General features: G+C 35.1%; 4 protein-coding genes and 1 pseudogene across 4 annotated transcripts; 3 read left to right on the forward strand and 2 right to left on the reverse strand.

Moving 5' to 3' along the window:
- Nucleotides 1-21,977: 21,977 nt before the first annotated feature.
- LOC109176597 lies at nt 21,978-29,318 on the forward strand. Its single transcript, XM_019326052.1, has 10 exons — nt 21,978-22,083; nt 22,204-22,337; nt 22,444-22,521; nt 22,589-22,638; nt 22,730-22,782; nt 24,500-24,539; nt 24,644-24,849; nt 25,056-26,660; nt 26,763-28,519; nt 28,605-29,318. Exons 1-10 carry the CDS (start codon nt 21,978-21,980, stop codon nt 29,316-29,318), a joined length of 4,743 nt encoding a protein of 1,580 aa, XP_019181597.1.
- On the forward strand, nt 22,447-30,216 carry LOC109176598. The gene is made up of 5 exons (XM_019326053.1): nt 22,447-22,521; nt 24,500-24,539; nt 29,466-29,613; nt 29,734-30,016; nt 30,116-30,216. Exons 3-5 carry the CDS (start codon nt 29,467-29,469, stop codon nt 30,214-30,216), a joined length of 531 nt encoding a protein of 176 aa, XP_019181598.1. The 5' UTR covers nt 22,447-22,521; nt 24,500-24,539; nt 29,466.
- Nucleotides 30,217-30,322: 106 nt separating this feature from the next.
- LOC109176599 (replication protein A 70 kDa DNA-binding subunit E-like) lies at nt 30,323-31,775 on the forward strand. The gene is made up of 6 exons (XM_019326054.1): nt 30,323-30,461; nt 30,547-30,625; nt 30,708-30,840; nt 30,949-31,109; nt 31,280-31,400; nt 31,491-31,775. The coding sequence occupies exons 1-6, from the start codon at nt 30,323-30,325 to the stop codon at nt 31,773-31,775; spliced, it is 918 nt and encodes a 305-aa protein (XP_019181599.1).
- A 3,500-nt stretch (nt 31,776-35,275) lies between these two features.
- On the reverse strand, nt 35,276-44,948 carry LOC109176588 (osmotin-like protein TPM-1). Its single transcript, XM_019326046.1, has 2 exons — nt 44,154-44,948; nt 35,276-35,441 (listed from the first exon to the last, which is right to left on the reverse strand). The coding sequence occupies exon 1, from the start codon at nt 44,845-44,847 to the stop codon at nt 44,164-44,166; it is 684 nt and encodes a 227-aa protein (XP_019181591.1). The 5' UTR covers nt 44,848-44,948; the 3' UTR covers nt 35,276-35,441; nt 44,154-44,163.
- A 2,256-nt stretch (nt 44,949-47,204) lies between these two features.
- On the reverse strand, nt 47,205-49,288 carry LOC109176592 (annotated as a pseudogene).
- Nucleotides 49,289-72,089: the final 22,801 nt, after the last annotated feature.

Below are 72,089 nucleotides of genomic sequence, written 5' to 3' on the forward strand. Positions count from 1 at the left end.
CTCACAAAATTGTAATTTACCCGTACCTGAACCAACAATGAGGCTTTTCTTGCTCAGGAGATGCATGCCTTTCTCACTCATATGCCCCAGACGCATATGCCATAATTGAGTGAGATCCGCATCAGACATCGATGAGGATACCGCTACTGAACCTGTCACAGTACTGCCATGCAAGACGTACAAGCTTCCAGAACGAGAAGCTTTCATGAGAACAAGAGAGCCTTTTATGACCTTCAGAACTCCACCTTTAGCTATGTACTTGCACCCCAGAGATTCCAAGGTACCCAATGATATCAGATTGCGTTTCAAATCAGGAATATACCGAACATTGGTAAGAGTCCTGATAACGTTATCATGAGTTTTAATCTGCACACTTCCAATTCCACTAACCTTGCATTGGGTATCATTACCCAGCAAGACAACTCTACCATCAACCGGTTCCAGAGAGACGAACCAGTCTTTGTGAGGACACATGTGGAATGTACAACCAGAGTCCAGAATCCACTCGGTTTCGCTCCGTTTGCAACCGGAGCTAACAGATAACATAACATCGCATTCTGAATCACTTTCAACAACACTAGCTTCAGCGGACTTCTTTTCTCTCTCTTGCTTGTTCTTCAACTTGAAGCACTCAGTCACATCATGACCATGCTTCTTGCAGTACTTACAGGATTTGTTGGACTTACATCCTTTGGACTTGGATCTAGAATTTTTATTGCTACTCCCTGATTCAAGTGAACAACCCCTTACAGTCAAGCCTTCACCTTTGTCCTCAGACTTAATTTCAAAGTCAAACTTTTCTTTGGACAATAGGTTTGACTTAACACTGTCGAAAGTAAGGGTATCACTACTATTACCATACAGCATAATTTCTTTGAAATGCTTGTATGATTTAGGGAGAGAGACAAGCAATAAAACAGCGCGATCCTCATTTTCAATTATGACATCAATATTTTCCAAGTCCAATAAAATAGAATTGAATTCATCCAAGTGAGATTTAATAGAAATACCTTCCATCATACGGATTGTGTACAGACGCTCCTTCAGGCGTAGCGTGTTCGCCAGAGTTTTGGCCATGTAAAGCGTATCCAGCTTGGACCATAAATCTGACGCAGTCGTCTCACTTACTACCTCACGTAGAACCTCTTTATACAGGCACAAAAGGATGGTTGAACGTGCCTTGTCATCCAAATCTTCTCAATCTTCATTTGTCATTGTAGCCGGTTTCTTCTTCTTCCCAACTAGCGCTTTCTTCAAATCGTTCTGGGTTAGAACGGGTTCCATCTGAACCTTCCAGATAGAAAAGCTAATTTTCCCGTCGAACTTCTCGATATCGAACTTAGTGACAGTCGACATCTTTGAAAATAACTCTCAATTAAACCGCTCTGATACCACTTGTTAGGAATATAGCGGAATAATGCGGAAGCGAAGAATCGAAAATTGAGAATTATAGAAGTTAAATAATAGGGAAAATATATAAATGAAAAATAAATAATTAACAAAGGGAAAATATATATATATATATATATATATATATATATATATATATATATATAAATCTACGTGAGAATAAATAGAAGGAGAGAAGAATTCAATTGTTAATTGATGTAAAAGGAGTGAATTACAAAAGCAAATGCCTATGCTATTTATACATTTCTAAAGAGAGAAATAAATGGCATGTACATGCAATGTGTCTGCTTCATGAGGAGAGGACGTGCAGTAGTAGCTACGTGGTAGAGGAAGTTGCGGCAACAATGGATGCAGTGGAGTGGTCTTCTACAATATATTTGAGCCACATATATTATTTTTCTAACACTGTCAAATGACCATTAAGTGTGAGGGCAAACCTGTCATTTCTCTTATGTCTCCAACGTCACCTTCCTCTTCCTTCCTCAGGCCCTCAGCTTTTCCCTCCTTCTTGGCCGACAGTGAAGACAAGAAGCAACATCGGTGGTGGTGGTTTGGTCTTGCGACGTAGCAGTGGTGTGCTACAACCAGCGAAGGCTCTGGCGGAGGTTGGCGCTAGCTCTGGTGGTTGCACCAACAACAAGACACCCACCAATAATTACTGCAGCGTCACAGCAGAGAAACCCGCAAAAGGCAGACAGACGATGATAATCCCCCTACTTCTTCCTCTCTACTTTGCTCTCATCGTCTCCCGTCCACCATCTATTCCGTTCTCTCTCGTCCAGCATGTAATACTGCATGTCCCCAACAAGTAATCGGTAAACTAGACCTTTGTAATAATGGTCTAGCCATTAATTTAACGCTTTTAATTAGAGATTTAGCTAAACCAATTTGGGTGTGGACATATGGTACATGATGTTCCACCTTAATGCCCAATGCCATACAATAATCATCAAAAGTCGACGAGTTGAATTCACCAGCATTATCCATTCTTACATGCTTAATAGGACAATAAGGGAATTGGGCATTTAACTAAATAATTTTGCTCATAAATTTGGCAAATGCCATGTTTCTAGTGGACAACAGCCTCACGTGTGTCCACCGGGTGGAAGCATCGATAAGGACCATGAAATATCGAAATGGTCCAGATAATGGGTGAATGGGCCCACAAATATCTCTCTATAATCTCTGTAGGGAAATAGGTGACTCAATACCGACCTTAGAACATGAAGGACGAGTAATGAATTTTCCTTTTGCACAAGCAATACATGTGTATTATCTAGGCAAGAGAGATAATACTTATTCTAAGGAGGTTATGTGCAGTTGAGTTTGAAAGGATCCGAACGATCATAGTTTGCCTTGGGTGATCCAAGCGGTCATGCCATAAAAAAGAAAGAATGTGTGTTTTTTATCTTTAGAGTGAGTACAACGCATGAAACCTTATGTCTGATGTAGGAATAGTATAGACTTGAGAAAAGGAAAGGAAGTTCTTCGACTTCTTATTTTCTTCCATTTACGAGTTCTGTCCTGATAAGTTATTCTAAATTTTGTATAGGCCTGGTTTCGACATGGAAACCGTTTCACCGAATATCTTTGAAACTGAGCAGAGTTCTTTTGGATTTAGGGTACAAAAGAGCATTTTTTTATTTTAAATTTAGTACCCTTAGGGAGTATGAGTAAGGTTTTTACGGAGCCGACAATCGAAACCTTATCATTGGCAATAGTCGAAATATTGCCCTTGTGTTCATGTATTGTTTGAAAAAATCGTTTATCTATCAAAATATTATGTGTGATATGAACCTAGTCCAAGGTTCAAATAAGATGGAATATTGTCCCAAGAATTGCTCTCAATGTAAAGATAGAGATGTATCGAAATACCTTAAACCTCACGAGAAACCCTTTGTCTCGAATCCTCAAAGACTTGGAAGAATCCCATTGTAGCTTCAAGTACCTCGATGATGCAATCTTCAATCAACTAGAGTCGGATCTAGTTTCCTTCGATTCAAGAACGAGTCCACGAACCTAAATCTAAGGTTGAAGAAAGTAACATTGATTCGAGTCCACGAATCAATTTGCTAGTCGAGTCCACGACTAGTCACTAATTGAGTCCACAATTAGCTATAAGGTTTCTTACACAAGTGTAAAGAAAAACTTAAGAATTTTATTGAATTAAAGTCTGTTTAAAACTGATATGGATGTGCCCTATTTATAGGTATAGGGCAGCATTGTAATCTAAATACAATGGGAAAAAGAGTCCTAAACCTAATCTAGAAAACAAGTAAATAGAGTTTTATTTAGAAAAGGATTTAAGGAATCCTTTCTAAATACAACTAGTGTTTTCTCTTTTATGCCAAACAATTTAAATTAATGATGACCAAAAATAATAGGGCTGATTTGGGCCTAATTTAATCACCAAAATCAGCACTTAAACAATTATAAAAAAGCCTTGAGTTCTTCTTCATATTTTGCAAATGGGCTTGACTTGGATTTCCACCATCTTTGAACATCACCAATGAAGGGTTGCCTTAATTGTTTGGACTTGGGCCTTGTGATTGGCCCAATTAGTACTCTTAATGGATCTTCATATGTTGGGCCGCATCATCCTCCCCTTCTTGAAAATGATTCAACCTCGAATCTTGTAAGCATTGTCTTCGATCCATGACATCACTTGAAATTGGCCACTATAATATTTTCCTCTATCGAATGGACTTATTATTGGTCTTTGTTGTTTGTTCCACCAATGATGTTTTAAGGTCGTAGTTATGGGCCTTGTGATGAGCCCACTATTTACCCATACTGGATTCCATGTGTACTGGTTCCTATTATTCTCCCATTCTTGAAAAGGATTCGTCCTCGAATCCAAATCTTCAGTGAAAGACAAGGTAGCAAGCTCACTTTCTGTTTTATCACGCTCATGGAACTTTTTCTTGGGATGCTTGACACGAGTTGCTCCAATCATCATCCTACAATCAACAAGTAAGGCAATTAAGTCTAATGACACATCAGGGAATTTAAACATTCTGGATGGTAATAATTCAACAAAATGAGACATATTAAATTTATGCATCTTATTTGAATTGTCAACAAGCACAAAATCTTTCCTCCTAGAGCTTAAGGTAAAATCAAACAGAAAATTCATGGAAATATCAAGTAATGATTTAGATGTATTATGGTGGTAAGTAGCACAATTCTGAACATAAGATTCTACATCTTTTTTCTTCTTTGGCCAATGAAAATATTCATGCAAAAGATCATTACTCTTTAGAAAATCAAAATGTCCCGTATGTGAATCAACAATTAAATCATTGCCCAAAACAAAGCAAAAAGTGTCAATCCCATTGACTTTGAACCAAAACCCCTTGAGCGAGTAGTATTTCACATAAGAAGTTTTCAAATGTGCCTTATAACTTCCCAGTGATTCCTTATCTCTATCAAATAAAGTTTTAGTAAAATCAAAATTAAGGAATCTCGGATGTATGGGCGCAAACAAATTTCTAACACATCTAGCAAGGAGCTCATTAATAGAAACATGACAAACAAATCTAGAGAATTTTAATGCATGCTTTTGAAATAAAAATGAGTAAATAGTTACTCCCCTTCTTTTCTCTTGCTTAATATCCTTTGTAGTTACCAAGAGAGGTTGCACTTTGACACCTTGGGCTGGTCCTTTCCACTGTATCACTGATTGTGGACCCTTTGTTTGGCTACAAACCGAAATAGAAGATTGGAGTGGTGATTGCAATTCCAAACATGGAGGTTCCACTTTTCTCTCTTTGATTTCTTTCTTTGATGCTGGTTTGAGAGCTTGCATCAATGTCAATTGAATTTCTTCTACTTGTTTAAGATACAAACGAGGCAACACATATGTAACTCCATTCATGTGAAACACATAAGTGTTCCTCATTCCATCATAACTTATTTTTCTGTCAAATTGCCTTGGTCTACCTAACAAGATATGAGCATCCTGCATTGGGATATTATCACACAAGATTTCATCAGAGTAACTGTTAATAGATAAAGGAATAAGAGCCTGTTTGGTTACTCTAGCTTCTCTTACATCAGTTAACCATTGCAAACAGTAAGGATTTGGATGATTAAGCAAAGGTAACTGGGGAAATTTAACCATAGCTGCACTAGCCACATTTGTGCAACTTCTAGAATCTATTACCATAGCACAAGCATTCTCTTTAATTGACCCTTTAGTACAAAATATATTTTCTCTTTGAGACTCATCTTCTTTTAAAGGGTGAACATTCAAAACCTCCTCAACAACAACAGTATGACTAGACTCACTAGCAACATATTTAGAATCAGAATCTAAAGGTATGAATGGTTCTCCCTCAACATGTTCATTGAGAGTTTCAAAATGGTCACATACCTCATCCTTAGACTTATATTCAAGACAAGAAGCAAAATTTTCAGATTGTTTTGTTATCTTAACTACCCTTTTGTTAGGGCAATCACGAGCTATGTGGCCTCTCCCATTACATCTATAACAAATCAATTCTCTATCATGTTGAGGCCTCACTGCCTCACTTACCTTTTCCTTACCTTTTTCTTGTGAATCATCTCTTGGAGGGGGATGTTCATCACGCCTTTTAGGGGTGGAACTTGTGTTGTTCCATCTTGATGCACCATTGTTGGACTTGTACAATTTCATCTCTTTGATTTTTGCCTCAGATTCACGTGCAGCATACAAGGCATCATAAAGGGTGTCATATCTCTGAATACTCATTCCACATCGAATTTCTAAGTTCAATCCATGTACGAAACGAGCAACAGTTTTTGTCTCTTCTTCATGTATGTCTCCCTGTTTAAGCAAAATATTTGTAGTTTGGTAGTACTCATCAACTGACTTTTTTCCTTGCACCGTTCCCTGCAATTTTCTTTCAAGATCATAGAAAAAAGATTTAGGACGAAAAGTTAGGCGCATATCTTCCCTCACTTGAACCCAAGATTCATAGGGAATAAAATTAGCAACTCTTTCTATATTTCTTTTTCGCCACCAAGATAATGCATACCCCTTAAAAGATGTAGCAACTATCCTAATTTTTGTAAGATCAGAATATTGCTTTAAATAAAAAAGAGTTTCAACAGCATTCTCCCATTCTATGTATTCGGTAGGTCCTCTCTCACCGGTGAAGTTAGGAATTTCATGTTTAATGTTTCCCAACTCCGCATTACGCTGCTGGATCCTTTGACATATATGATCCACTCTTCCTACTGGTGGCAGGTGTCGCTCATCATTGTGTGGTGGTTGCACTTGCTGTGAGCGTTGCTCCAAATTATTCATTCGTTTGAGTAACCCGTCTATCTTTTGTTCTAATGTCTGGGGAAAGTTTGGAACTTGATCGGCCATCTGTATAGGAAACAAAATATCTAAAAAAAAAAACAAGAAGATGTGTGAGTAATCACGTTAGTGAAGACAAAAAGTTGGCTCGCTCCCTCACTATTCTCAGCTTGTAGGTAAGAGGTGGATTATATGGCTCTGGGGGTGCACTACACACTCTTACAAATACACACTCCACTCGTGTATCGCTCAAGGTGGCAGATACTCTCACAAGCCTTTTTCCAAAAAGGAAAATTCTAGTCCGGAACTCAAGTTGGTATGGATTCAACCTCAAAGTTCAAGAAAACGTACCTTGGAAAACTTCACAAGCCTTTGAGAGTAAGGTGTATCGCGAGGTAGGTAATAAAATTGAGAGCAAGAAGCAAAGAAAAAGGACAATACAAGCAAAGAAACTAAGCAAGATTTGAAAGAAAAAAAGGAAACCTAAGAAGGAAGTATGGCAGAAAGATATGCAAGACCAATATCAAAAGATAGAGACAAATAGAATATAAAAGAGGTTCACGTGTACCACAACCAATTAGGAATCTATCAAGAACTCCTTCCAACCATATACTTTTCCCCTTCCTTGTCCCTCCAAAATTCTCCTACCAGCCAAATTCTTTCCCCAACCTTATTCTTCTTCTTTATAGCTTTCTCTTTTTTTTTTTGCTTTTTTTTTTTTCAACTTTCTTGATTTTTTTTTTGATTTTTTTTGATAAGTAACCTCCAAATAATTACTGTAAATATCACCAAAAATTTCAGACCAAGTGGTTCCACACAAGCACTTCAAAACAAAATCAAGAATTTCAAGAATCACCCAGAAAAACAGAAACGCTTCCCTTACTTCGAAGATCAATATCTCAATGACCGTAAGGAATTAGCAAGTGTATAATATATCAATAGAACTCCCAAGAAGATATCTAAAAAATATCAAAATTTCAGATAAAAATAACCAGTGGATCTCGAGATATAGGTCATTCTTTGAAACTGGTCACAGAACGCGGAAATCTGGACAGGGTGTTATTGCGACGTGATTGCGCGTAAATGAGCTTTGGATATAGGTAAGGGTGATATGGGGTTGTTTTCCTAACAGAATGTGTGATAATATGGTGCTTAGGAGGTGTGAGGTCTCGTTGATATTGGACGGGAAAAAGGGAAAACACTTTCGGGATTGTTTTTCAAGAAACTGGAGAACATGTATCAAGATTCAAGAACACAATCAAGAATGCAAAAGAAATTTTTTTTTTTGGGTTTTTTAAATGAATAAGACACGAAAAAAAGTAGTATGTAAGATAAGAACGAGATAAACCTAGGGAACCAAAGAAACCAAATTTCCAATGATAATGAGACAAACCTAGGCTCTGAATACCAAATTGATATGAACCTAGTCCAAGGTTCAAATAAGATGGAATATTGTCCCAAGAATTGCTCTCAATGTAAAGATAGAGATGTATCGAAATACCTTAAACCTCACGAGAAACCCTTTGTCTCGAATCCTCAAAGACTTGGAAGAATCCCATTGTAGCTTCAAGTACCTCGATGATGCAATCTTCAATCAACTAGAGTCGGATCTAGTTTCCTTCGATTCAAGAACGAGTCCACGAACCTAAATCTAAGGTTGAAGAAAGTAAGATTGATTCGAGTCCACGAATCAATTTGCTAGTCGAGTCCACGACTAGTCACTAATTGAGTCCACAATTAGCTATAAGGTTTCTTACACAAGTGTAAAGAAAAACTTAAGAATTTTATTGAATTAAAGTCTGTTTAAAACTGATATGGATGTGCCCTATTTATAGGTATAGGGCAGCATTGTAATCTAAATACAATGGGAAAAAGAGTCCTAAACCTAATCTAGAAAACAAGTAAATAGAGTTTTATTTAGAAAAGGATTTAAGGAATCCTTTCTAAATACAACTAGTGTTTTCTCTTTTATGCCAAACAATTTAAATTAATGATGACCAAAAATAATAGGGCTGATTTGGGCCTAATTTAATCACCAAAATCAGCACTTAAACAATTATAAAAAAGCCTTGAGTTCTTCTTCATATTTTGCAAATGGGCTTGACTTGGATTTCCACCATCTTTGAACATCACCAATGAAGGGTTGCCTTAATTGTTTGGACTTGGGCCTTGTGATTGGCCCAATTAGTACTCTTAATGGATCTTCATATGTTGGGCCGCATCATATGAAGATCCATTAAGAGTACTAATTGGGCCAATCACAAGGCCCAAGTCCAAACAATTAAGGCAACTCTTCATTGGTGATGTTCAAAGATGGTGGAAATCCAAGTCAAGCCCATTTGCAAAATATGAAGAATAACTCAAGGCTTTTTTATAATTGTTTAAGTGCTGATTTTGGTGATTAAATTAGGCCCAAATCAGCCCTATTATTTCTGGTCATCATTAATTTAAATTGTTTGGCATAAAAGAGAAAACACTAGTTGTATTTAGAAAGGATTCCTTAAATCCTTTTCTAAATAAAACTCTATTTACTTGTTTTCTAGATTAGGTTTAGGTCTCTTTTTCCCATTGTATTTAGATTACAATGCTGCCCTATACCTATAAATAGGGCACATCCATATCAGTTTTGAGGAGGCTTTAATTCAATAAAATTCTTAAGTTTTTCTTTACACTTGTGTAAGAAACCTTATGGCTAATTGTGGACTCAATTAGTGGCTAGTCGTGGACTCGACTAGCAAATTGATTCGTGGACTCGAATCAATCTTACTTTCTTCAACCTTAGATTTAGGTTCGTGGACTCGTTCTTGAATCGAAGGAAACTAGATCCGACTCTAGTTGATTGAAGATTGCAACATCGAGGTACTTGAAGCTACATGTGATTCTTCCAAGTCATTGAGGATTCGAGACAAAGGGTTTCTCGTGAGTTTTAAGGTATTTTGATCCATCTCTATCTTTACACTGAGAGCAATTCTTGGGACAGTACTCATCTTATTTGAATCTTGGACTAGATTCATATCAATTTGGTATTCAGAGCCTAGGTTTATCTCATTTTTATCTTACATACTACTTTTTTTTCGTGTCTTATTCATAAAAAACCCTAAAGAAATTTCCTTTGCATTCTTGATTGTGTTCTTGAATCTTGATACATGTTCTCCAATTTCTTGAAAAACAATCCCGAAAGAGTTTTCCCTTTTTCCCATCCAATATCAACGAGACCTCACACCTCCTAAGCACCATATTACCATATATTCTGTCAAGAAAACAACCCCATCTCACTCTTACCTATATACAAAGCGCATTTACGCGCAATCACGTCGCATTCACACCCTGTCCAGATTTCCGCATTCTGTGACCAGTTTCAAAGAATGACCTATATCTCGAGATCCACCGGTTAGTTTTATCTGAAATTTGGATATGTTTTATATCTCTTCTGGGGCGTTCTATTGATATATTATACACTTGATAAGTCCTTACGGTCTTTGAGATATTGATCTTCGAAGTAAGGGCAGCGTTTCTGTTTTTCTGGGTGATTCTTGAAATTCTTGATTCTGTTTTGAAGTGCTTGTGTGGAACCACTTGGTCTGAAATTTTTGGTGATATTTACAGTAATTATTTGGAGGTTATTTATCAAAAAAATCAAAAAAAATCAAGAAAGTTGAAAAAAAAAAAGCAATAAAGAAGAAGAATAAGGTTGGGGAAAGAATTTGGCTGGTAGGAGAATTTTGGAGGGACAAGGAAGGGGAAAAGTATAAGGTTGGAAGGAATTCTTTAATGATTACTAATTGGTTGTGGTACACGTGAACCTATTTTATATTCTATTTGTCTCTATCTTTTGATATTGGTCTTGCATATCTTTCTGCCATACTTCCTTCTTTAGTTTCTTTTTTCTTTCAAATCTTATTTAGTTTCTTTGATCGTATTGTCCTTTTTCTTTGCTTCTTGCTCTCAATTTTATTACCTATCTCGCGATACACCCTTACTCTCAAAGGCTTGTAAAGTTTTCTAAGGTACGTTTTTTTGAACTTTGAGGTTGAATCCATATCAACTTGAGTTCCGGACTAGAATTTTCCTTTTTGGAAAAAGGCTTGTGAGAGTATCTGCCACTTGGAGTGATACACGAGTGGAGTGTGTGTTTGTAAGAGTGTAGTGTACCCCCAGAGCCATATAATCCACCTCTTACCCGTGAGCTGAGAATAGAGAGGGAGCGAGCCAACTTTTTGGTTTCACTAACGTGAGTACTCGCACATCTTCTTGTTTTTAGATATTTTTTTTCGTTTACAGATGGCTCAACAAGTTCCAAACTTGCCGCAGAAATTAGAACAAAAAATAGACAGGTTACTCAAACGAATGAATAATTTGGAGCAACGCTCACAGCAAGTGCAACCACCACACAATGATGAGCAACACCTGCCACCAGTAGGAAGAGTGGATCCTAGATGTCAAAGAATCCAACAGCGTAATACAGAGTTAGGAAACATTAAACATGAAATTCCTAACTTCACCGGTGAGAAAGGACCTACCGAATACATAGAATGGGAGAATGCTGTTGAAACTCTTTTTTATTTAAAGCAATATTCTGATCTTACAAAAATTAGGCTAGTTTCTACATCTTTTAAGGGGTATGCATTATCTTGGTGGCGAAAAAGAAATAGAGAGAGAGTTGCTAATTTTATTCCCTATGAATCTTGGGTTCAAGTGAGGGAAGATATGTGCCTAACCTTTCGTCCTAAATCTTTTTTCTATGATCTTGAAAGAAAATTGCAGGGAACCGTGCAAGGAACAATGTCAGTTGATGAGTACCACCAAACTATAAATATTTTGCTTGAACAGGGAAACGTACATGAAGAAGAGGCAAAATCTATTGCTCGTTTCGTACATGGATTGAACTTAGAAATTCGATGTGGAATAAGTATTCAGAGATATGACACCCTTTATGATGCCTTGTATGCTGCACGTGAATCTGAGGCAAAAATCAAAGAGATGAAAATGTACAAGGCCAACAATGGTGCATCAAAATGGAACAACACTTGTTCTACCTCTCAAAGACGTGATGAACATCCTCGTCCAAGAGATGATTCACGAGACAAAGGTAAAGAAAAGGTAAGTGAGGCAGTGAAGCCTCAACGTGATAGAGAATTGATTTGTTATAGATGTAATGGGAGAGGCCACATAGCTCGTGATTGCCCTAACAAGAGGGTAGTTAAGATAACAACACAATCTGAAAATTTTACTTCTTGTCTTGAATATAAATCTGAGGATGAGGTTTGTGACCATTTTGAAACCCCCAATGAACATGTTGAGAGAGAACCATTCATACCTTTAGATTCTGATTCTAAATATGTTGATAGTGAGTCTAGTCATACTGTTGTTGTTAAGGAGGTTTTGAATGTTCACCCTTTAAAAGAAGATCATTCTCAAAGAGAAAATATATTTTGTGCTAAAGGGTCAATTAGAGAGAATGCGTGTGCTATGGTAATAGATTCTAGAAGTTGCACAAATGTGGCTAGTGCAACTATGGTTAAATTTCTTCAGTTACCTTTGCTTAATCATCCAAATCCTTATTGTTTGCAATGGTTAACTGATGCAGGAGAAGCTAGAGTAACCAAACAGGATCTTATTCCTTTATCTATTAACAGTTACTCTGATGAAATCTTGTGTGATAATATCCCAATGCAGGCTGCTCATATCTTGTTAGGTAGACCATGGCAATTTGACAGAAAAATAAGTTATGATGGAATGAGGAACACTTATGTGTTTCACATGAATGGAGTTACATATGTCTTGCCTCGTTTGTATCCTAAACATGTAGAAGAAATTCAGTTGACATTTATGCAAGCTCTCAAACCAGCATCAAAGAAGGAAGAAATCAAAGAGAGAAAAGTGGAACCTCCATGTTTGGAATTGCAATCACCACTCCAATCCTCTAACTCAGTTTGTACCCAAACAAAAGGACCACAATCAGTGATACAGTGGAAAGGATCAGCCCAAGGTGTCAAAGTGCAACCTCTCTTGGTAACTACAAAGGATATTAAGCAAGAGAAAAGAAGGGGAGTAACTATTTACTCACTTTTATTTCAAAAGCATGCATTAAAATTCTCTAGATTTGTTTGCCATGTTTCTATTAATGACCTACTAGCTAGATGTATTAGAAATTTGTTTGCCTCCATACATCCAAGATTCCTTAATTTTGATTTTACAAAAACTTTATTTGATAGAGATAAGGAATCACTTGGAAGTTATAAGGCACATTTGAAAACTTCTTATGGCAAATACCACTTGCACAAGGGGTTTTGGTTCAAAGTCAATGGGATTGACACTTTTTGCTTTGTTTTGGGCAATGATTTAATTGTTGATTCACATAAGGGACATTTTGATTTTCTAAAGAGTAATGATGTTTTGCATGAATATTTTCATTGGCCAAAGAAGAAAAAAGATGTAGAATCTTATGTTCAGAATTGTGCTACTTACCACCATAATACATTTAAATCATTACTTGATATTTCCATGAATTTTCTGTTTGATTTTACCTTAAGCTCTAGGAGGAAAGATTTTGTGCTTATGGACAATTCAAACAAGATGCATAAATTTAATATGTCTCATTTTGTTGAATTATTACCATCCAGAATGTTTAAATTCCCTGATGTGTCATTAGACTTAATTGCCTTATTTGTTGATTGTAGGATAATGATTGCAGCGACTCATGTCAAGCATCCCAAGAAAAAGTTTCATGAGCGTGATAAAACAGAAAGTGAGCTTGCTACTTTGTCTTTCACTGAAGATTTGGATTCGAGGACGAATCCTTTTCAAGAATGGAAGAATAATAGGAACCAGTACACATGGAATCCAGAAAGGGTAAATAGTGGGCTCATCACAAGGCCCATAACGACGACCTTAAAACATCATTGGTGGAAGAAACAACAAAGACCAATAATAAGTCCATTCGATAGAGGAAAATATTATAGTGGCCAATTTCAAGTGATATAATGGATCGAAGACAATGCTTACAAGACTCGAGGTCGAATCATTTTCAAGAAGGGGAGGATGATGCGGCCCAACATATGAAGATCCATTAAGAGTACTAATTGGGCCAATCACAAGGCCCAAGTCCAAACAATTAAGGCAACTCTTCATTGGTGATGTTCAAAGATGGTGGAAATCCAAGTCAAGCCCATTTGCAAAATATGAAGAATAACTCAAGGCTTTTTTATAATTGTTTAAGTGCTGATTTTGGTGATTAAATTAGGCCCAAATCAGCCCTATTATTTCTGGTCATCATTAATTTAAATTGTTTGGCATAAAAGAGAAAACACTAGTTGTATTTAGAAAGGATTCCTTAAATCCTTTTCTAAATAAAACTCTATTTACTTGTTTTCTAGATTAGGTTTAGGTCTCTTTTTCCCATTGTATTTAGATTACAATGCTGCCCTATACCTATAAATAGGGCACATCCATATCAGTTTTGAGGAGGTTTTAATTCAATAAAATTCTTAAGTTTTTCTTTACACTTGTGTAAGAAACCTTATGGCTAATTGTGGACTCAATTAGTGGCTAGTCGTGGACTCGACTAGCAAATTGATTCGTGGACTCGAATCAATCTTACTTTCTTCAACCTTAGATTTAGGTTCGTGGACTCGTTCTTGAATCGAAGGAAACTAGATCCGACTCTAGTTGATTGAAGATTGCAACATCGAGGTACTTGAAGCTACATGTGATTCTTCCAAGTCTTTGAGGATTCGAGACAAAGGGTTTCTCGTGAGTTTTAAGGTATTTTGATCCATAATAATAGGAACCAGTACACATGGAATCCAGAAAGGGTAAATAGTGGGCTCATCACAAGGCCCATAACGACGACCTTAAAACATCATTGGTGGAAGAAACAACAAAGACCAATAATAAGTCCATTCGATAGAGGAAAATATTATAGTGGCCAATTTCAAGTGATATAATGGATCGAAGACAATGCTTACAAGACTCGAGGTCGAATCATTTTCAAGAAGGGGAGGATGATGCGGCCCAACATATGAAGATCCATTAAGAGTACTAATTGGGCCAATCACAAGGCCCAAGTCCAAACAATTAAGGCAACTCTTCATTGGTGATGTTCAAAGATGGTGGAAATCCAAGTCAAGCCCATTTGCAAAATATGAAGAATAACTCAAGGCTTTTTTATAATTGTTTAAGTGCTGATTTGGGTAATGTGTGGTTGCACTATCGACTATGCGTAGCATTGCACCGTCCCCCATAATTCTAAAAATAAAAGAGTATGCATCAAAATAACGCATATAGGAGGGATAAGTCATTGTGCATTCATAGAAAGAAAGGATTCAAAGAAAAATAGAACATCTTGTTCAGGAAAGGTATATGCTCGCAAGAATAAAATAACAAAAGTAATTGATCAAGGTTGAAAATCTTATGCTTGGTTTCCATAAATCTCAAGCTTTCCGCCCAATAAGTCATCATTCTCAAGCTTTCCGCCCAATAAGTCATCATCATTCGCATTGAGTAGAGCATTTGCTTCAGGCAATGTATGTAGCTGAGAGGATTCATTTTTCTTCTGCTCATTATTTTGCTTTATCATTTTCTGGTATGCTTCGACCAAATGTTTCGGAGTGCGGGTTGTACGGGACCAGTTCCCTTTACATCCGCACTTATAACATACTTGAGATTAGCCAGAATTATGTTGGGATGACTTTGGTTGTCCTCGACAGGCTTGATCATTGAGCTGCCTATTCTGATTCATTCCTACCACCTCGCTTTTGACCGTAATACTGTGGCAGCTACTCTAGGGGTATCCCATGCACCTGATTTTGGTAAGTATTTGGGTCTTTCATATTTTGTGGGTCGTAATAAGCAGATGATTTTGAGGATAAAATTAGACAGGGGATTGAGTCCTGGAATAAAAAACTCCTATCTCGTGTTGGTAAGGAAATTCTCTTGAAAAGTGTGGTTCAATCTATGTCTACCTTTTCAATGAGTGTTTTCTCACTCTCTGATTCCCTTTGTGTGGACCTGGAATGTTTGATGAATAGATTTTGGTGGGGAGCAGGAGGAAATAATGGAAAAGGTATTCATTGGATGTCTTGGAAGCGAATGTGTACCCCTAAGAGTTTAAGATGCCTGGGGTTTAAGGATTTGCGTGCCTTTAGTTTGGCTTTGTTGGGAAAATAGGATTGGCGCTTCTTCACCAATCCTACTTCCCTGGTGGCTCGTCTGTATAAGATCATGTATTTTCCTAATTCCTCTTTTGTTAATGCCATTTTGGGGAATAATCCGATTGTTTGTTGGAGTGGTATGTTTACTGCTAAGGATTTGATTTGTGGGGATATTAGATGCAGAATTGGGGATGGTAATAATAATACAACTATTTGGGATTACCCGTGGCTCCCTGATTCGGACCCTATGATCCATACTATTATGCCTCCCCAATTGAGTGGTGCGAAAGTTTCAGTGCGAAAGTTTCAGGATTAATTGACCCAAACACTAAGAGATGGTACACATCTATACTTACAGATATTTTTATTGCCCGAGATGTTGAATTAATTAAACGTGTGCCTATTAGCCCAGGATTTATTGATTTTTTTATATATATTGGGTAAAGAGCGGGTATAGGCGCATCATGGGTAATTTAGACCCCTTGGTTGATGGTTTTAATGGCTAGAATAAATTGTGGAACCTAAAAGGTTCCCCAAAGTGGAAGACATTTCTGGAGAGCAATAACAAACACCCTGCCCACCACCTCCAATTTATTGCAAACACGAATGGATATTGATCTTTCATGTCCTATTTGTTAGCGCATGTAGAAGATGTGATGCATGCATCGATTTGTTGTGATTTCTCAGCTCTTGTTTGCCGCAATTCTCGCCTGAACATCCCTAGTGGCGTTGGCAAGAGTTTTCCAGCCTGGTTTTAGCACCTTCTTACAGTAGTAGATGGCGACAAGATTATTCAGGTAGCTGGAACTTTGTACGCAATTTGGAGGGGTAGGAATACTGCAGTTTGGGATGGTGCAGTTTCCAGCCACTGTTGTACGATGGGCGGCAAGTGCTGTGCAGAACTGGAATGCCGTCCACTGCTCCACGCATGAGCAGTCTGTACCCTCCACGACGCACCTTAGTTGTTTCGTCGATGCAGCTTTCGACGGAGGTACGGCGAGAGCAACAGTGGGTGTGGTACTTCTTACGCTGTTCGGTGAGTTTGTTGCAGCGATGAGTAGCCCTCTCTCGAGTTGTGATTCGGTCATCATGGCGAAGACTCTATCTTGTTAGGAGGCGCTTTCTTGGCTCAACAACAACAGGAGTGAAGATACGGTTGCTATTTTCCCAGATTGTGCTATCCTTTGTGGCAATCTTTTGGCTACTTTTGAGATCCTATCTTATATTGGCATAACCACTAGAGAGTGCGTGAGTTTGATGAACAGTTTTGTTTCTTGTTCAGTTTTTATGTTCCTAGATCGGGTAACGTTATAGCCCATACATTAGCTAGAGCTTGTAGTTCTTCGTTGCAGGATGACGTTTTGTTTTGAGACACAGTCCCCTCTTATTCCATTTTGGAACTCTTAATTTTATTTGACTTTTACCTTTCAAAAAAAAAAAATATAGGTTTTTAAAAAAGCTTCAAGTCAAAATATGCCAATTCTAAATTCAGGTCTCAGATTTTCACAGCAGGTCTAGGATCATTTTCTAAACTAAAGCTCAGCTCGACTAGGTGCATTTTCAGTTGATATGGACCCTGATCCTAAATTGTATATTTTAGTATTGGAATTATGAACCTCTAGAATATAAATTATGTTTCTAAGTTTTGGCAATTTGTGAATATAATATAGGGTCATCACAAATTACGAATTTTTAAAACGTAAATTGTGATCATTTAATATGTAAATTGTGTATCTTTAGATCCGAGTTCACACAATAATTTGTCGTGCATTTTCATCCTTACCCCTGATTAGAGGAGGGTGAGCACAACCAAATTATATCGTGCACCGCGGTGCATAATCGATTATGCACCGCGCATTAAAACCACGTCGTTTTGTTTAATGAAAAGAAACGGTATATGTTTTCCGTCGTTCCGCATCCTTCCGCAAAAAGTAACTCTGTTATTCAGTTTCATTTTGTATACACTGCAATTTCGGTTCAACACAACTACAGTTTCATTCGATATTTATAGACTCAAATATGTGAAATGTTATTTAATTTTATTTTATATACACTATAGTTTTATTAAAACACAACTACATGATCATTTTGATATAATTACAGCTTCATTGTACAATATACACTCAAATATGTGATGTACAATATACACTCAAATATGTGAAATGTAATTCAGTTTCATTTTATATACACTGCAGTTTCATTTCACCACAACTACAGTATTATTTTGATATAACTGCAGTTTCATTTGATAATATAAAAAATAATACGTGAGACATTATCGGTTTAGATATACTATAGTGTCAGTTTGTAACTAACATATACAAAATGTGCGCTCCGTTAAAACTAACGGCACGCCGTTTCTTTACTTAAAGAAACAGCGTCATTTTGACCGCGGTGCACATGCAACGCGGTCGACGATATAACGACTGGTGAGCACACCACTGGGCCTAGCGCAATCTACTCCAATGCTGTTGCATAAAAATGCTATTGCATAAAAATGCTATTGCCGGGAATTGAACCTGATTTCTTCTTTAAGTGGGACGCGCCTTTTTTTAACCAAAACGGCGCCGTTTTGCAACCGTATGCACCTTGCAAGGTGCATTCGGTTGCACAGCATAATTTGCGCTATAAACAATCAGCAACCCACAAGCCACCTTGTTTTGTGGACCCGGGTCCAACTTGCAAGGTGGATCGGGATCCAAAAATACACAATTTACATATACTGAATGTTCACAATTTTACATACTAAATGCTTACAATTCAAATTGTGAACATTCAATAGGCAAATTATGCCCTGGACCCGTGTCCACATTGAATTGTGGACACGGGCCCAAAACGACGTCGTTTTAAAAAAAAAAAAAAAAACGCGTCATTTAGTAATAAAATTATGAACATATACTCTTACAATGAAGCGGTCTGAATTTAAAAAAAAAAAAAAAAAAAAAAAAAAAAAAAAAAAAGGAGCCGTGTCCAGCAAGCATGCTGGACAAGGGTCCAACGCATAACGATTGCATTCAATATGTAAATTGTGTATTTTGGGCCCAGGTCCATGGTATAACAATCGTTATGCTATGGACCCTTGTCCAGCATGCATTGTGGACACGGTAACGGTGCCGTTAGTGACACCGTTATCTTCCAATTTTATTTTTTTTAAATTTCAAACCGCTTCGTTATAGAAGCATATGTTCATAATTTTATCACTATATGTTCATAATTGTAACTTCATAATGTCAGAGCTTTGTGTTCATAATTTCATAACTACATTCATACTTCCATAACTGTACATTCATAATTCCGTAATTGTACATTCATAATTCAATAACTGTAAATTCATCATTTTCGAAGCACTATGTTCATAATTTTATGACTATATGTTCATAATTGTAAGTTTATAATGTCAGAGCTCTGTGTTCATAATTACATAATTGTACATTCATTCCATAACTGTACATTCATAATTCCGTAACTGTACATTCATAATTCAATAACTGTAAATTCATAATTTTCGAAGCTCTATATTCACAATTTTAGAGCTCTATGTTCATAATTTTATCACTATATGTTCATAATTGTAAGTTCATAATGTCAGAGCTCTGTGTTCATAATTCCATAATTCCATAACTGTACATTCATAATTCCACAAACGAATAACGTCGGTAACGCCGAGGCAAAATCAAATTTTTTTTTTAACTGGAATGCCGCATTTTCCCTAAAAACGACGTCGTTTTGAACTCGTGTCCACAATGCATTGTGGACACGAATCCACAACATAATTTTGCATGGTATAACTGCTGGGTGTTTGGTAAATAATTGTTAATTGATTGTGTTAGTGGGTTTGACCAAACATTATTACATGGATCATGATCCATACAGCTGTGTGGACCTTAAATAAAATGTACATTTTTAATATACTAAAAGTACATTATTTGAGTACTGAAAGTACATTATTTTATATACTATTAAATAATGTACATTCACCTTCAAAAAAAAATAATGTACATTCTGTACAAAAATAATATATTTTTAGTATATTAAAAATGTAGTTTGTATTCATGGTCCACACAACTAAGTGGGTCATGGTACACACAATAATTTGTCGAGTTTGACTAGTTGATAGCATTAGCTGATTATAAAAAAGCTTTTGGTAAATTAGTTGTTAGCTTATAACTGATGATTACGCGCAAAATGAATTTCTCAAAAAATTGATTGAAATTGCTACTTTGAGCATTTTTTGAATTTTAGTATTTTGGAACAATAAAAAATAAAAAGTTTATAGTTCATTTGATTTAATAATTTCACTGTCATTTTTTTTTACCCATTATAAACCTAATTTTTTTTGACTTTTATTAGTATAGTAGATAGTAGATAATATGATACACTCGATCTTGAACGTTACTTGCAGACTACATACAATCTAGAAAGCACAAGCATATATGCATTTGAGACTAGTTCTCAGTCAATAGAAGAAATTTAAGAAAAAAAAAAAAAAAGTCTTCATAATTATCGATCTGATCTAATTTTCTAGTCCATATCAAAATTTTGCAATAAAATCTATTGCGTATCAAGTTTACAGTATACTTTTCTTTCTCTCATCTCTCTATACTTATATTTGGGAGTTGCACAATTACCCCTCAAAAATGGCACTCCTATCAGCCATTGATCTAAAATCTTATGGCTTACATTTTTTGATATAGTATTTAGATTAATTTTTATTTTCTATTGCCCTCTCCTTGCAAATAAATTACAAGTTTGCCATATAAAGAGAGAGATTAGGACAGAAGTTACTGGTGGTGCACGTTTTCCCATGCTGGCTTTCTGATTTCTTCCAAGCAATTCCGTCAACTAAAACTATTTCTTTCTTTCTTCTCTAACTTAGGGTCCGTTTGGAAAGCATGAAAATGTTTTCTGGAAAATGAGTCATTTTCCGGAAAACATTTTCCTTTCCAGTGTTTGGTTGCATTCTGGAAAACTGTTTTTGTGTGTTTGGTTCATTTTCTGGAAAATGAGTAGAATTGTATAATTAAACATTTTAATTATTTTATTTAGAATATTACAACATGTATAATAATATATAATAATATAATAATATAATAATAATTTTAAATATAATAAAAAAAACTAATAATATATCAAAAATATTATGGTGGTGGTGGTGGTAGTTGTGTTATTTGTTATATAATAATAATAGTAATAATAATAATAAATAAATAAATAAATAAATAAATAAATAAATAATAATAATAATAATAATAATAATAATAATAATAATAACAACGGGTGGTGGTATGACGGCAGTGGCAGTGGTGGTGTGGTGGCGGCGACGGTGGTTGCGGTGGTATGGTGATGGTGGTGGTGGTGGTGGTGGTGGCGGCGACGGTGGTTGCGGTGGTATGGTGGTGGTGGCGGCTGCGGTGATATGGTCGTGGTGGTGGTAGCGGCGGCGGCGGCAGTGTGATGGTGGTGGTGTGGTGGTAGCGGTGGTATGGTGGTGGTGTGGTGGTAGCGGTGGTTGCGGTGGTATGGTGGCGGTGGCGGTGGCGGTGGTGGTGGTGGCGGCAACGGTGGCGGCGGCGATGGTATGGTGGTGGTGGCGGGGGTGGTGGTGGTAGTGGTAGTGGTGGTAGTGGTGGTGTGATGGTGGTGGTGGTGGCGGCGACAGTGGTTGCGATGGTATAGTGGTGGCGGTGGTGGTGGCGGCGACAATGGTTGCGGTGGTGGTGGTGGTGGTGGTGGTGGTATGGTGTTGATGGTGTTGGTGGTGGTAGTGGTTGCGGTGGTATGTTGTTGATGATGTTGGTGGTGGTCTCAGTTGGTGTAAAAGTTGGAAAATGACTTCCCCTCAAAAAAAAAGGGAAGTCATTTTCCTCCAAAATGAGCCTATTTTCCAAAGTCAACGGAAAATGATTTCCGTTGACTTGATTTTCCAGGCACATCCAAACAATGGAAACTTGGAAAATGATTTCCAGAACTCATTTTCCAGGTTTCCAAACACACCCTTAGTTTCTTCAGAGCAATTTCATCAACCCATTTCTCTCTTTCTAATTTCTAAACCCATGTGCCTCTCTCTTTCTTCTCTACTCTGTGTTTTTCCATCATCTTCATTCCTTAGTTAAACCAACCAGGTATAGATGGAGATAAGCAAAAGGAAAGAGAGATTACGACATGCTTGCTATCAATGTGTACGGAAAATACACATTTGTCAGATGTTTCCTTCTCAATTACATTATCCTCTGGGTAATAACATTTTTGTCCGGGTAACTCCGAATTTTAGTAGCTTTTGGATTAGCTCATCCCATTGTCCGGCAAATTAACCAATTGTCTATTGATTAGTTTGAATTCCCATGTATTTTACAGGCATGGGCACAGAGATGAGTGAATTATACAATGGTCTGTTTAATTACCCTCCTCAAAAGCTTCTACCGCACCAATATATGCAAAGGAGTGTTTTCAGTTGCATCATTTCTGATTGCTGTGAGTTCTACCAAACTGTAAGTTCTATTTTTTTTTTTTTTTTTTTTTTTGTCTTCAAATTTATTTGTATAAAATAAGTGATTATATAAGTTTTGATTCTCTGATCTTCTTCTTCTTCTTTAGAAGTCTCAAAACTACGAAATTGGTGTGTTTAGCTTGCATGCCAGGAAATTGGTTTCGGTTTCTCCAGTTCGGATAGAGGTAAGTGTCTTTCTTTCTTCTTGGTAATTTTTAATCCATTCTCATTTAGTTTCCTCTATTTTCTTAGTTGTCTGAGCTTTTTGATATGCTTGTGGTTGTTGAATATGGGTTATGCATGTAAAATTGTTCCATTTGAATTTGGAGATTTCTGCACATTGATTCCTTACATATTGATAATTCTATAATGTGTTCAATGTGAATTTTACAGATACATGCAAAGATTTAACCCACTCTTTGAATCTGCCATTGTTGACCACCCATGTTTTTTTTTTTTTTTTTTTTTTTTTTTTTAATTCTGTTCTCATCTTTGCTCATGTTTGACACCTTCTTTGTGATAATCAATGTACATCTGAATCTATAAAGTAGTTGTTGGTGTTTTTTTTTTTTTTTTTACTATTACTATGGTATGTATGGAAAAATTGAAAATGATGTTACTGCATTTTTTCATTATTGTTTATTTAAAAAATGGAGAAATAATGATGTTTGTTTCTTTGTCCTTATTTCTTAGCATTGAGTGATATTGTTGTTTGCAGAGGTAATAAATAAATAAAAATTAATAGTTTATACGGAACATCAAACTATTTTTTTTTTAATATTACTCTTCTCCATTACATGCACTTTGTTGGCTAAACCTTCTATGGTTGGGCTGCTACACCATTCAATCTACCATTGTTGACCACTCATGTGTTTTTTTTTTTTTTTTTTTTAATTCTCTTCTCATTTCCGTTTATGTTTTACACCTCTTTGTGATAATTAATGTATATCTAAATCTACAAAGTAGTTGTTGGTTTTTGTTTTTACTATTGCTATGGTATGTACGAAAAATTTTAAAATGATCTTACTGAATTTTTTCCATCATTAATGTTCATTAAAAAAATGAAGAAATGATCTTTGAATGATTTTTGTATGTATGTTGTGTATCACAGGTTCACATAATGCTTGTAATATAATTAAAAAATGTATTTATTCTGAAAAAATAAAATAGAAAATTCTAAAATAATTGTTTGTTTATGTCAACTCTCATGTTTATAATTATTGACATATGTTAGTGTGTGATTTATGATTGTCTTGAATGATTTATGCTTTTGTTTTGTGCCTTAAAGAAAGGATAGGCATTCTGAGTATGGAATGAAACCAAAGATCAACAAATAAAAATGAAAAGTTGAAAATGATCTTACTGTATCTTCTCCATTATTGTTCATTAAAAAAAAATGGAGAAATGTTGTTTGTTTCTCCCTTCCTTAGTCACTTAACATTGAGTGGTAGTAAGTGAGCCATGATCACGAGTACTTCCTTTTTGACTCACAAGATATATAAACATTCTGTTTTTTTTTTTTTTTTTGTGAACAACATTCTGCTTTAATTATACATTCAAATGCATGTAATATAACAACAAATCTAATATATATATATATATATATATATATATATATATATATATATATATATATATATATATATATATATATATATAAAATCTCCAACTTTGTATTTAAGTATTTTTTTTTTTACATTAGATTGTTTTACACTTGTCCTATGAATCTGGTTTTCCACACTTCTCTCACCACCCCCACCATAAAAATTATAAATTTGCATATAAGTTCAATTCCACAGGTCCAATGTTGCACTCTTTTATGCATCTTATACATAAGAAGTGCTGCATGGATGTCATTGTAGGTTGGGGGTGAAGGAACATAAACTGTTAGGCATTAGCACTGTGTCAGTAAATCCCAAATCCGGATGTGATTGTAGGATTATGTAATTTATGTTGAACAGGAATATTGTCTCAATTATACATATAAAAGAACTGTTGGCTCATTTTGTCAGATAGATGGTCTCAACTATTAAATTTTAATTTTACCATGCCCAGTTTGGAGTTCATATACCATATGACTTTTGATTGCCTTAGATTCTTGATGTTGTTTTGAAATATGCCCGTGCACACATGACTAATATTTTATTCTTCTTCAATTTTCAGGTTTCGAAAAAACTATTTGCTTTAAAGAAAAGCTTATAAGGTATATTTTATTTGGTTCATAATGGGTTTTTTTTTTATTGCTTTTTATGTGTGTTTTTGCTAATTTTTATGTGATTTCCTTTAAATCGTATTTTTGGTGCATAGTGCATTAGCAATGAGCCATATTAGTGACACAGAGCGTGTTGATGAAGGTCAACAGTGTGGAAATGTTCAAAAGAGATGTTTTGATAATATGTCTAAGCAGGAACGTAGAAACCTACGTCGTAGGTTAGCTGCTAATACTTTAGCGGTTGAAAAAGAAAAGAAGACTTCTCAAACCAAATCACATTGTAGTGTTCCTATTAGATCAGGTTTAATATCATCATCATCTTTTTATGCTTTTATTTTCTTGGTTAATCAAATTATATGTCATCATCAATTGAATTTTTACTAATTATTTTTTTTTCTTTTTTATTTCCCCTTTTGGAATGATAAATGAATATGTGAATCTACATTGACATAATTTACATTGTGATTAAATGTAACAAATTGGTGATTGGAACTTTGACATTTGAAGTAAGAGTAAATGATTTTGAAAATCACCCTTTTAAATTGTCTGTCGTTAGTGATTGCACATGTTGTGGTGCAAAACGGATTCAGTATGAACCACCTGGATTTTGTTGTCGTGGTGGTCAAATCAAGCTTGTTTCTAATGCAATGCCTTGTGTATTGAAAAACTTATTCATTGGGCGTGATGATGCTTCAAAGCATTTTAGAAACTATGTTAGAACTTATAATAACACATTTGCATTTACGTCTCTTGGTATACACAATCATGACAAAGATTTGTGTAGACGTAACAAAGGAATATATACCTTCAGAGTTCAAGGACAAATGTATCATCTAATAGATGATCTTATACCCCATGGTCATTCACCCCGTAATTTGCAACTCTATTTCTTTGACACTGAGACAGAAGTAGATAATAGAGTTGGGTACGTTGATCGACTTGATAGAAGCATAGTTAGTGATCTGGTTGAACTTATGTCCCAAAACCCATATGCTCAGTTCTTTAGAAGTCTCAAGGATGTCAACTTTGGGGATGACTTTGTTATAAGTTTGAACTCAACCACATCATTAGATCAGAGAGTTTATAATTTGCCAACAGCTTCACAGGTTGCTGCAATATGGCTAGAGAATGATTCTGATAGGGTTCCAGCTAACAGAAGCATTAAGGTGTATGCATGTAGTGGGTGTTCCCATAGTGTTCAGTACTATTATGGTTGTTACGACCCGTTACAATACCCTCTTTTGTTTCCATTTGGTCAAACTGGTTGGCATGAAGGAATAGAAAGAAATTTTGACCTTAGCTGTAATAAAGTAAGGAAACAACATCAATCATGCATTATTGACCCTACAATTGTCTCATCTGTGGAAGAACTAATTGCAGTTGAAGAGTCAATTGTGAGTGAGGGAAAAAAGAAGAGGTATGTTTCTTGTAGAGAGTCTTATGCCTACAAGTTTCAAGTGCGTCCAAATGATCACTCTTTGTTGTTACATACTGGAAGACTTTTGCAACAATTTATTGTTGACATATATATTAAAATTGAAAATGAAAGACTTGATTATTATAGGACACAACAAGATCAATCTAGAATTGAGACATATCAAGGATTAGTGGATAGTGTTTGTGTTGGGGCAACTATAGGTGATGATGTGGGTCGTAGAATCATATTGCCAGTGTCTTTTATTGGTAGACCACGTGATATGAAGAGGAGATACATGGATGCTATGTCACTTGTTCAACGATTTGGAAAGCCCGACCTTTTTTTAACAATGACATGCAATCCAAATTGGCCTGAGATTAAAGAGTTATTATACTATAATGATGAGGCACAAAATAGACCTGATCTTCTTGCTAGAGTTTTTCGCGCACGGTTTGAAGAAATGAAAGATGATATTTTGAAAAAAAAAATCTTTGGTGAAGTTGCAGCCTACACATATGTGATTGAGTTTCAAAAGAGAGGCCTTCCTCATGCTCATTTTTTACTGATTCTACGTGGGAGCCATAAAATTACTTCACCAAATCAGTGTGATAAGATTGTCAGTGCTGAAATACCAGATAAAAGAGTTGATCCTTATTTGCATAGTTTAGTTGCAAGGCATATGATTCATGGTCCATGTGGGTCTTTAAATCCTACATTTTCTTGCATGATCCAAAAAAGAAAAGGGAAGAACAAGTGTTGTAAAAGTAAATACCCTAAATCATTTTCTAATTAAACAGTGTTAGGTGATGATTCCTACCCAATATATCGTAGGAGACCTACTATTAAAACTGTTTTTGTTAGGGGACATGAGTTGGATAACCGGTGGGTTGTTCCTTATAACCGATATTTGTTGGAGAAGTTTGATTGCCATGTTAACCTTGAAATATGTGCTGGAATTAAGTGTGTTAAATATATTTATAAGTATATCTATAAAGGACATGATAGAGTTAGCATTCGATTGTGTGGGAATAATGTTGTTGATGAATATGATGAAATTAAAGAATTTCAGAATGCAAGATGGGTGTCACCGCCTGAGGCAGCATGGCGGATTTTTAGCTTTAATCTTGCTGAAATGAAACTTTCTGTTGTGCATTTGCAAGTTCATTTACCAAACTATCAGTATATCAAATTCAATAAATATGAGAAGTCGGTTAGCATTGTTGATGAAAAGAATGGAGAACAAGATTACCGGTCTCGCACAATGTTGACTCAATTTTTCTACATGAACAAAGTAGATGAACTTGCAAAACAACTTAACCTATTATATCTTGAGTTTCCAGAATTCTTTGTTTGGTCATTGAATGATAAACGTTGGCATCAAAGAAAACAAAGAGAGGTAATTGGAAGACTTGTATCAGTTATGCCATCAGAAGGTGAGCGTTATTATTTAAGATTATTGCTAATGAATGTAAGGGCTCCAACTTCATTTTGCAGTTTGAAAATAATAAAAGGACAAAGGGTAGAGACCTTTAGAGAGGCTGCTGAAAAATTGGGATTGTTATCCAGTGATTCTAGCATAGAGAGTAGTATTGAGGAAGCTATTTTGTGTCAAATGCCAACAAGTTTGAGACAGTTATTTGCAACTCTATTAGTCTTCTGTGATTTACCTGATCCAGTAAGGTTTTGGAATAAATATAAGGAATTCTTTTGTCAAGATTTTATTCACTCAGCTAAATATACTGAGTCTGCAGCTGAAATCAAGGCACTTCAACTTGTGAAGAACTTACTAGAAAAAAATGGCAGAAAAATTACTGACTTTAACTTAGTTGATCCTGATATTTATCTCTCTGATTCTCAAAGACAATATAAAGAAATTGAGGCAGAAAGAAACTTGGGAGTCAACGATCATGACTTGCATTGTATTGACAAATTAAACAACATGCAACGATTGGCTTTTGATAAAATTATGACTGCGGTACATTCAGATTTTGGTGGAGTCTTTTTTCTTGATGGCCCTGGTGGAACAGGAAAAACTTTTCTTTATAGATGTTTATTGGCAAAGGTTCGGTCACATGGATGGATTGCACTTGCCACAGCGAGTTCAGGTATTGCAGCTTCAATTTTACCGGGTGGTAGAACGGCTCATTCTAGATTTAAGATTCCTATTGATGGGGATAATAGATATGTGTGTAATGTTAGCAAACAGAGTGCAGAGGCTGAATTGCTAAGACATAGCAAGTTGATTTTGTGGGATGAAGCTTCCATGGCCAATCGTAGGTGTGTTGAGAGCCTTGAAGTAACACTCCGAGATCTAATGAATTCAGATGACACTTTCGGAGGAAAGGTTGTAGTTTTTGGAGGTGACTTTCGTCAGACATTGCCAGTTATTAGGGGTGGGAAGAGAGAAGACTTCATTGAAGCAAGTTTGGTAAAATCACCATCAATATGGCCAAAAATTCAACATTTGAGATTAGATGAAAACATGCGAGCCAGATCAGACCCAGGATTTTCAGATTATTTGATGCGCATTGGAAATGGAACTGAGCCGACTCTGGTTGATAACAAGATTAAAATTCCACATTCTTTCCTCCTACAGTGTCAACAACAACAATCTTCACTTGATGTTTTGTTTAAAGCAGTCTACCCAGAACAACTTTTTCAATGATCCATATTCATTGATGACTAGAGCACTTCTAACTTCAAAGAATGAATTTGTTGATGATATAAATTCCACATTAATTGATAAATTTCCTGGTGTAAGTAGGTGTTATGTGAGTTATGATGAGCCCCTTGATTCAACAAAATATCTGCATTGTGAAGATTATTTGCATACTCTTTCACCATCTGGCATGCCTCCACATAAGCTAATACTCAAGAAAAATTGTCCAATAATATTGTTGAGAAATTTGAATCCATCTGAAGGATTGTGCAATGGTACTAGGCTAATTTGTGAGGAGTTAAGAGATTTTGTCATCAGTTGTTACATTGCAATAGGAGAACATAAAGGAAATCATGTGTTTATACCACGGATACCATTGCAGATTTCAAAAGATGACAGTTGTCCCATTCCTTTCAAGAGACATCAGTTTCCTATAAGAGTTTGTTTTGCCATGACAATAAATAAAGCTCAAGGTCAAACTTTGGATTTTGTTGGAATATACTTAAGAGAACCAGTCTTCTCTCATGGACAATTGTATGTTGCCATGTCTCGAGCAAGAAAGTCAGATTCTGTTAAGCTAATAATACACAGTGAAGATGATGAAAATCAGACCACTAATATAACAGATAACATTGTGTATCCTGAAATTTTACAGTGCATTCAAACCGGGATTGATACAAGTTCACACAAATGAGTTTCCCTATATATGAACTACATGATTTATTTTTTTTGTTGTGTTAGTACGTACTCTCCAATATTTGTTTTATGCTTTTTTCTTTCTTTAATATCTTATTTTAAATAATGGCTAACAATTAATAAATTCTTATGTATGTATTACCAGAATGGTGAGAAGATTGTTGATATCTGATGTATCTCCTGGAGAACAAGATTGGTCTTGTAAGGTATGTGTTGTAAACAAATTGGATGCCCAAGACTCCGAAACCACGCCGGGTAATAAGTACAGACCAATTATTCTTCAAGATGAAGCAGTGAGTAATTCTATTACATTTAATTTGTTTATTTTGTATATAGTATGACTATTATGTTGCAAACTACATGTGTTGAGTCTATTGTTTTTTTAAAAAAAAATTGTTGTACGTTCTTTTAAGGGCTACAAAGTTCAGGCAATGACGTATGCAAATGAAATTGACATCTTTGATAATAAGTTAAGTTTGAATGCAACATACATTATCACGGATGCAATTGTATCAATTCCTAGAGGAAAGCTTGTGCTTCCGGATGAAAGATACAACTACCTCTGGACTTTAAATAGAAAATGTACTGTAGCTGTTGTTCCTGATGATGATGGACTCCAAGTTATGCAAGAACCAAAAATAGATGAGATTTCATTTTCTCATTTTCACAAGTACATTAATACAGAGCAAAAAATCAGTATGTTTGACACGTTTTTGTAACAAACTTTATTCTTCATAATGCAATTGCAGAACTCTCATTTTATTTTAACTATTACGTACTTTGAATAAAATTTAGGTGTTATGGCTGTTGTTATACACAAGCTGCCAAGGAAGCATATTGATTCGAAAAATAGAAAAATTGATGCTGCAGATATCGTGTTGGTGGATGAACAATGAGTTTTTGTTATATTTTACTACTTTTAATTACTAACAATTCATAATTGATGGTTTAATTGATACTGCATATGAAATTCATACATATAATTAGTTTTGGTTAATGGTCATGGTCAGGGCGAAACCAGTGATTTTTACTCTTTGGGGAAAATATGCAAAAGGAGAAGGAATAGAGTTAGAGAAAAAACTTGCAGCAGGCAAGTTTCCTGTAATTTTCGCAAAGAAGATTGAGGTGACAAACTACAATGGTGTGTATACAATATTCTATTTCATTTTGAAAGTTATTTTTACACTTAGTCATTTTTGAAAACTAATTTGAAGTACTCTTTTCAGGTCTCTCCTTGACAACCCGATATGGTTCTATAATTGACTTTGATATTGCAACACCTAAAGCAGAACAACTTGGTCAATGGTACTATATTCTTTTTCTTTAAAATAAAGATTGCATCCTTATTCCACATAATATTGAGTTGAGCTATCTATTCAATAAACAGGGCATTATCAAATTCTGTCACGTTGCATTCACTTATTTTGACCAATGCATTCAATGATGCATATCTAAAGCTTGCTGATTTGTCAAAGGAACCATTTGTCACCATTTCAAATGTTAAGAGTTCAAGTATCGAGGTTAACTATTTTTCTTTATATTTATGCTTTTAAATAAATTTTCCAACTTATACTATAATATAACCATATTTTTATTTGGTTATTAAATTTATCATTTCTCTTTTTAAGGGGAAGAGATATTGCATCTATGCAAGTATAAAAATTCCAACAAAGGTGAAGAACTTCTATTACATTGCATGTGATGGTTGTTGGAAAGGAACTGCACATAGTTTGGGTGATGAATTTGAGTGTTCACATTGTGGAAACTCAAAAGCAATTGCAAAACCAAGGTAAATTTTCTGTTTTTTTAATTCATTACATCCCTTTGTAATTGCAATAATATATATATATATATATATATATATATATATATATAAACCTCTGGTTTATGATGAGCATTGAACTTACCGAAACCAATGACTTACTTGAGTCTGCACTCTTTGGAATATATATACTTCAGGTGTATGATGAGCATTGAACTTACCGAAACCAATGATTCACTTGAGTCTGCACTCTTTGGAAACATTATAGAGGAGTTACTTTCACTTTCTGCCATCGAATTGGTAGACATGGACAAGAAGGTTAGCTTTTTAGTCATAATAATGATATTGAGTGTGTTAATAGATTGACTATATTTATATTTGATTATTGTGTTCTCTTTCTTCTTGTAGAATGAGACTGTTGATCTACAAAATATTAAAGAGAAGTTGAGCAAGAAAACTTTCAAAGTAGAACTCCTATGCAGAAAACAAAATTTTAGGGGAAGTGAGCAAATCAAGTATTCTGTTATATCTCTACTGGAAGAAAAGTCAATCACCACTACTAAAAGGCTCAAGAGAAAATTGATATATGATGACACTGATGAATACTCAATTTCAAATCAGCCTTCAAATGCTTTTGCAGATTTAGAAGATGACATTACTAATGAAAAATCCAAGTTGCTCAAGCTTGGATAATTCTCTGACTTAACATATATCTATTTTGAACTTTAGCTGTATGGCAAACAATGGCCAAATATCTATCATATTTTTGCACTTTTGACAGCATCAAATATTCCATTTTTTTCTTTGAAAAAAAAAATGGTTTGTACTTAATTTGATGCTTTGTAATTCTGGTTCAAAGTCCTTTCACTAATAGACTTTGAATTGAAATTACACAAATATTTTTAAAAACTTATCAAAATGTAATATTTTGAATGACTACAATATCTATCTCACATGTTAATGTGAAAGTTTTATTGCTTTGATACTATGATTATTACAAATAACTATTTTTTTTCTTACTAGTAGGGCAGCAAATTATAATGATCAACATTATGATTTTAAAATATTTAATGATAGGTGAAATAACATGTTTATGTATTGTATATTCTTCTATTTTCTTTGTGTCAAAATTAATTTTTATGTTATTCTCATAAATATGTCTCTTAAACAAACTCTTTGTACCCTCATTTAGAATATGAAATTTTTAAAACATCTGCTACTAATGAATTGTCTATTAACGTCCACCAAAAACAAGTTCGATCATTGAATTAATGAATTATGTGTTAGTAATGTTTAACTTTGTCGTAATGCTACAAATAATCTATATATTATATAAAATATTTTATTATTAATGATGTATTATTAATGTTTAATTTGTCATGGTAATGTTTGAAATTATAATTATATCATGTTGCTATCTATATAATGTATTTATATATACATTTAATTTTTCACATAACAATTATTAATATTTATATATATTATCATTAATTAAAAATTAGAATACATAATTGACTATTGGGCATGGCGTTTCGCGCAAAGCGCGTGCCCGCAACTAGTCCATTATATATGTGTGAATGCATGAAAAAATATCAAATCAATTTTACTCTTGACGTTTATCTTTGCCTATATATAGTAACACTTTTATTTTTGATTATCAAATTCCGTAACTTCTAATTTGATTTCTTCAATATTTTCAAATTAACCAAATGTATCTGTTTAACATAATTTATTTAGGAGCTTATAGCTTATTTTAAGCTACTAATAAGCTATTAGCTTGTTTGGTAATGCTCTCAAAATAAATTCATAGCATAAAGTAAGAGCTTATTTTGAAACGCTGTTCAAAATAAGATAGCTAGTAGCTTCATAACTTTTTTTTTTTCATTTTTATCCTTATTATTTTAAAGAAATAACATCTTTTACTCTTCCCAATTAAAACTCGTTACTTCTCCTTTATATGCAACTTTCACGACAAATCCTTTATTATTATTATTAAACATTTTAAAGAAATAACAAATCATTTATCCGCACCTTTATCCATTATTATTGTTATTATTATTATTATTATTATTATTATTATTATTATTATTATTATTATTATTATTATTTAAGATTGATTATCTAATATATATGATGAATAGAATGAAGATGTTATGTCATTTTGACCGCGGTGCACATGCAACGCGGTCCACGATATAACAACTGGTGAGCACACCACTGGGCCTAGCGCAATCTACTCCAATGCTGTTGATGCATCTTCTCAGTCCAAGCCTTGAGCCAGTACAGTGGCAAATTTTTATGTGAACCATAAAAGAAGTATATTTTTAATACATTAAAAGTATATATTATTTGTGCACTAAATGTACATTATTCAGAATAATATATTTTCAATAATCAAATAATATATATTTTTTGAATACAAGGGCTCTATTTCACAAACCTAGCTGAAAAGCTATAAGCTAAGAGCTGAAAATTAAAGAGTTGTTAAGCTAGATGTTATGATTGAAAGTGTTTGGTAAAATTAGCTTTTTGATAAGCTGATAAATGTAAAAAGACTAAAAAAGACATCTTCAAAATATTTAAAGTAGTTTGTTTACATATTAAAATTTAACATTTTGTCTTAAAAAAAATATTAACATTTTGAAATAAAACTATTGGCATGTATCGTGCGTCATTAGTAATGTAAGACGGTATAGATTGAAATGTAGGATCATATGATCTTATGATATCACATGCAAGGCCTTTGTATCCGCTATTCCTACCACTAATTGCTTCCAAAACCTCATGAAATGCTCTACTTATTGTTTCACCGGAACGTTGAAATCGTACATTCACCAACATCTCTACGGAGTGCAATGGCTGATGGACGATGGAGTGTGGATGAAGATGAAGAGAACAGAGTGCGAATGAAGATGAAGGGATTGTCGTGCGGTGAAAGTTGAGAAGAGAAAAGAGTTTTAATTGAGAATGATAAAGTATGTCATTTCTTTAAAATAATAAGGATAAATATGAAAAAAAAAAAAAAAGTTAGGAAGCTAGTATCTTAGTTCGAAATGCTAGAAGCTTATTTTGGGAACATTAACAAACAGAATAGCTTATTAGTAGCTTAAAATAAATTATAAGCTCTTAAATAAGCTATGCTAAACAGAGTTAAGATAATTTTTTAATATACTAAAAATATATTATTTGATAATATATATTTTTAAATAATATATTTTATGTAAACAAATATTTTACTTTTTTATTTATGGTCTACACAGATGTGTAGACCATGATTGACAGAATAATGATTGTTGTACGGTCCACAACTCATGCCTACCTTTTGGAAATATCTAGCCTCAAATCTCAATAGTCAACATAATGCAGCGCTCTTCAAAGCAAAGCGTAAAGAATTTTACTACCAATTAATACATCATTTAATTTCGAATCTTTTTTGTACGTTTTTCAATGGTATTTGAACTTTTGAATTTGTTCATGTTATTAGTGTTAGATATTAATTAATCGTCAATTAAAGAACTGTAATCCTTCTGCAAGGTCGCAGATGAAGCGTAATTAATACGGAGTACTTGTTATGCAGCAAGCCTGCAGCAATGATCATATATATATATATATATATATATATATATATATATATATAGAGGCGGGTTCAGGTGCGACAGTGTCTTACAGTGCGATTATTTCTTACGGTGCGGCAACACCAATAGTTCACCAAATATGCACCATCAACTTTAGGAAATACACCACACAAAACAGAGTAAACAGAGCCCTGCATCACCAAACACACACCATTAGGTGTGAGTAAAAACACCATACACTGTTCGGAAATACACCATTGGGGTGGTGAGTTATATGGTGTGTTTTTTTGAGTCTGTGGTGTATTTTGTGATGTTTTATTACATTTCATTGGGGTGTGTTTTTATTACACTGTTGGTGCATATTGTTAACACTGTTGGTGTATTTTGGAATTTGACTGCACCGCCGCACCGTAAGACCCCGCCGCATATGAGCGCTCTTCTATATATATATATATATATATATATATATATATATATATATATATATATATATTGAAATGCAATCCTTATTTCTTTAATTTTGTCAACCAAATTAAATCACAGATGTAAGTTAAATTTACAAATTAAACTAATTAAAGAAGCAATAACGAGCATAGTTGGAGACGAAAAAACACAAGCTTAAGCTAATTAAGTTTGTGATGATATAACTGTAACTAAACTAACAAATACAATTAATTAAAAGAAATTCCTTGTACATGTGAATGTATAAATGAAGAATATGAAATCTTTATTCTTAATTAACATCATGAGGCATTATATTAATACCTCCACAATAAAATCTCTACTTGATTAAGAAAAATACTTAGTGTACTCCAACAAATTGGTATCAAAGCCATAAAGAGATAAGTGATATTATGCATATTTACAGCGAAGAATTAAGAAAACAACGAATAATGTTGAAACAATATTATACAAAATTAAGAATATATGAAGAATTATTAAATAATACCAAAGAAGAAAACATACAAGAATGGTTATTAATAAAATTAGAATTAAATGATACAATTAATGGAATTAATACTATAGAAGCATATATAAATAGATTATATGAACAAAATAAGTATTATATTTGTTAAAAAATGGAAGCAATAGAATATATAGCGGCTAAACCATTAGAATATAATAGAGATATTAATCAACATATTATAAGTTGTAGAATAAGTTTAGAAATAATAAAACAACGAGAAGAAGAAATATTACAAAAAGATACTCAAATCATAAAAGCTTCAGAAGAAATAAATAGTTTAACTAATAGACTAACAATAAAAGAAGAAGAAATTAGACAAAAGGATACACAAATAAGAACACTACTAGAAGAAAAGCTAAGAATAGAAAATGAAATTAAAGTATTAAAAGAAAAAAGGAATGAACCAAGAAAAGAATGGATAATACTTGAAGGAGGATGGAGAAAAAGAGTATATAAATAGAATGGATTTAACTGAAAAAATAGATCAAATATGGAATGAAATAGTAATAAAAGAGCAACTACAAAACATAGTAAAAATATTAACTGAAATTAAAGAACATCAAATAAGAATACAAGAATTAAACATACAAGAAATTGTAAAAGAAGAATTAACTAAATTATGGAATACATCAGAAGTACCAACCTTTAAAATGATATTAGAAAAATTAGATGTATTAGACAATGGAGATAAACAAAAAATAGAAGAAAGGATAGAAAGTTCAGGAGTAAATAAAGAAACTATAGACCTTATACCATTAGAAGAAAAACCAGAAATAGTACCTATAGATGCTTGGAGAAGAAGTAAAGAACCAATTACGATAGATATTAGTAAGATGAAACCACAATTAACAGAACCCGTAAAACAAACAATAGAAAAATTGGCCTTACTCAGTAAGAAAGGAAAATTTTAAAATGACAGAAGAAAATAGTATAGAAACATTTCTTAAAAAATATGGAAAAGAAATATTAGATAAAGAAAGATATAAGTATGAACCAATAAAACAAGAATTTAAAAGAGAAGAAAAAACAAAAAATCAAAAAGAAAAAAACGAAGTATTTATAGAAAAACCAGAATATACAGAATTTATAGAAGAATTAAAAAGGGAAAATATTAAGTTAATAAATAATTCTAATAAAGAATGGATAGAGAAATATAAAAAAGAGTAAATTTCAATTTTTGTCCCGTGATTATAGGGGTCCTGTTAGTTGCAGTTCACGACATTCAGAAGTATTAATTTAGTACCTTGAGTATGTAAATTTTTATCAATTTTGGTCATTCTAGCTAAATTGCCGGTCAAATTTTACCGAAAAAATGGGTTAAAAACTGACTTTGTTTTATTCGGACCACAGTTCAAAAAACGAATTTGCCCCTCATATTAAACACTAATTGATGAATTAAGTTTTTCCGGCAAAATTTGGCCAGAGTGACCAAAATTAATAAAAATTACATAGTCAATGTACTAAATTAACACTTTTGAAAGTCGTGGACTGCAATTAACAGGACCCCTATAGTCACAGGACCAAAATTGAAATTTACTCTATAAAAAATACAAACATAGTTATTATGATACCAAAAAAGAATTAAAAGAGACTAAACTAGAATTAAAACAAATGAAACAAGAGATGGATAATTTAAAAATAGAAATAGAAGCGTTACAAAATTCTATGAAAAAATTGAAAGGAAAAAATAAGATAAGTGATACAAGTAGCATAGACACTTGTAGTGATGATAGTAGAAAAGAAATAGAAAATAATAAAAAAGATTTAAAAATAGTAGGATATATAGAAGGTTTAGTAGATGAAGAAGAAGAAGATTTTGAAATAGTTAAAGAAAATGATCAAATTATAGAAGTATTAAGAAAAATGAAATCAGTAAATGCAATAATAGAAGAAGAACCAACAAGCGATATAGAAGAAGAATTTGAAAGAAATAATGATATAGAAACAGAAGCTGTAACAGAAGACATAATAAATGAAGATGCTAATGACTATCCTGAAGAAGAAATAGTAGATCCAAACTTAGAAATAATTAGTAGAAGAAAAACAAGTCTACCAAACCACATACCAATAGGACAACAATCTGAATTCAAAGACTTCGTAGGATCTATGAGTCAAGGAGTAAATTTAAATGGATACTTTCTAGATTTAGATAATGTATACGATGAACAAGAAATTAATAGAAGAATACACGATTGGAACTTAGGAATGTTTATAGCACTAATGAACTCAAACTGTACCTCAAATATAGACTATGTGTATGATTTAATATCAAAAACTTTAATAGGAAAATAGGATTTTGGTTTGAAACTATAACTGTTCAATTTAGAGCACAAGCACCTAATTACGCTACAGATTGAAAATCCATGTTGTCAATATTTGACATAGTATTAAAAAGAGAATTTTTAGGAGAAAGATGGTTTGTATCACAAGAAAAAGTAATAGCAGAAAGAAAAACAGAAATAATAATGAATTTGAACAATATGAAATGTTGTAAAATTAGTAAATTACCAGAATATACTATAACTTTTAGTAAATTCTTTTATGAAGCAAGATTTTCTCAAGATGAAGGAATAACATATCAACAACTTTACTACGATCATCTACCAACACCATATAATACCGAAATAACTAAAGAATATAGTCAATATGAACCAAAAGAAAATACTTTAGGAGAAAGAATTAGAGTATTAAGATCATATTTGATGAGAAAATGTGAAGAATATAGAATACAACAAAAGATTAAAAAAGATAAGAGAAAAGGATTAAGAGAAATATGTGGATTTACAGAGAAAAGACTAATATTTGGATGTGACAAAGACTATAAAGATAAAAGAAGGAAAAGAAAATACTCTAAAAAATATAAGAAATATAGGAAAAACAGAAACAATGAATCTTACTACAAGTCATATTATAAACCATATTATAAGAGATATAAAAGGAAAAAATTTAGAAAATATAGAAATACCCCTGAAAATAGGAGAAGATTTAGAAATAAGAGAAAATTTAGAAAAAGAATAAAGAATATGAGACCATTAGAAGGAGAAAATAAAAAACCTTACCAATGTAGATGTTGGAATTGTAATGAAAAAGGACATTATGCAAATAAATGCCCTAAACTAAAACAAAAAGGAGTAAAATATCTTAATACTACTGAATTTATCATGAACTTAGAGCAAATACAAGAAGAAAATGACCAATGGTATGAATATGAAATATTTTATATTAGTGAAACAGAACCAGAAGAAGAAAATATTAATGAACTTAGTAATAATGAAAGTAGTGAAGAAGAAAGTTCAGAATAATGGAAAAAGGATGGTTAGTATTAATGCAGATAAAATTCATAAAAAATATTGAAAGAAACTTCATAGAACAAATGATAACTTTAAAAAGAGTAGAAAATTTGTTAGAAGAAATATTAGAAGAAGATTTAAAAGATAAAATTATAGAAATTTATTATTATCATTTATTATATAAGGATAAAATATGGTAGCAGTTTATATAGAAACCTATGTAGAATATAAACCTAATAAGATGGCAATACAAAAAATATTTATAGATAGCGGAGCAGATATATGTTTAGCTAAAAAAGAAGTAATAGCACCATACCGATGGAAAAAATCAAACAGACATAGAATAAAAGTCTCAGGATTTAATGAACATAATAAAGAGTTAGATGTAATAGCTGAAGATGTAAAAATTATATTAGATAAATTAATATTTAAAATACCAATAGTATACCAAGAAAATAATATGAAACACCCTTTATTATTAGGAAATAATTTTTTAGACTTTTTCAAAACACAAGTAATAAATAGCGAGACATTAAGCCTATTAACACCATGTAACAAATGGGTAATATTAAAAAGAATTTTACCAATACATTTCCTAAAAATATATAACATTAAAATAGACAGAAATAATAATTTAGAACAATTAAAACAAAAATATTTGGAATTATTAAAAATAAATTTTGGAGAAAATCCTATCACTTTGTGGGATAAAGAAAAGATATATGCTGATATAAAATTAATAAATCCAAATGATATTATAAGAAGTAAACCTATAAGATATAGTCCAACTGATCAAAAAGAATTTGAAATACAAATAAAAGAATTATTAGAATTAGGAATAATAAAAGAAAGTATTAGTCCACACAGTAGCCCAGCCTTCCTAGTAAGAAAACATAGTGAGCAAAAAAGAGGAAAAGCTAGAATGGTAATTGATTATAGGGAGTTAAACAAGAAAATAATATTTGATGGATATTTTTTACCATATAAAAGAAATTTAATAAACAGAATAGCTAGTAAGAAATGGTTTAGTAAATTTGACTGTAAAAGTGGATTTTGGCAAATAAAACTTACTAAAGAAGCACAACCTTTAACAGCCTTTAGTGCCCCTCAAAGACAATATGAATGGAAAGTATTACCTTTTGGATTAAAAAATGCACCACAAATATATCAAAGAAGGATGGATCAAGTTTTTAGAAATTTAAATGAATTTTGCATAGTATATGTAGACGATATTTTAATATATAGTAATACTCTAAAAGATCATGTAGAACATTTGAATGAATTTATTAAAACTGTTAGAAAACATGGAATCTTATTATCTGAAAAGAAATCTGAAATATTTAAAAATAAAATTGAATATTTAGGATATATAATTTCAGAAGAAGGATTACAACTACAAGAACACATTGTAACAAAAATAAAAGATTTTAAAGAAAAATTAGATAACAAAAAAGAAGTACAACAATTCTTAGGAATAGTAAATTATGCATCAGACTATATTAAAGATTTACCAACACTTAGAAAACCCTTACAAAGTTTAATTAAAAAATCTAATATATTTGACTGGAAAGAAGAACATACTAATGCTATTAAAACAATAAAAGAAAAAGTATGATCTTTACCAAAATTAAGATTACCAGAAAAAGATGATCAATTAGAATTATATACAGATGCTAGTGACATAGGATGGGGAGCAGTATTAGTAGCTTATACTAAAGAAGATATAGACAAAGAATAATCTTTAATATGTGGATATGGATCAGGAACATGGAAACCTAATGAACAAAATTATCATATAAATGAGAAAGAGGTATTAGCAGTAAAATTAGGAATAAAAAGATTTCATTATCATTTACTACCAGTAAAATTTGTAGTAAGAACAGATAATACTCAAGTAAGAGCCTTTATTATGAATAAAATAGATCCTTTGCCAGAATTAAATAGAAAAAGATATTGGCAATCTTTCTTTTGTTATTATGATTTCACTATTAAACCTATATCTGGAACTAAAAATGTTTTAGCTGATTTTTTGAGCAGGTACAAAAATGACAAGTAGTAAAAGTTTCAATGAAAAAATGAAGAAAGCTATAGCAGAAATCACTGAAAAACATGAACAAATCTTAAAAACTTTAGCAGAATGTGGAGAACTTATTAAAATATTAAAAGAACATAAGGAAGAACCTGTTATTAACTCACCTGTAAAAACTGTATTAGAACCCTTAAAAACCTTTTCATCAAAATTAATTAACCAATCAGAATCATCCACCACTACAAAAATCCCTTTTACTATAATAGACAAAATTAAGTATCCCTCACAAGTAATAGAAGCTTATGATGTAATAAATAAATTTTATGAATATAAGTCTAATGATACTATATTAAGAGTCGGAAAGTTAACAAAATATCCTAGGTTTTTATGCACTGAAGACGCAAACCCTACAGCAGTATATAAACTATTTACTTATGGATTTATAGATAAAATAATAGTAAATGAAGAAATGTATAATATTAGCAAATTACCAACTATAATAGGGGATTCACTTTTGAAAATGATGGAAACATATGGAAGTGGAACATTTGGAATACAATTTTTTGATGCATCTACCGACTTCTTAGGAAAACCCATAGTAATATGCCAATTATTTAAAATAAGAAGAAATACTACCATAGAAGGAGATAATACTAGTCTAAATATGAAAATCCCTTGCACCTTAGAAAATTTTCAGGAATGGATGAGTCAAAAAAGGGCATGGGGAATATTAACTCTAAAATCAAGAATTGAAGATATGTTAAGACATAAAAGAACCAGTGTAATAGGACATACTAAAGGAGGAGAAATGGAAGAAATAATAACCTTATATTATAATAATTTTGACATGATAACCAGTGATCCAACTGACCTATTAGAAATGCATAATAAATTAATAAACTTAAAACATCAGCATGATCCAACTACTATTGAGTTCTATACAACTGTCATCGAGCAGAGGAAAAAACAAAATAATATCAAGGCAGGTCCGAGCTCTGAAGATCCCTTCTGAAGGAGCTGAGGATGTATTATCTTACCTGATGTAATATCGGGTGTATTATCAAGTATTATTATCAACTGGCCCAATGTAGCCTAAAAAACTACAGTAAGCCAACGGCTCTCAGCGCAGCGGGCGTACTAACAAATTATTATCAAAATATTATCATGGTTCTCTGGCCCAAGTGGCGTATTACCGTTCAAAGTATTATGGTTTTCTGGCCCAAGCGGCGTATTATCAAGAATTTTCTGGTCCAAGGGACGTATCAGCAAAATAATATCAGAAATATTAAATCTGTATTATCCAAGTTATTACTGGTGGAAACTCAATATCAGCAAGTATTAAAGGAAGGAATCTCAAGAGAAGAAAAAATGATCAGCCAAAATCAAGTTGCAAAATTTTATCAAATAAAGATCAGGAAGAAATGCCTTATCAGCAAAGAAGAAAGAAGACAAAAATGCTAGAAGACAAAATGTAAGGAGAAAGAGATAAAGACACCTTAGTAGTTATCTTATTATTGTACTAGTGTTTACCTAGTTTGAAATATTTACATGTAGTAGTTATCTTATTATTGTACTAGGGTGTACCTAGTTTGAAAACTCTTGATGTAGTAGTTATGTTATTGTACCTAGCTTGAAGACTTTTCTTGTAAGAGTTATCACTTAGGAGTTGTAAAATATTTGTAAGTTTCCTACCGAGGTTTTCTATATAAGGAGCCTCTTTGTTTAATAAAAGTATCAGAAAAGTTGGAGATCAGATAAGTCATCAGTTGAGTTCTTTTCTTCAGAAAATCCTTGTTTCTTTTCATGGCTTTCTAAACTTTCTTTCTTCTATAACCAACTATCAAAAGTATAAACATATTACCCAAAGAAGAGAAAAGCTCTAGAAAAATTATTAAACATCTGTTAGCCACACTCCATATATTGTGTAAAAATATTAGGAAGATCTGTTGAGGACTCCCAGCTTCTAGCCTATCTCCCGTGGTATTGTGTGAACAGTAAAGGGAACAGAAGGGCAGGAAGGGTTGAGTATCCGGTGACCTGATAAGTCTGCACAAGGTATGAGTTAAGCTAACATTGTTTGATAATTTTTTAAGAGTAATATCTGAAGGGGTATGTTGTTTAGAAATTGATGGGAGGTTATACAATTTTTAATTCAATGAAAAATGATCTCTATGATGAAGATTACTTCTGCTTGTAACATAATGTTTGTTCATATTGTTTGCCTTATAAATTTCTTGAAAGTATTAAATAAAAATAATCACTTATCCACCTTTTTTAAGGTTTAAAAGATCTTGGAAAATATTAAAATGGAATATAACAAAGAAGCTTCAACTAGTAATAATTCTGAAAATTTCAAACAGTGGGATAAATTTATTAATAATAAAAATAAGTTAAGACAAGAACAAAGGGATTGGTATAAAATAGGTAATTATCATAGAGTCAAATATATAACATGTGAAAATCCCATGGGAAAAAATTACCACTATGATAAATGCAAACAATCTATAAATAATATAGATAGAATAGATAAAAAGATATTAGAACTTGAAAAGAGAGCAGTAGAAAAAAGAAGAGAAATATTTACAAGTCTTACAGAAAAATTTAAAAACTTACAAAGATTTAAAAATTTCGAATACCCAGATTAAAATTATGAGTAGTAAGGATAAATTCACAACTGGAAGAATTATTAAAGTACTTGATAAAGGAATACAAGTAAACAAAGAAGCTTTAGTAGAAATAAAAAGGACTTATGAAATTCTTAAAGAAATTCACAATAATTTTCAAGAAAAATATCATAAAATGAAACATGAAATTACTTCAGAAGTAAAAGATGCCAACAACACAATTATAAAGATAGAAACAGAAATAAAAGAAGTGACCCAACAATTAAACCAAATAGCCCACGAAATAAAAAACACTGAAATAGGAATTAAAAAATTAGAAACATTAAGGTATAGAATTTTAACACATCTATTTACTTAATCTCTTACTCATTTTTATCCCTATCGCCTTCCCGCAAAATCTCTACTTGATTAAGGAAAATACTTAGTGTACTCCCATTTTGTACTTCCAATTTTTACTCCCTCTCACATGTGCTTGATGTAGACACTTTCCTGTGGACCCACATGATAAAAGTTAACCAATTCTTGTTTGCCACCTCAGGGAGTACAAGTAAAAGAGTAGAATTAGGGAGTTTGTATAGTAGAACTCCTTGATTAATTCATGGGCAGAAGACAATACTGTAATCAGTGGTTCCTCCATTGCAAGAGGAAGTGCTGGTGGCATCATCCAGAGGGTAACTATAAGCATCAGGGCATCTGGTTTTGAAAAACCTTGAATAATCTGTAGGACCACATGGTCCATTGGTGCAGCAATATTCCTGCGTTCCAAAGGTGGTGCAAGGGTTGTTACATCCTCCGGGATCCCTGAGAGCGGCGGGGCATTGGCCGACGATATCAGCTGTGCATGAGATAGATTGGCACTTGTCAGTGGCGTTGGTGGGGGTGAAACTCATGGGAATGTTGAATCCATCAACGAGCGAGATATCGAAGAAGTCCATATTGTTGGCTTGGTCTATGGTGAACTCGGCCATGGTGTATGGCGGTTTTCCACCCATAGTGCACGTCATCGTCCCACCGCAATCACCTGTCTGACATGTACCTTCCCCGCTTCCATCAAATTCGCAATTTGTGCGGCCCCATATTCGTCCTCGCGTCGTGCCGAGTGGCATGTTGATGTTCCAAATTCCGCCGTGGTCGAGCGGTTGGCCGCCGCCGACGGGCCTTGTTGCCGCCCATACGGTGAAGGGGCAGTTGTTTAGAATTTCAAAGTTGATGGCGTAGCTAGATGTGATGAAGAGGCTGAGGAGCAATGGAAGAGCGATTACGCAATCCATAGTTGTCATGAAGTGAAATGGTTTAATTTGAAGTGGCGTGTGATCAAAGAGAAAGCGTGTTGACTATTCAGAGTACGCGTAGACGGGTATTAGGTGTACGAATAGTGAATTGAAGTTGAATAATTGTAAATTTGTAATCATGTGTGATAGGGTAATTGACTAATTGGCATTTGATATTTTTTAAAGAAAAATAATTCGTGGATTTCTAAAAATGTACTCCCAACTTTTATTTTCATTTGTGTTTAAATTTAATTAGAAGGAGAAAAAAAAGAATGGATAAATGTCATAGCTCCCTATTAAATTGAGCAATTAAAACATGTCAAATCATACCGAATAAGAAATGACAATAAGAATTGAGAATACATGTAAAATTAGTCATTTCTTCCAAAAAAAAAAACAAAAAAAAAAAAACTAGACTCCAACCCTAAGGGCATCCCACACAAAATTAGTCATTTCTTGAATTAATACCACTCCATCCACACATAGAAATGTCAATCGTTATGCGTTGGACCCGTGTCCAGCATGCTTGCTGGACACGGGTAACAGTTTTTTTTTTTTTTTTTTCTTTTTTAATTTCAGACCGCTTCATTGTAAGAGTATATGTTCATAATTTTATTACTATATGTTAATAACTATACATTCATAACTCCATAACTGTACGTTCATAACTCTATAACTGTACATTCATAACTCCATAACTGTACATTCATAACTCCATAACTGTACATTCATAACTCCATAATTGTACATTCATAATTTTCGAAGCTCTATGTTCACAATTTTAGAGCTCTATGTTCATAATTTTATCACTATATGTTCATAATTGTAAGTTCATAATGTTAGAGCTCTTTGTTCATAATTCGATCAATAACTGTACATTCATAATTCCATACTGTAGATTCATAATCTCATAACTGTAGATTCATAACTCCATAACTGTAGATTCATAACTCTATAACTGTACATTCATAACTCCATAACTGTACATTCATAATCTTCGAAGCTCTATATTCACAATTTTAAAGCTCCATGGTCATAATTTTATCATTATATATGTTCATAATTGTAAGTTCATAATGTTAGAGCTCTGTGTTCATAATTTCATAATTGTATAACTGTATATTCATAACGGCATAACTGTACATTCATAATCAAAAAAAAAATAACGCCGTTAACGGCAAAACGTGCGCGATTTTTTTTTTTTTAACTAAATGACGCGTTTTTTTTTTTTAAAACGACGTCGTTTTGGGCCCGTGTCCACAATTCAATGTGGACACGGGTCCAGGGCATAATTTGCCTAGAAATGTTAATTGGGCTAGCCCTATCATATTTTTGGATTTATTGGTTTAGATTTTTATTATAGGGGTGGGTGTTTTGGTATTTGATTCGATTCTTTTATTTTTATTTATTATTTTTACTTGTTCGGTTTAAAAGAAAATTTGAAACCATTCGTTTTAACATTTTAATTCAGTTCGATTTTGGTTTGGTTTAAAAAAAATCAATTGAGGATTCAGCCAAATCAGTGTTATCTTAGTCGTTATGCGTTGGACTCGTGTCCAGCAAGCATGCTGGACACGGGTAACAGTGCCGTTAGGCACTGTTATCTCCATCTTTTTTTTTTTTTTTTTTTTTTTTTTTTTTTTTTTTTTTTTTTTTAAATTTCAGACCGCTTTGTTATAGGAGTATATGTTCATAATTTTATTACTATATTATTAATAACTGTACGTCCATAACTCTATAATTGTACATTCATAACTCTATAACTGTACATTCATAACTCCATAACTGTACATTCATAACTCCATAACTGTACATTCATAACTCTATAATTGTACATTCATAATTTTCGAAGCTCTATGTTCACAATTTTAGAGCTCTATGTTCATAATTTTATCACTATATGTTCATAATTGTAAGTTCATAATGTTAGAGCTCTTTGTTCATAATTCGATCAATAACTGTACATTCATAATTCCATAACTGTAGATTCATAATCTCATAACTGTAGATTCATAACTCCATAACTGTACATTCATAATCTTCGAAGCTCTATATTCACAATTTTAAAGCTCCATGGTCATAATTTTATCACTATATATGTTCATAATTGTAAGTTCATAATGTTAGAGCTCTGTGTTCATAATTTCATAATTGTATAACTGTATATTCATAACGGCATAACTGTACATTCATAATCCAAAAAAAAAAATAACGCCGTTAACGGCAAGACGCGCGCGATTTTTTTTTTTTTTTTTTTAACTAAATGACGCGTTTTTTTTTTTTTTTAAAAACGACGTCGTTTTGGACCCGTGTCCACAATTCACTGTGGACACGGTCCAGGGCATAATTTGCCGTGTTATCTTGAAACTGGAGTTCACCATCATCCAACTTAAACCACATCCTCTTGTGCCATAGCCAACAGCTTAACAAGTACTCCGTACAAGGTTTAACGCTAAGTGTTGCAAATCAATCAGCCGGCCATGACAGGAGAAGCAATTGGATAACCAGGACGGATTCTATTCGGTAAAGGTCTTGCAATGAGACTATCAGCCATCCAACCTACTATTTCACTATCATTCTTGACGTGGCAGAATTCCCTCTCAACATATTCTAAAGACATTTAGAGTCTCCCCTCCGGTCTACAATCACTGCGCACACCACTTGATAGAATTCCCGCATTTCTCTCCAACCAGTAGAGATAGTTAACATGAAACAACGACTTCAGCATGTCTTGTGGTGAGGAGTTCTCTTTAGAATCTGCCTTCATGTTCTGCGAGTATATAACCTTCGTTTTTGTAGAGGTCAAGCAGTGCAAGTGCATCTTCCCTACGTTTAACAAGGTCTAGAACCCAGTTGTAACCCATCCACAATATGAGCAGCTGCCTTCTTGGCTTCTTGGGAAAGATCCTCTGCTTGTGCCTCACATGCTGGCTTCAAACATAAAGCCGGAAAGACAGGAAAAAGTGGCTCCTCATTGTTCACCTCCTTAACAGAAGGAACTAAGCCACTAAGCAGGTATTCACTAAAAACTAAACTTGCGCGGTAAGGATTTAAAGTCCTTAGCTGAATGGACTGATATGATTTGAGATTACAGAACATGTGAATCCAAGTTATCACGCCAAAAGAAGCAAGAGCAAGAGGCGTAGAAGAACTTGTGTAGTTGGCAAGTGCTATTCCGAGCATAATTCCAATGCCCTTGCTCACCATACCCTGTGCTTCACCCTTAGCAAAATTCCTTGAGCAGCAAAGCCAGCATAAAAACAGCTCCTCGTAGCAGCCTGTATTAATGCAGCAGCTGATCTCCCTGCTCCAGCAACCGCACCAATATGTACAAACAGATGGGGAAATGCTGGAGTCATTATCTCCAGTCCAAAAGCAGCATTCTCTAAGAGGTCAGCAAATAGCCTCCAACCTTTTGGATGGACATCAAAATGTCTGCCATAGTTTGACAACAAAATCTTGCTAAGATATCCAATTCCATCCTTGAGCACCCAATTCACAGCCGCAGCAGTAGGAATGGCCCCTTTCCCCAATCCAACAGCATAAAGCAAAGCCTGAGTGGCCAGAACGCCGCTATTTGGGCGGCAACACCTTGAACAGCTCTCCAAAGAGAGTATTCCAAGTAATCACTAGTAACACTCTCGGGAAACCCCTCTGGCAACATCAAATTCATGGCTAAGTTCCTATATTGCATCCACAAATCAACGGTGAAGTCCCTGAAAGAGGACGGGTTTGAATTGGAGCCCACTGTTCTTGGAACAATAAATTTATCTTTGAAGTGATCTGCTACGAGCTCAATCCGCTTTCCTCCTCGAATTTCATACAAAACCTCTGTATCATTCTCTTCACCATTAGTCTTCGCCTGTACTAATGAAGCTAATAGGAAGCCGCAGGTGACGGAAGACGAGACAGAAACGAGTAATAGGAGTAGCGGCTTACACGAGGTGACAGACGCAAAAATATTATTTTCATTTGTGAACATACAAGAAAAAGGGAGCAGAAAGAAATGCTTCTTGTCAAAATTGAAGAAATCATCCCACCAATCACCGCCGCCGCCGCCTCCATTTCTACCTCCGCCGTTGTTGTTATTGCCACCATTGTGGTTGGCGGAGGCGGCGAAAGGTCGGAGAAGAGTGGGACTGCGGCTTGAGAGGGACGAGGGAAACGACCGGAATACTGATTGAACAGAAGATATAGGAAGAAACGGTTTTCGCGGCCAGTGGAAATGGTTCAAATTGGCGGGAAAGAAAGTTGCGGCAGCGGCGGCGGCGGCGGCGGAGGTGGGATTTGGCGATGTAGGATAACGGTGGAGCGAAAAGGGAGGGGAAGCGCAGCCCATGGTCTTGGTGTTGGAAATTCAAGAATTAGGGTGGCGCTCAGAAACCAACGACACTTGGACAAAGCCGTCAACGCCTCAACGGGGGCTTCGGTGCCGCTCTCTCACTTTCTATTTTTCTTTTATAACATTTAAAAAAAAAATTGGAGAATCTAGATAGCCAAGATATAATACTTTCCCTGAATACAACGTAAATTTTTAATGTACAAAAAATACATTATTTGATAATATATCAAAGATAGAAGAGTTAAATAGGCTCATGTACTAACATTGATTGTTCATCTAGCATAATGAATTTAAATATGGTCCATCTAGACTATTATACTCCCAATTATTTTTTATCTAGCATTTTTAGCAAGTTTCTAACAAGTAACCCATCTAATTTGCTTACATGAAAAAATAAAATAAAAACAAAATGCTGACTTGTTATATTTTTTCATCTAACTTGCTGTTTTAGTCACTTTTTTCCTGTAGAAAAAATCAATTTTTTTTACGTATTTCCATATTATGTTGATTTCTTCTATGAATTTTTCAGAAAACAGTGAATCTATTTTTTCATCGGATGTAAAATAAGTATGTTACCGTTTTTGTGGTTTTTGAACCCATTTATTGGCATTGACATTGGTTTATATTTTGGTTTTGGATTGTGCGTTTATGAGGCTCTTCGATACATACCTGAGATTGAGGAGCTTGGAAAAGAGCTAGTTAATAGACTAAGGGACAACGATGATCTGTATATTGATATTCATTTGAGGTATAATAACTAACACGACTTTTGATTTAATGTTTGAGGTGTAACGTAATTAACCAACTTCCTTTGATGTAGATACGAAAAGGACATGCTAGCATCTACCGGCTGCAGCCACAATCTAACTGAAGTAGAAGCTAAGGAACTTCTCGTTATGAGATATAATGTGCAGCACGGGAAAGAGAAAGAGACACTACTACAGAAAATAGCTTTAACTTCGGCTAAATGACCCCATTTAACTTTGGCTAACGTACGACGTCGACTAAAGAGATGTTGTAAGAAAATAAACGACTTCGGTTATTTAACCGACGTCGTATGTATTTTAAAATTAAGAAATAAAGATACGATGTCGGCTAATACGCTATTAGCCGACGTCGTATGTATTTTAAAAAAAAAAAATAATGATACGACGTCGGCTAATAGCCTATTAGCCGACGTCGTATGTATATTTTAAATAATATATAATGATACGACGTCGGCTAATACGCTATTAGCCGATGTCGTATGTGTATTTTTTTAAAAAAATTATACGACGTCGGCTAATAGCCTATTAGCCAACGTCGTATGTATATATATATTTTTTATATTAAAAATGTTTTATGCTTTCTAGCCCAACCTGCTGTATTAATCAGAACTTGTGCAGTTACATTCGATGAAATGCGATTCAATTCCAATGCAGTTACAAAGAGAGAGACTAATACTAAAGATAAATGCTACACGTAAAAGTCTCCTGACTAATAGACTATTCTAAGCTGACTAGTCTAACACCACATATTAAATAACTTATTACAAGAGGAATATATAATAATATTAAACATATTATTCACACATTCAACATCAACATCAACTAATTCAAGCTACGTACTAAACATGAAACTAATTAAGCTACTAAAAATAAAATTAATATAAATAACACAATCTACATAAACTACTATAAACACAATCAACATCAACTAATTCAAGCAACAAAACTACTAATTAACATCAAACCAATAAACACAAAGTAGTTTTAAACATAAAGTAGTATCAATTGAGCAACGTTTTATTAACCCATTCATCAATAAGAAACTTAGACCACTTGTTTCTAACGTCATCAATCTCTTGTTTGTTGTAGGGCAACCTTCCTTGTCTTTCCAAAATCTACAAAGTTCAAAAAAAATAAAAATAATAAATAAGCAAATATTTTAAACAACATTTGAAGAAGAAATATGTATTATTAAATTACTTGCCTTATCCATTCCTTTGCTTAGGTTGTTGGAAACAATTTCCCATATGAATTTCATCACATAATAACCACATTCGGTGCTTCCTTTTTGTATAGCACACTACATTTGAATTACAATAAAATTATAAAAAAGTAATAAAAAACAATAAGTTTGCATGTTTTACAAAGTGAAAGAAGTACTTAGCAAACATGTAGTCCATTTCGGTGGACGAGATTGTTTCTTTCCACTCATCATGCTTGTTGCAGCCACACATCTATTCATATAAGACATAAAATATATGTAAATATTTGGCATCACTAGTTTAATAATAACTATTAATTCATTATATAAATTTACATACGTTTCCATTATATGTTTAATGTCTTCACGCGGCCCATGACCAAGTGAATCAAACAAAAAAATTTCATTTAATCTAGGACAAATCGCCATCAGTATCCAATGCTCACTACAAATAAGTAATTTATTAGTTATAAGTAAATAAGTAAATATAATATATAATAAAAATATATTATATATAAGCACTTTAATTTAAAACGTAATTAAAACTTACTTGAGAACGTATGGGGCTAAATATACATTTTTCTTCCCATACTGCATGGTGCCATTTATATATGATTTCCTTTCTTCTGTATTATTCATTTTTGGTTGAATCCAATATGGATCTAGGAAGCCATACGTGTCTTTTGATGCCAACTCAAAATTGATGTAAATACCCCTATTCACAAACACAACCAAATATACATAGATTACCAATTATATAAACATAAAACTATTATAAATGCATAAATAATCATAAAGAACTTATTATTACCTTATAAAGAACTGAACTAGAGAAACATCGATGATGTCCATACTTAAGAAACGCGTTATCTCCATACTTTCAAGGTGCAAGTCATACTCAATCTTGCCCATAATACCACGAGCCACATGACAATCATGAGACTTCAACCCCACCAACTTTAAATCTTGCATATTAACAAGTCTACTGATATTTGATGAATACCATTGTGGTACCTTTACTTCACGTAAACACTCACAAAAACTTATTTTCTCCTTTCTTGATAAAGTATCAGCAGCGGGAGGCAAATATGTTTTCTTACCCTCGGAACGTGGAGCTAATGTAGGCCGTATACACATTTCAACCAAATCCAATCTAGCATTGAGTCCATCTTTAGACTTACCTTTTATGTCTAAAAGAGTTCCAACCGTCTATCACATACATTTTTCTCCACATGCATCACATCAATACTATGTCTCACATCTAGTATCTTCCAATATGGAAGATCAAAGAATATAGATTTCTTTTTCCACGGACTCTTCTCATTTGTAGATTTTGACCTCTTACCTCTTTGAGATTTAAGCTTCTGAGTCTTACCGAAAGTAACATTGATGTCTTGCACCCGTATTGAATGCTTTTTTTTTTTTTTTTTTAATTGAATGCCTTTTTTAATTTTCGATAAGGGTGAAATTTATCAAGAAATCTCCGATGCCCCATGTATACCGTCTTTCTACCATGAACAAGTTGATGATAACATGTATTATCTTCACATATGGGGCATGCCTTATGACCTTTGACACTATATCCAGACAGATTTCCATACGCTGGAAAGTCATTGATTGTGCAAAAAAGCATTGCATGCAACTTAAAAGTCTCCTTCCGGTATGCGTCAAACACTAACACACCTTCATCCCATAATTGCTTCAAGTCATCACTTAAAGGCGCCAAATAAAAATCTATATCATGACCTGGTTGTTTTGGCCCAGAAATCATCAAACATAATAATATATATTTTCGTTTCATACACAACCAAGGGGGTAGATTATAAATTATCAACATAACTGGCCACGAGCTATGCTTGCTACTTAGATTCCCGTGGGGGTTAATACCATCAGTACAAAGTCCAAGTCTAAGATTTCTCGACTCGTGACCAAATTCAGGAAATGCATTATCAAATGTTATCCATTGAGAAGAATCAGCCGGGTGTCGAAGCTTGCCATCAGAAATCCTTTGATCTGCATGCCATGTTAAGTTCTTCGCATCACTTGGATTTGCAAACAGGCGCTTAAATCTTGGAAGAATTGGGATATACCACAAAACTTTAGCTGGTGGCCTTTTCAAACGTACTTTACCAGCAACATTCTCGCTTATTTTATAACGAGATGCCCCACATATTGGACATGCTTGCAAGTCTTTGTAATCATTCCTAAACAATATGCAATCGTTAGGGCAAGCATGTATCTTTGTATATCCCATACCCATTGGACACAAAATCTTTTTGGCATCATACGTACTATTGGGAAGTTCATTACCATCTGGAAGCATGTCCTTTACTATTTCAAGTAACGCAGTAAAGCTCTTGTCGCTCCACCCATTCCCTGCTTTCAAGTTGAATAATTTTAATATAGCAGATAATCGGGAATATTTACTACACCCCGGCCATAACGGTTGTTTTGAATCATTCAATAATTCATCTAACTCATTTGACCGATTGGTAAACTCTTCTCCAACATCGCGAAACATTTCATCCAACCGATCTTCAGACTCATTATCTTCATTGTCAACATACACATTAGATATCGTAGACACATCGCGTTCACCGTGCCAAATCCATTGTGTATAATATGGATTAATCCCATTAACGATTAGATCATCATATATGTCCTCTTCACCTAACTTTTTCTGATTACAACATTTCTTACAAGGACACAACCACATGTTATTACTATTCGGAAGGTTACTCTTTGCAAAGTCTAAAAATTTTCTAACTCCATCTTCGTATTCCGTACTAAGTCGATTAGCTATCATCCAACTTTTATCCATCACGTACAAGCCAATCTAGATAATAATAACTCTAATTAAACATTTGTTAACACTATTTTAACAAATTTCTATAATAATAACTACTACAACAACTACAATAATTTTAGCATTTACATAGTGCAAACAAGTAGCATTTCATAGACGCAAACAAGTAGCATTTATCCATCACGTACAAGCCAATCTAGGTAAAATAATAATAACCATTTGTCAATTCTAGATGCTTTCTTATACATCCTAACTAACCAAAGAACATGTCAAACACAATGTGAATTGAATCTTGCTAAACACAATAGACAAATTGCGTACCCGAGACCGGCGGAGAACAATGGAGGAGGAGCGCAACAAGGACTGAACTTAGTCAAACCCGATTGACGCCTAACAAAAAATAAACCAATCAAATATTTTCACCCAAAGAAGTGAAATCAAACGAGAAATAGAACATTTACTCATTAATATATTATCATAAAAATATAATAATATATTTAACTCGATTAATTTCTCTCTCTACCTAGCTCATGAGTCAAGAATCATTTTTATCATTGCAACCACGTATTGATTCAACCTAGCATCAAGATTAGAATTGTAATAAGAATCACATACTTAATTACTTATTAATTGGAATAGGTTTTAGTAAATGCAACTTCTTCTTTTGGTTTTATAGTATATAAGATAATTGAAATTGAATATATGATAAATAGGTGTGGAAGTTCATGAAGAAAACATCCACATCTAGAAATTATAACTACTACAACAACTACACTAATTCTTAACTACTACCCCCTCCATCTCATTTATAGATAACAATTTCTAAAAATTAAAAATATATAAACAATATTTCATAAAATTCCACATATACACACAACAATTCATAATTTACCCAATAACTTATACAAGTTAAAATATATACACAATTATTCCTAAAATTTCAAAATATACACAATAATATATAAACACTATTTCATAAAATTCAACATATACACACAACAATTCATAATTTACCCAATAACTTATACAATTAAAAATATATACACGATTATTCCTAAAATTTCGAAATATACACAATAATATATAAACAATATTTCATAAAATTCCAGATATACACACAACAATTCATAATTTACCCAATAACTTATAAAATTAAAAATATATACACAATTATTCCTAAAATTTCGAAATATACACAATAATAATTTATAAAATTCAAAATTCAAAAAATATATATATAAAAAAACCATTTTTAATATATATATATATATATATATATATATATATATATATATATATATATATATATATATATATATATACACGTACCTGCCGGCGACAGGTCGACGCCGTCCGGCGTCTGGCGGCGATGCAGCGAACGGCGAGGCGGCAAGCGGTGAGGCAGCGACGAGGGATCTGATCTGTCTACGGTGGAGATGAGTATACGGTGGCGGTGGTGGAGATGAGTATACGGTGGCGGTGGTGGAGGGTTTTGAAGTTTTGATGAAATGAGTATACGGCGTTTTGAAGTTTTGATATGTCTGATCTGTCTTCGACTAGGTTTTGATCTGTCTGATCTGTCTGAAATGAGTATACGGCGTCGGCTATATACATAGCCGACGCCGTATACTATATTTATTTTTTTATTTTTTTATAATTCGAGTATACGGCGTCGGCTATATACGTAGCCGACGCCGTATACTATATTTTTTTTTTTTATTTATTTTTTAATTCGAGTATACGGCGTCGGCTGTATACTCGTCGACGCCGTATACTATATTTATTTATTTTTTTTATGGGAGATACGGCGTCGGCTTTATAAAGAGCCGACGCCGTAGATTATATTTATTTATATTTTTTTTAATTGTAGATACGGCGTCGGCTATACCAAAAATCTGACGTCATATGTATTTTTTTAAAAATAAAAAATAATTTTAAATATTTAACGTCGGATTTTCTAAAACCCGACGTTATAATGGCAACGTTAAATCCGATTTCTGTAGTAGTGAGATAGACAGCGAAGAAAGAAGACTGTCATATGTCCCCGAGGGAAACGACTATGTTTCTGAAGGCGATGGGGTACCCCTCCATGACAATAATATACATTTCGCAGGACAAATTTATGGTAATAACAACATGGATGCATTCCGCTTAGAATACCTCTACGTGTTTTCACACTCAACACTCGCAACAGAACAGGAGTTTGAATCTTTCAAACAATATCATAAATCAACATAATCCAGAAATACGTAAAAAAAATGAATTTATCTGCAAAAAAAAAAAAAAAAAGCGACAAAAATAATAAGTTAGATGAAAAAATAACATGTCAACAATTTGTTTTTATTTTATTTTGCCATGTAAGCAAATTAGATGAGTTACTTGTTAGAAACTTGCTAAAAATGCTAGATGAAAAATAATTGAGAGTATAATAGCCTAAATGGATCATATTTTAATTCATGGGGCTAGATGAACAATCAATGTTAGTATATAGGCCTATTTGACGCTTCTGCCTATACAAAATAATGTACTTTCAAATAATATAATTTATGTATACAAATACTATATATTTTTTTATTGATGATCTACATAGTTGTGTGCACCATGATCCACACAATATGGCAGTACAGTCCACAACTCATGCCTACCTTTTGGAAAACATGTAAATATATATCTAGCCCCAATAGTCAACATAATGCAGCGCTCTTCAAAGCAAAGCGTAAAGAATTCTACTACCAATTAATACATCATTTAGTTTCGAATTTTTTTTGTACCTTTTTCAATTGTATTTGAACTTTTGAATTTGTTCATGTTAGTGTTAGATATTAATCGTCAATTAAAGAAGTCTAATCCTTCTGCAAGGTCGCAGATGAAGCGTAATTAATCCTTGTTATGCAGGATGAGAACTGATTGTATTATATTTTCTGAACTTGATTACAATGAGATTAGATGATGTGAATATATAGAATAGAGAGTAACAGTGTGACAATGATAAGAAGTAGAGAGTCACAGTGTGACAAGGATAAGAAGTTCTAAACAGACTCATATACATAGAGTCTTAATACTCCCCCTCAAGCACAGTGTATACTAGTAACCTGTAGCTTGTCCCTTAAGGAAGAAAATCTAGGTCCAGGCAGAGCTTTGGTGAAGATATCAGCAAGTTGATCCTTTGTGGAGATGAAGTTGACTTGGATATCGCCCGAAGCTACTCGATCACGAACAAAATGATAATCAATCTCCACATGCTTGGTGCGCGCATAAAAAATTGGATTGGCACTCATATACGTAGCTCCTAGATTATCACACCATAATTTTGGAATGGAAATACCCGGAATCTGTATCTCACGCAATAATGACATAATCCATAGAACCTCAGCACAAACATCTGCAAGAGCTTTGTATTCAGCCTCAGTGGATGACCTGGCAACAGTTCTCTGTTTCTTGCAAACCCATGATATAAGATTACTCCCCAAGAAAACAGGAAAACCACTCGTGGATTTTCGATCGTCAGGACAACCAGCCCAATCAGAATCAGAGAAAGCATGAATGTCTCTAGATGAGCACCGTCGTATGCGTAAACCATGATCAACTGTTCCCTTAACATACCTGAGTACCCGTTTGAGCTGCTCCCAGTGTGATATGGTGGGAGCATGCATATGCTGGCATAACTGATTAACTGCAAAGGATAGGTCAAGTCGTGTGACAGTGAGATATTGCAGTGCTCTAGCTAGACTCCTGTACTGTGTGGGATCATCATATAGATTTGAATTGAAGGGGAAAGTTTTCGAGACAGAGATAGGTGTAGAAAGGGGTTTGCATTCAGACATTCCAGCCCGTTTTAAAATATGATTCATATACCATTGTTGAGATAAAATAATCACATTGTCACTCTTAACTGTTTCAATACCCAGAAAAAAATTTGGTTCACCAAGATCTCTGATTTTGAATGTAGCAGACAGTTTGGACAAGATCTGAGACATAATACCCTGATCACTTCCCATTACAAGAATGTCATCCACGTACACCAATAGATAAACCAAAGCAGAGTCTTTAGAGTAATAGAACAGAGAGACATCTGTCTTGGATGCTTGAAAGCCAACCGATAGTAAGAACGTATGTAGTCGATTAAACCAAGCTCTGGGAGCTTGTTTTAACCCATACAGAGATCTTTTTAACAAACAAACATGATTCAGGAAGTTAGCAGCAATATAACCAGGGGGTTGCTTCATATAAACTGTTTCAGCCAGATTACCATTCAGAAAAGCATTATGAATATCTAGCTGTTTGATAGACCACCCAGATGATAAAGCTAGAGATAGAAGGAGTCTTACAGTCGTAGGCTTTACCACTGGACTAAAAGTGTCGAAGAAGTCCTGACTTGGAACCTGATTAAAACCTTTCGCAACCAGCCTGGCTTTATGCCTTTCAATAGCACCATCAGCCTTTCTCTTCGTACGAAACACCCATTTACAACCAATAATATTCATACCTGCAGTGGGTGGAACTAGAGACCATGTGTGGTTATGCAGGAGAGCATTGAATTCTTGGTCCATGGCTTCACGCTACTCAAGATATTTGACAGCTTGAGAGTGACATGTGGGTTCCGTGGGATGCACCTGAGTTGCTAAAGCAAAAAGAGGAGCATCTGCGTTGCTGCGAGTGGCCATAGAGTGAGTACGGACATTGGGCCTGATGGACTGCCCACGTGGACGGCCTCGCTGGCGAGCAACATGCTCCACAGGATCACCCGACGAGGCAGCCTGTCCGGGATCCACGGCTGGTTCGAATGAAGCAGGTAGCGGCGGTTCTGGCAGCTCATCATTGGACACGGCAGGAATAGGTGTGCTGTGACTGAGAACAGATTCCTCCCAAGGTCCAGAAAACGGAGTAGATAGATCCTGCAAAGAAGTTTTAGTAGCAAATGGAAAAACTTCTTCATCAAATCTGACATGCCTGCATGTGTAAATCTTATTAGTATGTAAGTCCATGCATCTGTACCCCCTAAAGGACTCATGATAACTTAGGAGGACACATGGAGAAGACCTGTATGACATCTTATGACGATTATATGGTCGAAGATGAGGGTAGCATAAACACCCAAAGACACGAAGAAAAAGATAGGAAGGAGGGGATTTATGTAACAAGAGATGAGGACTGGAGTTATTTAATACAGAAGATGGCATTCTGTTAATTAAATAGACAGCAGTCTCAAAGGCAAAATCCCAAAATTTCAAAGGAACAGAGGCATGAGCTAGAAGAGCCAGACCAGTTTCAACAATGTGACGATGTTTTCGTTCAACACGACCATTCTGTTCATGTGTATAGGCACAGGATTGTCTATGTTGAATTCCTAATTGAACAAACAAAGAATGCAACTTTTTGTACTCAGCACCTAAATCAGACTGAATGGCCTTTATTTTGCAATTAAAGGACTGTTCAACAAGAGTACGAAATTTATCAAAGATGACATAAAGATCAGACTTTAATTTCATAGGGAAGAACCATGTATAACGGGAATAGTCATCCACAAAGATCACAAAATAACGGAAGCCAGAAGTAGATAAAGTGGGCGCAGGACCCCAAATGTCTGTGTAAATAAGATCTAGGACTTGAGAACTAGAGGAAGCAACACGGGGGAGGGGAAAACGGGCAGATTTGCTTAATTAACACGCATTGCATAAAGAACTATGACAACGAATATTATCACGAGACCCACTAACCAAACAAGAACGAAGTATATGGCTAAGAACACGGTTATGAGGATGACCCAGACGATTGTGCCAAGTGGAAGCCGAGGCACGAGCGGAAATAAACGCTGAGGGAGACGAACTAGGTAATGAAAGTGTGTATAGTCCCCCCGAACTATTTCCCCGAAGAAGTATTTCCTTGGTATTGATATCTTTCACAACAAAAAAGGAGGGGTGAAACTCAAAAAAGACTTTATTATCGGATGCAAACTTCTGAACAGATAATAAAGAATTAGACAAACGCGGAACGTGAAGTATATCAGACAATGTAAATGATCTAGAAGGGGTATTAAAAGAGGCATGGCCAACATGACTAATAGATAAACCCATACCGTCACCGACACGTAAAGTGTCATTACCAGTGTACTTCTCTGATGTAGAAAGGGCAGCGATGTTCGGAGTTGCATGATTTGTGGCTACAGTGTCCGGAACCCAAGTATGAGAATTTGACGAGGTTTTAGCAACTAAACCATTCTGAAACACCAAATTAGCCTGAGAACCCGGAGCCCCTGAATATCGCCGAAAACAGTTGACTCCCGTGTGACCGAAAGTTTTGCAAATTTGACACAGATCATTATAGTGCCAAAAACAATTGGCTCCCGTGTGACCAAAACGTTTACAAATTTGACACGGATCATCATAGCGCCAAAAACAATTGGCTCCCGTGTGACCAAAACGTTTACAAATTTGACATGGATCATCATAGCGCCAAAAACAATTGACTCCTGTGTGGCCGAAACCTTTATAGATTTGACACGGATCATTGAAGCCACGTTGCTGACCTCCACGGTAATTAAGGTTGCCATCGCAGCGCTGCATCTTCTTGATTTTATGAATCACAAAACCCTAGCTAACTGATACCAGATGAGAACTGATTGTATTATATTTTCTAAACTTGATTACAATGAGATCAGATGATGTGAATATATAGAATAGAGAGTCACAGTGTGAAAATGATAAGAAGTATAGAGTCACAGTGTGACAAGGATAAGAAGTTCTAAACAGACTCATATACATAGAGTCCTAATATGCAGCAATGTTAATATATAATATATATTGAAAGGCAATCCTTCTTTCTTTTGTCAACCAAATCACATTTATGTAAGTTAAATTTACAAATTAAACTAATTAAAAAAGCAATAATGACTATTTGGCTCGGACATAGTTTATTTAGAAGCTTATAACTTATTTTAAAATACTAATAAGTTATAAGCTCTGTTTGGTAATGTTTCCAAAATAAGCTAATAACTTCCTAACTTTTTTCCATCTTTTATCTTATTATTTTAAATAAATGACATCATTTACCCTTCCCAATTAAAACCTTTTTCGCCTTTTTTTCTTCCATATTTTTATTCATCCTATTCCGCAACTCTTCACCACCCAACAACTCATTAAATTTCTAACTTCAATCGTCCGTTCGTAAATAAATGACATCCATTACTCACCAATTATTTTTTTTTTGTTTTAATTTAATATATATATCTCATATATATATATATATATATATATATATATATATATATATATATATATATATATATATATATATATATATATATATATATATTATAATTTTTTTTTATAAATTAAATATAGCTCATATATTTAATAATATAAAAACAATATAATAATCACATCATTTAAATTTTATGAAAATGTCCTTTTTAGTCTTTTTACATTTATCAGCTTATCAAAAACCTAATTTTAAAAAACACTTGCATAATCAACTAGTTAACAGCTATTCAGTTTTCAGCTTCTAACTTATATAATATGTTAAAATATATTTAAAAATATATATAATATAATATTTAACATAAACTTTTTTCAAATAATTAGTCCAGCTAAATACATAACATTCAAAGTTAAGCATCAAAGATTATAAATCAAGAACTTTAAAAATCATTTGATTTTTTTTTAAATTTTTTTTAAAACAAATTATAATGGTACAATTGTACATTACTTATATTTGATATTTCAATTATACTTTTGCATTATTGGTATGATTTAAGTCATTATGATATTAATATTTTTTGTATGTAATGGTACAATTGAACATTACTTTAAAAATATTATACTATTATTTTTTTATTGGACAAAATTGTTCTTACATCATTGTCAGGCATGTGCGACCTAACTACAAAGTTGTTGATCATAAATATAATTACACATGGACTCTAAAACGGTAAGACCATTTTCTAATGAATTGACAATGTTGACATCCCACTGGCACCAATTGAACAAGTTTACACATCAGAATTGTATCAATCATCAGAATTGTATCAATGCATGAAAACTTCTAATGAAATTTGTACTATATCATTATAACAATATCTATTGTAACTATATATTTTGAATTATTTATTATCATCCTCTATTGATAGGAATTGTAACAATTGTCATTAACAAATTGTCAAAATAATTTGTCTCAACAACGAATGTAAATTAAAAAAAAAATCAATGATTTCATTATTGTTGATGAAAAGTATGTACGCCACTTTATTACTCTTATTAAATTAAAATAAAGTAGTAGCTACAACAAAAAATAATACATATGCATTTAATTAATTTAGAATTAGATGTCTATAATACCTTTATTTTAAGAAATTATTCATTATAAAAAAATTTAAAAAGAGATATAATTTCATTAGTTATATTGTTATCTTTATTTTCTACAATTCAAAGATTCTTTACCTTCAAATTTATTAATTTATTATATTCACTGCATTGTCCATTGTCTTCTTTTTACATGCATTACCTTGTAATTAAATATCAAAGTTATAATACAAAATATGTTATATATATATATATATATATATATATATATATATATATATATATATATATATATATATATATATATATATACAAAGTATTTTATACAAATATAATAAATATTAATATTTTGTTCAATACTTTCACATGATAACCTATGACACAGATCTCACAACGCATGAAACATGTAGGGGAAAAACTACCACTACCAAATATCAATAGGTGCTTGTAAGATAAAGTGTTAATAGTACAACTAAGATCACATCCATCATATAGGCAAATCTAAAGCTTCCTACACCATAATCTCATTGCACGATGAATCCATCTATGCTAACCACCAGTAACCCAATTGCACATGACACACTACCAATAATAAAAAAAAAGAGGACATGTACTGAAGATGAAGACAATGACAATGCTACCCAAAAGAGAATTAAGAAGAATTAGAGAAATTTAAACCAAAAGTAGTATTTATGTAGACTATCGTTTTTAGACCAAGTATTTAGACTAACGTTATTACAAAGTTGCAAACATTTATTTTAGTGACAATAAAATAGATCTCTCATATATTATCTTGCATTTATATACTTTAAATTACCGATTTAAACAAACAAATTCAATATTTATTTACCTATGCATGAACATCTTCGATATAATATTGCATTGATATACTTTGATATAATATTGCATTGATATACTTTGAAATACTTATTTAAAAATAATTATTGGGCATTATTTCATTCGCGCAAAGCGTGTAAAAGAACTAGTGTTTAGATAATTATATTTTAATTTGTAATTTTTAATATAATTATAATTTATTTAACTTGTATTTAATATTAATATAATTTATATGTAATATTTTTATTTTATAATTACAATATTATTAAATTAAAAAATATATACTTTATAATTTATATAATTTATAAAAATGTATATATAGGCAGCAACTAATATATCGTACAAGGTGTCAAGTGTTATCAAAAGATATATCGTATATGCACTGCGCGGCGTATATTTGACATATATGTGCATAAGTGCATTTGTTGAAAATAATGATTAAATATTCTAAAAAATATTAGTTTATAAATATAAATGTATGATTGCATAGCGTAGTGGATTAGCGCGTCTGACATTGAATTAAAAGGCTATGAGTTCAACTCTCATTGTGGTTGCTTAAATTTATTTCCCTCTAAGAAAAATCTAAAATATATAAACTCTTCCCAAACTAAAATGAAAAATTCATAAGAAAATGGTTACAAGAATTATTATTTTTTAGAAAACTTTTCCTCATGAACTAATTTAATTTTCTGATGAAGTTATTTCCTCATGAACTAATTTAATTTTCTGATGAAGTTATGGCCCGTTTGGTTCACGGAATTAATTTGGAGGGAATATGAATCCTATTAAAGTCTCAAACTTAGAGTATTATCCTAGATGCAGCCTAGATTCTTAAAGCCCAGTTCTTATAATACCAAGTGTGTAAGTACCTAGAGTTCAAGCTTAATGTCCCAAAGTCTTATCCTAAAGGCATTGTCCTAGGGTCGAACTTAGGCTCTGATACCAACTGTAACACCCTAGAATTTTAAGATATTTAAAACTTATAAAATAAAGGCGAGTCTAACATTTAAATCCCAAACAAAGCATAAACTATCAATAAGAGTCGGGGTGTTATGCCACACCTAGGTTTGAGAACCTAGATGCACAGGCTAAACTACCCAAGCATGGTCAATCCATAAATCGATATTCAATTACAACCCAAGGCACGCCGGCCATCTATTATGCTGGAACTAATTAAACTAAGTCCAGGGTTCTGACTAGCGCGTTCCGTAGCTAATGCTCATCACCTGAAAAACATTTGGTGTAACAACCGTCAGCGAATAATGTTGGTAACCCACTCCAACGCGTTAAGTACAATATAGGGTTAGATATAAGAAACTAATTTCGAAACTGGAATACATATATACTCATGAGACTCTAATTTAAATCCAAAATCAAGACTCAAGACACAATAACAGATTCAACAGTATAGGATAATCATAAAGACTAGCATGCGTCCTAAGAGCACGTTGCGGGACATGACAGGCAGATAAGCATATAATTAACAAATAGAGGCAACGAAGGCATTCAAGACAGTTAGCAAGTAATCAACAAAGCACACAATCCATCCTCCAACCTTATACCAAGTTCCAACCTTGTAGCTCCCCTCCGTCCTTATATCAATTCCAACCTATACCTCCAGGCCACCCTTATATCACCACCCCTTATTCCTCCGAGCAACTACATGCCCCCACCGACAAACCACCTATCAACCACCAACATATCAAGATAGTGCCGTAGTGCCATTCACATGATCCGCACCTCTAGTGCCAATATCAAGGGGTTAACGCATATAGCTCTAACATGACACTGCATCACTTATAACCTGACCCATGCTCAACGGCAAGCTAGTCGAAGGTGGGTTTGTGCCTTTAGCATAGTATCCGCTATGGCCTGTACCTTTAGTACAATGACCGGTCACAAGTGGTGCCAAACGCCAACAATTCATTTCCACCAATCACAATCTCATCATCATCAACATATACAACGGCCATTGCGCAATGACCATGATACTCATCATCTTTCCATCAATCAACACATAATAAATCAATAACAATTAAGACATAACAACAACGACACGCACTACACATATATTCCTATAACGATATTCAAAACATCAAACGGGACTCATACACGACGAACGGGGTACAACGGGACACGGGGAAACAACAAACAGGGGAAAACATCACAACGCAAATCAAATTTCCAGCAGGTGGGTGGCAGGTGGAGGATCACCCGCCGGCCACCCTGTAACACCCCGTGTTACGGCCCCTAAAACCAATTAATTAATTAACCCATAGCCCAAGAGAAAGAATAAATTATAATAATTAATTAGGGAAAAAGGCCCACCATAGTCCATGGGCCCTCATCCCTAAACCCAACCCCTAGTCCTAAAAGAATTAGACCCTAAATAAGACCCTTAGATATATAAATAGGGAACCTAGAGGGCACCTAGAACTCCCACAAGAATAACGCCCCACCACCCCAAAAGAGCTCCAAGAATCCCCTTAGAAGAAATCAAGAAAGCAAGAAAGCTTAAAGAAAGACCCTTCATAGCCAAGGAATTAATTAAGGCTAAGAGGTAACCCATGTCTCAACAAAACCTATTTTCATAGCTATGATTTCCCCCGTAGGAATTCCCCATATTATTGTGTATTGATGATTTGTGATGTTATTATTGATGATTGATGGGATAATTCCATGGGTGATCTTGATATCGGGAGATTCTTGATAATTATGGTGTTCTTAACGATTATGTGGAGTTCTTGATGATTATATGTTGCTCTTGATAATTGTATGGCGTTCTTGATGCTTATGTGTTATTTGTACTGAATCTTGTAATTAGAAGACGAACCGTATTCTTGTTGATGTAAAAGTAATTAGAACCCAAGGTTGATGTTCTTGTTGGCGTTCTTGATGCTTGTGTGATGTTCTCGATGCCTATGTGATATTCTTACTGAATCTTGTAATTAGAAGACGAATCGTATTCTTGTTGGTATAAAAGTGATTAGAACCCTAGGTTGAATCGTATGATATTATTCTTGGTACATCGGGTGGGGAAATCGCATGTTTGGGTGACAATTATGTTTAGAAAAGCATGATAGGTTATGTGCCGTACGTTTCTCGTATTTGATCCGTTAATTGTCTACGTGTTGATCGTTAATTGCGTTGTATAGTGTCTAAGCATGGTTTCGGGTTCCACAATGGTTCCCGGGGCGTTTTTTGTATAAAGAGTCAGTGGGGGGTAGGGGACCCGCCACCTACCCGCGGCCAGAAGGGGCGTCTCCGGCAGCGGGCAGCCGGTGGGCGGGCAGCTGCCCGCCGGCAACCCGCTGCCCGGAACAGTGTTTACAGGCGGGCAGCCGGCGGGTGGCCCCCACCCACCGGCTACCCGCTGGAATTCTCCCCCATTCGGGACCCCGGCTTCCCCGTTTGATGTTTCCCCGATCCCCGTGGTGTCCCAACGGACTCTGTTCATCGTGCCGTGTCTAGTTTGATGTTTCGGGTACCGTTCGTAGGTTTATGAGTCTTATATATTGCATGCTAGTTGAATTGGTATCCCGTTGACCTAGGTGGAAGAAGTATGAACCCCTTAAGACCATTCTTAGTATGTGAAGGATCACGCATAGATTTTTTTATCCGTTTTCTCCCCCTTCCCAATGTGTTAGTGTGGGTTGCATGTGCTTGCTATATGTTATGTGTGCATGATACCCCAATTTGGTTGCGATCGGATTGGTTATTCCTGAGCTGCGGTTCAGAAGCTGGCTGCGGTCAGATTTACACTCCCGGGCTGCGGTCCACCGTTTGGTTGCGATCAAACGTTTCTACATGAGCTGCGGTTCATACTTTCCTGGCTGCGGTCAGATGACATACTCTTGGGCTGCGGTCCACTGTTTGGTTGCGATCAAACTATGATGAGCTGCGGTTCATCGGTCGGTTGCGATCGACCCCTCCGTGTTGCGATACGGGGCAGGGTGCTGCGGGGCCGTGTCAGAGCTATATGCGCTGACCCTCATGTATGGGCATGCGATTGGTCCTGTGGCGCCAACAAAGTGTGCTATGTGATGAGATATGGATGAGTTGGGATTATGAGTATCTTGGGGGATGTGACTATGGGACTTATGCTGGGGATTGTTTGTGTTGGGTTATGATTATTAATTGTGCTTAGCCTTATCTGTCTTGCCTGTTGTGGATTTTATACGCTTGTTATAACTGTTGCTTGTGTCTAGCCTTATCTGTCGAGTCATTCCCGGGTTTAAAAGCTAGAGTTCGTAGGATAGATCTTCATGCTCAAAATGGTTTTTGTATATCTATATATATCTATATGTATTGTATTTCAACGCGTTGGAGTGGGTTACCAGCATCTCTCGCTGAACAGATATATTTGGCTTTCAGGCACAGAAGAATAAGTCACTGGAGCGTGCTAGAAATTGGAGCGTATAAGTAGATAGTTTCCCTTTCAGCCTGCGTGCCATGCTTATGCATTTACGTTATCAAGGATATTAGTTAGTTAGCCTGTGCATCTGAGTTCTCTGGCTCAGGTGTGGCATAGCACCCCGTACTCTTGTATTACGTTTTGGGATTTAATGAGATTCCGCCTTTATTTTATAAGTTTTAAATATCTTGAAATTTCGGGGTGTTACAGTTGGTATCAGAGCCTAAGTTTGACCCTTGGATAAGACTCTTAAGACCGGACTTTAGGACACTAGGCTCGAACTCTAAGTATTTAGGAACATAGGATTCAGGAATCTTAGGACACGCGGTGAGACTGAGAAACCTACACATAACCCCACACCCGATTCCTCTCCGAATCAAAGAAATCCCCCCCCCCCCCCCCCCCCCCTTTCACTTATTACATCCAGGTCAGAATACAAAATAACATCGACTCATGAACACCAGGATGGCACCAAAGAGGAGACAGACAGGAACACCGAAACTCCCCACTCAGGAATTCTTGACACAGAATCTACAACGCCTAGCCCAAATTGCCCAGGCACTGAGTACCACCATTCCTCAACCCTTATGAACAGATGAGAACCTGGAAGTCCACCACCAAGTCTCGGCACATCAACCACCCACCCTCTCCGGGGACGAAGACCCCACAACCCTCGAGGAATGGATCAGGACTTTCGACAGGATCTTCAGGGCAACCAAATGCCCCGAGGACCATCAAGTAAGAATAGCCTCCTTCTATTTCAAACACGAGGCCGATACATGGTGGGCCCACGAGGGACCCACATGTGAACATGACCAGGGGTTCAACTGGGAATCCCTGAAGACACGACTACGGGAACGATTCCATCCCCACCACCTAAGAGCCACCATATACGAAGAATTCCTCCACCTAAAACAAGGTGCAACCTCGATCACAGAATACTACCAACAATTCCACCGACTGACTCGCCTCATCCCTGAGCTAGTACCCACCGAGAAGATCAGGATCGAAAGATTCATAACAGGCTTGGACCCCGAATATCAAAAAGCCCTGGCCACACAAGAACCAGGAACCCTCAGGGAGGCCTATGCCAAGACGTCCCAACTACAACAAGTGCCAAACCAACCCCGGGAAACACACCTGGAACGTAGTCGCCGGAGATAGCAAAGCAAAGCCAAAATTGGAGATAGCAACGTAGTCGCCGGAACCTTCCTAGTACACGCCACCCCCGCCACGGTGTTATTTGACTCAGGGGCTACCAACTCGTTCATAGCAACCGAGTTTGCCACTCAACTCGGCCTCAACACTAGCACCAAGGTCCGAATTCAGGTCAACGTGGCCTCCGGCGAAATCCTAGAATGCGACCGCATGTACGAAAATATAACGATCGCCATACAAGGGGTGGGATTTCCCAGCAACTTAATCCGATTCAAACTGGATGGGGTACAGGTAATTTTGGGCATGGATTGGCTAGGGAAATACCAAGCACAAATCCTATGCGGAGAACAAAAAGTGGTCCTACGAGGACCAAACGGTAAGAGGGTGTCATATCATGGGACCCACCGGGAAGCCGGGATCAAAGTGGTGAACATGATAAAAATGAAGAAATACCTAAACAAGGGAAGCGAGGCCTTCCTATGTTCGGTCGAGGACCTCAGCACCAAAACCCCCGAACCACAAACCATTCCAGTGGTAAACGAATTCACCGACGTCTTCCCAGACGAAATCCCCGGGGCACCCCCAGCCAGAGAAGTCGAGTTCACCATAGATCTCGTACCGGGCGCTGCCCCAATTTCTAAACCTCCCTACCGGTTAGCACCAAAAGAAATGAAGGAACTGAAGACGCAACTGCAGGAATTGCTAGACAAGGGCTACATCCGTCCTAGCACCTCCCCATGGGGGGCGCCAGTGTTGTTTGTTAAAAAGAAGGATGGGAGCATGCGCCTATGCATCGACTACAGGGAACTTAACCAAGTCACGATAAAGAATAGATACCCCCTTCCCCGAATTGACGACTTGTTCGACCAACTTAAAGGGGCAGGGGTATTTTCGAAGATTGATCTAAGATCTGGATATCACCAAATACAGGTGGCCAAACTGGACATTCAGAAAACAGCTTTCCGGACACGTTACGGTCACTATGAATTCACCGTAATGCCCTTCGGACTCACCAACGCGCCTGCCATATTCATGGACCTCATGAACCGAGTATTCCGACCCCACTTGGATGACTTCGTCATTGTATTCATTGACGACATCCTAGTTTACTCCCGAAACAAAGAAGAACATGAAAGACACCTCCGCATAACCCTGCAAACTCTAAGAGAGCACCAACTATACGCCAAGTTCTCTAAATGCGAATTCTGGAAAGACAGTGTGGCCTTCCTGGGTCACGTGATAACCAAGGAAGGGATTAAGGTGGACCCCTCCAAAATCCGTGCCGTTAAAGAATGGACCACACCGAGCTCACTCACCGAAGTCCGAAGCTTCCTAGGTTTGGCGGGCTACTACAGGAGGTTTGTACCCGACTTCACCAGGATAGCCCAACCCCTCAACAAACTCATGAAGAAGGAAACCCCCTTCCGATGGGACAACGACTGCACCTCGGCCTTTCAAGAATTGAAGGATAAGTTAACCACGGCACCCATACTCGCCATCCCCTCCGGGGAGGAAGGATTCGAGGTTTTCAGTGACGCATCCAAGAAAGGGTTGGGGTGCGTGCTAATGCAAAAGGGCCGAGTAATAGCCTACGCATCCAGACAGCTCAAAACCCACGAAGAAAACTACCCCACCCACGACCTCGAGCTAGCCGCCATCGTGTTCGCACTAAAAATTTGGAGGCATTACTTATATGGGGTGCAATGCAAGATTTACACGGACCATAAGAGCCTAAAATACATCTTCACCCAGAAAGACCTAAACATGAGGCAACGGAGGTGGTTAGAACTCATAAAGGACTATGACCTGGACATCCAGTACCATGAGGGAAAAGCTAACGTGGTGGGCGGATGCTCTAAGCAGGAAGGCTAACCACTCCCTCAACACCACTTGGATCCTACCGGACCAACTGTACAGGGACTTCCACAGACTGAATTTGGAAATAATAAAGCAAGATCAAACCCACCCCGACATCCACTTGTTCAACACATGAGTCATACCTACGCTCTTCGAGGAAATCAAAATAGGGCAACAGCAGGATCCGGAACTAGATAAAATCCGCCTCGACCTAACCCAGGGGAAGGAAGGACCCTTCAAAATACACGAAGACGGCAGTCTCCGTTACCAAGGTAGGTGGTGCGTGCCCTCAACGCACCCCCACTTGAAACAACAAATCTTGGAGGAAGGACACAACTCCCCATACTCAGTTCACCCAGGGGGTGACAAGCTATACCAAGATGTAAACAGGTTGTTTTGGTGGCCCAACATGAAAAAGGAAATCGCGGATTTCGTGGCCAAGTGTCTGAATTGCCAAAGGGTGAAGGCCGAACGGTGCAAACCCAAGGGACTCGTACAACCCCTTGAGGTACCACAAGGAAAGTGGGATTCCATATCCATGGATTTCGTCGGAGGACTACCCCCAACGAAGACCGGCAAAGATAAGATTTGGGTCATAGTGGACCGACTAACCAAAACGGCGCGCTTCATCGCCATGAAGGAAACGTGGACAATGACACAACTAGCCCAAGCCTACTTGAGCCAAGTAGTGAAGTATCACGGAGTTCCCCGAAACATCGTATCCGATAGAGACTCCAGGTTCCTCTCACAATTCTGGAAATCACTCAATTAGCCTTGGGGACACAACTAAAACTAAGCACTGCTTTCCACCCCACCACGGACGGCCAAACCGAAAGGACCATTCAGACTCTCGAAGACATGCTAAGAGCCTGCGTGTTAGACTTTCAAGGGACATGGGAGGAACACCTAGACCTGATTGAATTCTCATACAACAACAGCTACCACGCGAGCATTCGTATGGCACCCTACGAAGCTCTATACGGACAAAAATGCAGAACCCCCTTATGTTGGGAAGACATGGTCGACCCAATAACACTAGGGCCCCAACACCTACAAGATACAATCACTAAGGTCAAGTACATTCGGGAAAGGATGAAGGCTGCCCAGGACCGCCAGAAGTCCTATGCCGACCTAAAGAGGAAACAAGCCGAGTTCAACACCGGGGACAAGGTCTAGTTGAGAATCTCGCCCACACGGGGGGTGATGAGATTCAGAAGGAAAGGAAAGCTCAGCCCTCGATTTATCGGCCCCTATGGAATCATAGAAAAAGTTGGGAACCTAGCCTATCGCCTCGCCCTACCCGTTGAACTAGAGCGAGTACACAACGTATTCCACATATCCCAGCTAAAGAAATACATACACGACCCAAGCCACGTGCTTCAACCCAAGGTCGTAAACCTCGACGAGTCACTAGTATACGAAGAAAAACCCGTGAGGATCCTGGACACCAAGACAAGAAACACCCGTCGCCGAGCCATAGAAATGGTGAAAGTCATCTGGACCAACCATGGGACCGAGGAAGCAACGTGGGAGCTCAAAGACACAATGAGGGAACGCTACCCCGAACTTTTC

This window comes from Ipomoea nil, unplaced genomic scaffold, assembly GCF_001879475.1.
Source record: "Ipomoea nil cultivar Tokyo-kokei standard unplaced genomic scaffold, Asagao_1.1 scaffold0715, whole genome shotgun sequence".
NCBI lineage: Eukaryota > Viridiplantae > Streptophyta > Magnoliopsida > Solanales > Convolvulaceae > Ipomoea > Ipomoea nil.

What these genes read in the sequence shown, in the direction of transcription:
- LOC109176597 (XM_019326052.1), top strand. Translation starts at nt 21,978, where the DNA reads ATGGAGATAAGCAAAAGGAAAGAGAGATTACGACATGCTTGCTATCAA. An exon ending in TCAATTACATTATCCTCTGG is followed by an intron (nt 22,084 to 22,203) that starts GTAATAACATTT and finishes TGTATTTTACAG; the next exon opens with GCATGGGCACAGAGATGAGT. An exon ending in TAGTGTTCCTATTAGATCAG is followed by an intron (nt 24,850 to 25,055) that starts GTTTAATATCAT and finishes TGACATTTGAAG; the next exon opens with TAAGAGTAAATGATTTTGAA.
- LOC109176598 (XM_019326053.1), top strand. Translation starts at nt 29,467, where the DNA reads ATGGTGAGAAGATTGTTGATATCTGATGTATCTCCTGGAGAACAAGAT. An exon ending in TTATTCTTCAAGATGAAGCA is followed by an intron (nt 29,614 to 29,733) that starts GTGAGTAATTCT and finishes CGTTCTTTTAAG; the next exon opens with GGCTACAAAGTTCAGGCAAT. An exon ending in TAATACAGAGCAAAAAATCA is followed by an intron (nt 30,017 to 30,115) that starts GTATGTTTGACA and finishes AATAAAATTTAG; the next exon opens with GTGTTATGGCTGTTGTTATA.
- LOC109176599 (XM_019326054.1), top strand. Translation starts at nt 30,323, where the DNA reads ATGGTCAGGGCGAAACCAGTGATTTTTACTCTTTGGGGAAAATATGCA. An exon ending in TTAAGAGTTCAAGTATCGAG is followed by an intron (nt 30,841 to 30,948) that starts GTTAACTATTTT and finishes TCTCTTTTTAAG; the next exon opens with GGGAAGAGATATTGCATCTA. An exon ending in TGGTAGACATGGACAAGAAG is followed by an intron (nt 31,401 to 31,490) that starts GTTAGCTTTTTA and finishes TTCTTCTTGTAG; the next exon opens with AATGAGACTGTTGATCTACA.
- LOC109176588 (XM_019326046.1), bottom strand. Translation starts at nt 44,847, where the DNA reads ATGACAACTATGGATTGCGTAATCGCTCTTCCATTGCTCCTCAGCCTC.